The sequence below is a fragment of the Camelus ferus genome, chromosome 20 (genome assembly GCF_009834535.1).
Source record: "Camelus ferus isolate YT-003-E chromosome 20, BCGSAC_Cfer_1.0, whole genome shotgun sequence".
In the NCBI taxonomy this organism is placed as follows: domain Eukaryota; kingdom Metazoa; phylum Chordata; class Mammalia; order Artiodactyla; family Camelidae; genus Camelus; species Camelus ferus.
The window spans coordinates 16,177,181-16,249,269 of NC_045715.1; the positions used below are offsets into that span (position 1 = coordinate 16,177,181).

At 36.6% G+C, this 72,089-nt stretch overlaps 1 long non-coding RNA gene across 1 annotated transcript; it reads left to right on the top strand.

The window, feature by feature from the left end:
* The first annotated feature begins 15,917 nt into the window (after positions 1–15,917).
* On the top strand, positions 15,918–30,738 carry LOC116658229. The gene is made up of 3 exons (XR_004313472.1): positions 15,918–15,928; positions 18,504–18,506; positions 30,653–30,738. It is a non-coding gene; the product is annotated as an uncharacterized LOC116658229 (long non-coding RNA).
* The last annotated feature ends 41,351 nt before the right edge of the window (positions 30,739–72,089 follow it).

Here is a 72,089-nt window from a genome sequence, read left to right on the forward strand (position 1 = left end):
AAATGCAGGAAATTCTTTACACAGATAGTGAGAGTTGCTGAGAGTCAACAGAATGCAGTGAGCTAACTAGATTAGCAGTAGTTGGAAGCCACTACCACACCAGACTGGAGAGATGAAGGGGAAAGAAAATTACTGAGAATTTTCTGGAGCCCAGGGGCTAAATGTACCTGCCTCAAGCAGGCATACAGCAATCCTGAAGCCATGGAGGAGATGTGCTGGCCTTATTTTAAAAGGACAAACTCTAGGGAAACTTACGCAGTTACATACCCTTTCAGTTGACTTGACATAGAATACATTATTATAATAAAAATTTTCAAATACAGTATTTTTTTCTTTGTCCCTCCTTCTAAATACCCCAGTAGGTAAGAATAAAATATATCTTTGTTTTATCCTAATTTCTCCAGGTACTTTCCAAAGCTCAGATCAAAGTACATTCCCCACCACCTCAGAACATTCTGACTATGGTGTTTAGAGCACGGCATACTTATAATACTCTTTTCAAAAAATTACTCTAAAAACAAATGGACTTTCTTTTCCTGCACACCCAATCCCTGGCCTGGGTGCCTGCCTGACTTCACGGCTTTGGAACTTGATGCCTATCATTGCCTTTTTGTTCCCCATACAGTCCCTTCAGCCTGTATCAAATCACCTTACTTTTCCCACCACTGGGGTTCCCTTTATTTTCCTTTATATTACCATGTCCACACATGGAAAATGCTTTTTATGCTTTTGTGTCAGGAATCTTTGCCTCTGCTCTGAGATGTTCTTCTAATTATTAACTTTGCCTTGCATCTTTAAATTCCCCCAAGCTCTTATTTCCATTTTAAATGACTTTGGTGACTATGGACCAGGGCTTATTTAGGTAAGAGTGTGTTTAAGGGAGAGAATGTTTTTCTTCCAGCATCCAACACCCAATCGATTTTAATTGCCTAACTTTGTGGATCATTTGTACATGTAAGTGTAAGACTTTTAAACTCATGGGATGCTGTGAGATCCTTGAGTTATCCTTGAGTAATGACAAGAGAAGTAATGAAGTTATGAAGTTATGAAGAATATGGAGTCTGCAGATAGACTATGCTGGATTCCAACCCAGCTCTGACATTTACTTGCCATAGAATAGCAGACAACTCATTAAGCCCTCTCTGTCCTAGTTTTCTTACCTCTAAATAGGGTAATTAAAGTACCTGTCACATAGGTTGCTCAGATTTAGCTAGATAATATTTACATAATATGTAGAACACAGTGTTTAATTAATGCTATCTAAGGTGATATTCTTCTTTCCTTATTATCATTACTACTATTATTAAGAATTAGGATGAGAACCATGGGTGGTGATGGGAAGAGGTAAGTTTAAACATGATCAGGGCGACAATTTGAAAGATGGAAAATTCACGAAAGGTATGAAGGAAAATAGCCCAGGATACCTTGGTTCTGAGATGTAGACATCAAAGACATTTAGGATATCTAACCTAATCATGTGAATAGCCCTATTCTAGGCTTTTAAAAAAATACATTATCACACACAATCCTCACACCAAGCCCATAAAGTAGAGCTTCACACCCTTATTTCACACATGAATAGACTGAGGTTCAGGAAAAAATAAATACGGCATAATAGAAAACATGAGGGCTTTCTATCCAGGCAGACACAAGTTTTAATCCTAGCTCTACTGTTTAGCAGTCCTGTGATGGTATGAAGATCAAATGACCTTTCAGAGCCACAAATTTTTCATTTGTAGTTTGTCAATAACACCACTTCTACCACAGAATTTTGTAGGAATTCAAGGTGCTTGTATGGGTCTTTGAACAGTGCTCCAGTGTATAACAGCCTCTCAATAAATGGTAGTTATTTTTATTGTTGCATTATTATAACCATTAATACATAAGCCAGGGGTACTGGTGCCCTTGCTAAAGGAATCACCTAATTACATGCTGCCACAGAAGCTGAACTTCCCTTCCATAGGATCATACGTATAAATGAGTTCCTTCCTTGTTTAGAAGAAAAGCTCCAAATGGGCAGGGACTGTATTTATCTCTCTATCGTATCCCCAGTGCCCATCTTGCACACTCGGGTGCTGAAAAATGATTGCATATCTGACTGGCTGATTTTCAGAGCTGCGATCAGGGCATAAAAGAATGCCAGCTGCCGTATGTCCATCAAATGAGCCATAGAATGAAGCAGTGTTCACCATGAGTGTCGGCCTCGCTGGGAATTGCTGTACATCTTCCCCTAAGAGCAAAATGCAGAGATTTCAGAAGAATAAACTAAGCACATAAATGTCAAGGAAATTGGAGTTAAGAGATCCATCTGGAAGTGTCAGTGTATATTTTTTAAGACAATTTTTGGAATTGTTTACAGTCCTTGATTTCTTCCATCTTTCTTCTCTGTGTGTCGTTCTCGCTCAATAGTTTATCGCTTTTCCCACATCATGTTTCTACTCTCAGGGAGGTCTTCTGCTCCCTTAGGTATAATTAGCAAGCCCACAAAGGAAATATCTGCTCCAAAACAAATGCCATATCATATGTCTGTGTCTGTAGGGAGTTGACTGAGAGAACTAAAATTTAGAGCAGACCATATCCAAGCAGGCTCCACTTTCACAACCTAAATAAAGGCTTTGCAACTTCAACCTATGATTCATCAGCTTCCACATTTTCAAGGAAAAGATGTGCGCTCCTTACAAGCAGGTGAGCATATGCCCTAATTTAATGTGGATAGTCCAAGCTTCCTGGGATAGTTCCAGTGATAACTTGTTTTAGAGTAATTATTAATGGTGCCTCTTTTTACTCTAAGAGTATCTCAGTTAAGAGGATAAAATTTATGGTCCCTCTATTTGTGAGGAAATTCATAATCAGGTTCTTCCAAACCCATTCTAATTTATCTACTCCACACCCTGATATAAAACCCTGTGATTATGCCTTTTCGGATCTCCATCCCAGCTTGTGTCATCTGTAGGTCTGCACTTCATTTGCACACACTGGAATATCCCTTTACCTCCTCCATGGCTGCATATCTTTTGTCCATCTTTCATTGTCCTTCTTTTTCCTTCATCTTTTCCTGCATCTTCCCTATTTCTACTACACTGACTCTCTTTGACAGTGTGTTATTAGAGTAGTTTGTGTTGGTACCATACAATTTGCTTTTGATTATACATGGGTTTTCATTGTTCTCTAATTGTGTCTCTCCAACCAGTTTGCAAATTTCTCAACAACATAGAATGACTCATATATTTTGACCCCATTTCTTCTTCTTTTTTCCCTACAGAGTACTGGTTTCTGAAATAGCATAAGTTAAAGAACAAGAAAATAAGCAGGGCATTTGAGATCATTCAGTCTAGCGCCTTCCATTGAAGAATGGGGAAATACATTTGGGGTGCTGAAAGATTATCTTACAGTCTTAGAGTTTACCACAGAAAGTTCAGCTTAGAACACTGTTCTTCCAATTTTCAGTCCAACACTTTTCCCATTTTACAATCCTGCCCTATTTAATGCTGTTAACTGACTTAATTATCTCATACATGTTTTTAAATTAAAAGTATGTTTGTCTTTCAGTTTCTCAGAAAGAGACTCAATGCATCACCCCCAAGCCAAATGCGACAATCAGTCCAGCCTATAAATAAAATTTAAAAATACATGGTGTGAGGTCAGTCATTTCAGTTTCCTCCACATAGTCCAAGCACGTCCTCAATGGCTTCCTGGCACTGAGAATTCTACAATTTAGAGAAACATTATTTTGATGTAAGATGTACTAGCCAACTGAAGTGCCCATGAGAAAGATAGCTGATTACACCTTACTTGGCATTTGTAGGTAGCAATTCTGATTTATTAAATTCTTTACTGCAATTCTGAGATTGGAGAAAGTAGAGACCAAAATAGCATTAAGGCTCTGTGAGAGCAGGAAAAGAGGCTTCTCTAAGGAATCAAAGGGTACCAAAAGGGAGGATCTGGGCACATGGATAACAAGTCAAGAGATTTGGGTCCAACTCTGAAGATAATGCTCCATGTTATTTAACGAGAAACTATCCTTTTTCTGCATTGATTTCTAGGTTGAGCATGTTTCTCTCTTGTTAGAATGAGAGTTTTCTTATTTTTTATAACTCTCTTCCTAAAAAGGAAAAGTGAATTAAGTTTGAAGTCTCTTTTAGACAAATTTAGAATTAGCAAAGGATGACCCAATAACAAAATGCCTGAAGTGAAGTAAATAAACAACCATTTTACACTTCCATATTTAGAAAGCCCTGCAAACCAAATGACTTGGGAAATGATTTGGGAAAGATTAATAACTTTGGGAACAGTAGATTTCTGAGATGCTTAATAACCATGGAAGACTATACAAAGCCACAGACTCAGGATGTGGGAAATAAATGGAGAGAGAAAGGGCTTAAGTAATAGGCAACATTTGTTTCTAGCTTTCTCCTTTTATGGAATGTATTGGGACTCTAAATCCTTTTTCTCTTTTCCTCATCTGTTCTGAAGACACTGATCTCTCTTTAGACTTGCAAAAGCCATCGCCCGTTGCCTACTCAAAATCAGGATTCATATTTTGTATTTGTTGAATGAGTGAATACATGATGGAATCAACAAGGATTCCCCTGCCACTCACTTGATGACTTGAGTCCTGAGCTGCAAGAGTCCGTCCTCCGCCCACTGAGGACTCCACTAGCCAGTTACAGGCAGATCAGTAAAAATTGTCTCCCATTCCTCCCTTCTCTCCTTTCTGTTCTTCAGATCTAAGAAGTAGGAGGGAGAGAAAGGAACAATAAAGCCACTTAGATTAATAAGCCTCAAGTTGCTGCATAATATTACTTTTGATTCTATTTATAACAACCTCTGGGTCAAAGCATCAACTACAAAGAAAATCCAAGGAAATTTAATTGGTGTTCTGAAACTTTATCCTGAAGCCATTCCCTTACTACTTCTCCAGGGCATGTGTAAGCCCTTTTGAATCACGATTTGGGCTGCTGTGTCCATCCATGGTCTAATACGGGGACCCAAAATCCCAAGTGAAGATAATACTCATCGATCATCCTTGTTACTAGGCCACATATTTGTCTTCAGTTTTACAGAGAAAATTCGATGAAACAGTTAAGGTTTTACTTATATTGCAACACTTTCCCTTAGCCCTTGATATTGTCTGAATATTTGTATCCCTTCAAAATTCATGTTGAAAACCTAATGCCCAAGGTGATGGTATTAGGAGCCGAGACCTTTGGGAGGTGGATTAGGCCATGAGTGAGGGGCCCTGATGAACGGGATCAGTGCCTCATAAAAGAGGCTTCACAGAGACCAGCGCTCCGTAGTCTCTCATGTCTTGTGAGGATATGAGAAGTCTGCAACCAAAAAGAGTCCCCACCAGAGCATGCTGGCACTTCACCCTCAGACTTCTTCTAGCCTCCAGAACTGTGAGAAACAGATTTCTGTTGTTTGTAAGCCATCTAGTCTATGATATTTATAAGAGCAGCCTGAATAGACTAAGATGGCATTTCTTAAAATTCAGGCCAGAATTCTTATGGGCTGGTTTGGAAGAAATGAATGAAAGATTCTGGGCTGAATCACTTCAAAATCACCACTATCCTCTGATTCTGATCATCTTATAATTGAACAGAGTCTGATTAACTTGACTGTATCTTCTCTAAGGCTTCTTAGACGCATGTATAAGATCACTGTGTCTAGCTAATCAGTCTTATTTCCAAGTCATATCTACACAGCTTTGAATCTTCAAGTGAGAACAACCATGACTCTCGAGAAAAGACCCTTCTTAATTGAAGAAAAAGTCTGAGACAGGTATTCATAAGGAAACAATGACATATCCTATACACATTGGATATACTTGTTTCAATACTTGTTTCAAAAATAGCCAGTAAGATCAGTAACAATAGGACATTGCTGATTTTTGCTGGTATATCCTGGCAGAAAGTTAAGTTGTCTTCTTCTAGAACTGCCTATCTTCACACAAGTTTAGCGTCTTGACTCTTTTCCATGAGGGTTCGGAAGTGCTATTTCAGAAAACTTGATGTATATTCCTGGATCCCTGTTCATGGAAACTTTGCACACTTGAATGCTACTGACTGATCTAATCTTGTAAAGTAGAGCAGACAGATAAACTCCAAAGGGACGTGATAGATGGTGCTCATTACACATAGGTATGCCTGGGCAAAAATCATTGATTTTTAAATGCCAGGACGTTTTTTTCCTGGCACCCTAAGGAAGTCTTCCAAAACCAACAGAAAACTTGTAAGTGGAAATATAAGTAAAAGAGTCTAATTATAATTAATAATTATATAAAATTTCCTGTTATTCATTTTGATGATTAAGTTTATTTCATTATTATATCAAGATTGTTATTATATTATATCAAGATTGTTATCAAGCATCTCATATCCTTAACATAATTAGGGAAATAAGTACCCTTCTTCGCACAAGGCTTTGCTCTATTTTGGTTGTTCTATATTCAAATAGACTTTGTCTAACTGACAATATTTTATTACAATTGTTTACTTAATTCTTATGATATATTCAAAACTTATTCTTAGTAATAAAAAATTAAAAAGAATCATCCCTATTGTAAATGACATATTCTCTTTGAAGGGGGATAAAACGTTTCTCTATACATATTCAACTCAACAGACATTTCTTACAGATTACTCTAGCAGGCAATAGGGAGAAATAAACATTTACTAAGCTTGGGACATATGTCAGGTACTTGACATGTTTATTTCATTTAGAATTCAGAGCAACCCTTGGAGGGATATAATATGGTTTCCATTTTAAAAGTTAGGAAACAGAATCAGAGAAGTTAAATAATTTTCCAAAATCTCTTAGTTCATTTACTAGTTTAAAAAAAGAAACTTGGATGGCAACTAGGTATATGAACTACAGAGCTCAAGCTCTTTCCCTCACATTTGCTGATAACAACACAAGGTGTCCCTTCATTAGATGTGACATTATTTTGTATAGCAAAAATAACTGTTTTTCACAGAAAGCAACCAGGGTGGGCTGACACACTGGGGATAGATTTTACGTGAAGAGGTGGGGTTTGAGGTGAACTACAAAAAGTGGATGGGATTTGAATAGGCAGAAAAAAGTCAAGGGGACTAAAGGTACGTGGATCTGCATAGGCAGACTCAGAGATATGGGAATGGGCATAGCAGTGGTCAGCAGCATATCTTTGTGGAGGGAAGGATTCCATTTTGGAATCAATATAATGGGGACCTATAATTCTAGGATTATTTTAATGTTATGTTAATGCACCATCAATTGTAAATGACAGAGATGAATAAAAACAAAAATGATGATAGCAGTAATAGTTGCAATATACTCTTTGCCAATTAGTACAATAAGCAAATGCACCATTTCATATAATCTTCACAATAATGACAAAAGATAATACTATTACATGTATTTGACAGTTGAGGAGGCTAAGGCTCATAAATTAACATCTCAATCAGGATCACATAGAGAGCATGTCACTATTCTTACCCGCCATATCGTACTGCCTCACAGTGTGAGTTGACTTTTGAGAGCTACATCTAAGAGATGGAGACATGGTTGTCAAAACATTGGAGTTTATAGATTTATTAAATAATACTAATGAAGAGAATTTTAGAAAACTTTGGCAATCACATGCTAAAATGTAACTTCTTTTATAAATAAGAAAACCAAGGTCCAAAGAATTTAACTGTCTACATTATTGGCCAAGACAAGAATACAATACCAACCTCCAGGCTTCCAATCTAATATTCTTTTCATTGTTTATATGTAGACCCAAAATATCATTTTAGAAATATTTCTCCTCTCTCTTATTTTTCATTTTATCTTTTGCTGTTTTTCCAGTTGAAAATTACAGAGTACATCAATGTTGTTAGGATCCCTTCATCAAAATCACTTTTATAGTCTAACAAAGTGATGTTGTCTCTCCCCATACAATTAATAATACTTGTTATTATCTGTATTTATTAAATAAATCACATTAAGATCTGGATGCCTTTTCCAAAAAGGGAGAAATGACACAGATTATAAAATTAAGACATATTTTTCTAGTTTAATGTTTAACATTTATAATTAAAAGTAGTGAGAATAGCCTAGTGAATTTGCCTTAAGTGAGAAAACTAAATTATGATTGGATGATGTGATTAATAATAGTATCTGGACGAGGGAAGGAAATTATAATGGTCATAACACCTCCTCCCTTTTGAAACAGAAGCCCAGTTGAAGAAAATCTTCTTACTCTGTTTTCCCCCAGAAAAGGGATCCAGACAGCTATTTGGGAGAATACAAAATAAAATAAATATATATTTATTTTAAATATATATTTAAGTATACATATATTTAATAAAAATAAAAGATATCCCATGAGCAGATGGGTAAAGCTAGTATGGGTTAATATTTGAATTTTTAAGTATTGTCTAGGGAAAAGCAAAGCAGGGAGAAGTAGGAAGAGTGAGGAGAAAGAGTAAAAGAAAACTAAACTGTTGAATAAACTAAATGTCAGTTTACCCCCTGAACTCTTGACATGTTATTTTTCAGGTGAACTATATTTTCTTTGTCTCAGGAAAGTATCTTTTACATACATTATCTTGGAATAGTTATTAATAACATGCTACTTAATTCTCAGAGTTTATTGGTTTGGTCGATGGATTATATGGTTACTCTTCTTATTCTGAGTGAATTCCAGTGGAGTGCGTATTAGATAAAGCAAGTATTAGTCAAAGGGGTTCAGTCACTGTCTTTGTGTCCCAGGGAGACAGGACATAATTAGGAAGGATGAAGAGGATGGTAAGTCTCTAACCCTCACAGTTCATTTCAGGTAATATTAACACTGAGAAAGAGCCCGCCCACTCCTATACAGTTACATGGTCAACATTTCTCTATTGCCATCCTTATCTGAGATGAAGAGTTGTGTTTGGGGACCACAAGGTTGGCAGTAATTCTCATACTTCTATTTTAAGGACAAGAAAAATTTCATCAAGCCTTGGTCGTTATAACAGGTCAGGGAAAAGTTTTCAAGAAAGAAGTAGCAATTGGGTCCTCTTCACGCTTTCTTAGTGGAAGGAAAGTCAAGTCAATTTAGGAAGTGATGAAACTCTGGGAAGAGAAAGAGCTAAGGTATGAGAGCAGAGCAAGATGCAGAGGAAGGCACTGAATACATGGTATAAAGCCCAAACCAGAGGGGTTAGTATTTTAAATACTTAGTAAGCCAGAGTAACTTGAGCCCATATCATATATTGTGGGTGAATTATCTACAATAAGATCCCTACTGTATGTAAAAATAGTTGTGCTCTTGGATAAGCAGAGTAATAGTGGATAATGTGGAGGAAGTTTGCTGATAAAGAAGGTAAATGCCATGAGGAAAGGCTTCTACATGAGCATACCCCCACCCCCCACCTTTTTTCAATCTGGGGAGGAGAGATGGTGGCTGTGAACAATGGCCTAAAACAAGCCAACAAGCTGAGAACCAGCTGGGGCAGTCCCATTTCACAGTAGCCCTAGAGGTGCCACTTAATTACAGCTCATTACACAAATACACGCAAACTGGAGGGAACTTAACATTTCATTTTTTTCTCATGTTGACTAAACCAAACGGTGGGCACAGCTGGAAGGTGACTGTCATCCAGGAGGAATCCTTTTACTTAGTCTTTAAATACACTAGAGCAGATTGCTCAAGGAACAGTCACTAGCCACCACTCTAGAAAAGTCCTAGATGAAAGTAAATAGTGCCTGATTCTTCTGCCTCCTGAGATATTTACTAGCGGCCTGATTAATACATTAGAAATACATTAATACATTAGAAAGTCAGTTAGTAGAATGCTTAAGAACTTGAGCTTCAGAGATAGAGCCTTAAATTCTGATTTCAGCTCTGCCAATTTCAGCACACTGATTTCGGTGAAAGTAGCACAAGTTCTCAGATTCACTTTTCCCCCATTTAGGAAGTGATTTTAGGGTTGTTGTGAATATGAATTAAATACAGATAAAACCCTTAGCCCAAAGCCTGATCTATAATATGGACTTAAGAATGATAGCTATTAGTACCAAAACTACCTTCGATTATGATATTTCATCACATGAAACACTTCAGTAATTTGATATTATACTTGAGAAATATCCCAAATCCTTAATAATAAGTCCCTTCATGCCTGGTACCCCACATACCTTGCACTCTCCCTCAATGAGACACATACTAGTTTTTTTTTTTTTTTTTTCTGTTTCTTTGGCATAACAACTTCTTTCTCCATGTTAGGGTCTTTGCATAGTTCTGTTCTTCTCCCCAGACCAGTTCCTGCCATTCATTTCTGGAAAGCTGATCCTCCTTCAATTCTCATCTAAATGTCACTTCCCCACCAAAGTCTTGATTCTCCCAGCCACAGGCTCTCATCACACATCCCAGTATTTATCAGTACGTACAAATACATGTAATTTTGTAGTCTTTTAAAAAAATATGTAAGTATCCTGTCAGCATCTAAGTTCCAGGAAATCCAGGACTTGCTACTCTGGGCACCACTGCAGCCCCAGGGCCCAGCACAGTGCCTGGCATATAGCTGGCCCTCCACGAATGTTTGCCAAATCAACAAGCTCACTGACCCAGGTCATTGGTGTATAATTCAGGGTAACACTTAGTTCTAACATATAGTCTGAAAGGCTTACTACAGTGTCTGAGTGCCTGAGTATATTATACGGAAGTTTAGGGGAAAAAATTGCATTTTATTGTGTTTTGGACAAAGTACATTTCAAGTATCCAATTATTAAAACTTTGGTTACTGTTGCTTTTGTGTGTTTAATATTATATTATCATTCAAAAACTACTAAAATATTTTTATATACTTTACTTAATAGTTTTCCTGTATATATATATATATATATATATATATATATATATATATATATATATATGGAGAAGGGAGAGAGAGAAAGTGTGTATATATAAAATTCAAAAAGCCACAAAAATAAACATAAACAAGAAACAAATAAAAATAAAAAATTAACAATAATAAATTAAATATGTAAAAATAGACAAGAATGTTGGTGGTTCCTATCACATTTATTTTTATTCTAAAGGATATGGAATATCTCCTTTTTCTGTATTCTGCTCAACATAAACTGTGGCTCTCTGTAAACACTCTTTATGTAAACAGCATTAGAATCATAGGACACATACCAAACTGTCATGCACAAATAGCTTCATTTTCTTTACTTTATATAAATGGTGCGTGTGTCTGGGGGGTGTTCTTATTTTCCATTACTAAATGCCACATACACTGTAACAAAGAACACAGTTTGAACACATTTCCAGAGAGACCCTCTCATCTACTTTTTCTCTTGTTTAGTCAAACAAAATTGCACACCCAATTGAAAAGTTATTCTAATTCTCATTCATTAACGATGATATATCAAAGAGAAAGCAAGATACTATTCACTTTCACATAGAGTGGAACCATTCCCAAAAGCGAGAGCAGGAGGGCAGACAGAGACCAATGATGCCCACCCAAAGGCATGTTCACTGTGTAGCAGAAATCGTGCCAGCAGATGGCGGATAATAATGAGAAGAGAGCAGTGGTTAGTTCAGAGAAGGGAGTTAAGGTAAAGTGATTACACCATTTCAGAGTATTGTTACAGAGTTAATCATTGAAGAGTGTCAAAGATTCTGGCTAAGAACCCAAACCCTCAATCCATGGAGTCCCTTCCAACCCTTATCAAAACTGAGAAGTAAAAAAAGATTGGACTATAAATCTATAAAATAAAATAAACTATAAAATAAAAGTCAGCCTGAGAATTGTGTTTCCTAACATATTTTTAACTCCAGTCAGATATCAAGATTAGTAGACCATAGTAAATATAAAATTAAGTGTGGGGAGAGGGGAAAAAAACAAGTGAAACAATACACGAGGCAAAGAAACATAGTCATGCATTATGTGAAAATTTATGTCTAATGTAAGTGAAATTAGAAAGCAGCAGGAAAAAGATACATGTTGCTAGGACAACTGGTCTTGCAGACGGAACAATTAAAATTTGATTCCTACCTCACACCATACAAAAACTGTAATACAGAAAGAGTTAAAACTAAACATAAAGAGCAAAGTCATTCAGCTTTTATCAAAAAATAGGAAAAATATTGTATGTATATGGCCAGGAGATGATTTTCTGTTAAAACAAGACATAAAAATTTTAAACTAGGAAAAAAAAAGATAAACACATTTGACTGCATTAAGAGTAAAAACATTGGAACATTTTGAAAAGTAGAAAAGATAAGCTACTATTCAGAAAATTGTATCTGCGTCTACCTAATCGACAAGGATTAGCATTCAGATTATATAATTATCTTCCCCAAATCTATATTAAATAGAGTTATTCCAACTGGAAATGGGAAATCAGTAAGAATAAGGAATACCTGGGTGAGGAAACTCAAATGGCCAAAAGAAACAAGAACATGCTGCATTCTATTAATCAGAAATGCTAATTAAAATACTGAAACATAATTTAGCATCTATCAGAATGGCACATTTAAAATATGTTGAAAAAGATATAGCGCAAGGGAAGTTTCATACTCTGATAGTGGGATTATACATTAGGTCAACTTCCTTGGAGAACAATTTTGCAGTATTTAGTCAAGTTAATGAAACAAATACTCTTTGGTCCTATAATTCTGCATCTTCATATATATCTTAGAGAAACATGTATATATGCACAAAGAGACGTGTAAAAGAATATCTACAGCAGCATGGCTTGTAATAGGAAAAGTAATGGAAATAATTTAAAATAATCAATGATAATTTAAAAATTTCTGATACATACACACAGTAGGATGCTAAGTAAAGTTTAAATGATTGAAAAAAAAACTACGGCAATTAATATGAATAATGATAAAAATATAATGTTGTGTAAAAAAGCCAAACTGCACAAGAATCTATACAGGGCATATTTGTTTTTATAAATATAGTCAACATTTGCCAACCAATAGTGCATATTGTATGTGGATACCTATTTATGTAGTAGTAGTGTGGAGAAATGTATGATGATAATGGTAATGCACCAAATTCAAGGTGGTCATCATCTCCGAGTAGGGAAGAAAATTCTTACTGGATATATAGGGATCTTCAAGTGTTCCTGAAGTATTTTATTTCTTAAAAATGACTGGCACAACCATAGCACAACATCAGAATTTGATAGATCTGGGTAGTGGGTATGTAGATGTCATTTTGTCATTCTCTATACTTTTCATACATATGAAATAACTCCTAATATAAATGGAATAAAGGTTTAAAATATAAAATAAACTGAATTAACATCACAATAAAATAGAAAACTCTTTTATATTATTAAAGTATCTAAATTGTACTATGCCTGTCCAATCCCTAAATATTTCACGAGGAAATGCATTGTGTAAATTTGAATTACATTAATATATGGTTATTTTGTTTCTAGAGAGAAATTTTTGTTAACTTGATGTAGGAATGTCAACATGCAAATTAATGGAGTGTCCACGGCTTACAATACTCCAGACAAAACCCAATTGTCGTAAAAGGCAACCAACATACCACCTATATCCCAAAACTTGAGTTGATAAATTGGAAACAACTATCAAAATATTCATAACAATTCTTAGGATTCACATTGTGCTGCTAGTCTCTTAACTATCCTATATTTGTATTTCACCCAGGAGCTCTGGATTTTTCTTCTATGATGTGGATGTCTTCTCTTTGTCCTCAGCCTTGGAGCTGGTGGTCAGCCTGGCCAGTGGCATTCCACAAGGGTTATTTCAGGGAATCTATGCATTTTTATTTTCTTGGAAACTTTCAAGGATTGGTCTTGAAAAAGTATAGTTACAGCTCTTTAGAAAGTAGTTTTTAATCTCTCTCATTAACAATATACTGGCTTTTAGTTTTCAATTTGATCTTTAAATCATCGTATCTAACCCTCCAAGCAGCATTCTCTGTATTTTTATCACCACCATTTTATAAATGAAAAAACTGTGACTCAGCTATATTACATGACTTGCAGAAGAAATGACTTGAGTTTTGATTCAAATGCAGATCTTCTAACATTCAGTTATCTAGAAATTCTCTTATACTAGACCACTCTTCTTAAGGGTCAGGGATAACAAACTGTTACATCTGCTTGGGCTTTTAGGAGACTCACAGGCCAAACTCATACAATATTATATATAGTGAGAATCACTCAAATCATGTATTTTAACCATCTAGTATTTTATCATCTTACTTTTATATCTTTACTTTCAGATTGCAAATATTACACAAAGCTTAATTAAATACAGATGTCACATAAACATAGCTTAAAAACAAAAGCCTCTGAAAATTCCCCTGATCAGAAATAAGCACTCTAAGTAACTTGGTGCATATAACTACAATGCTTTTCATGAGTATTAACATATTTATCATTAATATTACTATCATCTGTTATACAGGAATCAAAAACATTATTTTTCAACTTTATTTTTTTTTCAGTTAATATATCTATGGTGTATTTTACTTGTCCATACGTTATCTACTTCTTTATTTTCAAGGACTGTGTAGATTTTCATTATTCAACCAGTTTCATATTGATGTGTATTTAGATTCTTCTCATTGGTTGTTTTACAAAGAAAACTACAATAAACTTTCTTGTAGATGTCTCCCCAAACACTTGTGGGAACGTTTATACAGAATAAAATCCAAAAAGTAGAAATGCTAAAAATGAGGGTACAAATATTTTTAATTTTTATAAATATTTTAAAATCACCCTAAGAAAAGGCTAGCCTGTCCCATTAATATTAAACTTTTAAGTAAGTTTTCACATGCTTCAAATCCTGTGAACTTGAACACCAAACAATTTGGCAGCTCATCCTGAATTATAATATGGGAGTAAACATGTTTGCCAAATCTGTTTCACAACATTGCTATAAAGACCAAATAAAATATTCTGCATGAAAACATCTTGTGTAAGTTTTTATTTCAAAGCCCAATCTTTTAATTAAAACAGAGTTCCTGCATATGGTAAAAAGTACCTGCATATGTGTAAACAATACAAACAAGTATTATAATAAAAAGTAAATATTCCTTCCACATCAGATGCCCAGTCCATTTCTGTGAAGGCACAGAAATGTTCTGTTTAAACACAACATAATCATGTATACGTTTATGTATATATGTATGTTATCTCTCTGTGTATGTGTGCATAAATATAGAACAAATCAGACGATGTTTTTGATGAGTGTGGCAGATTGTTCAACATCCACTTTAAACTCCTGATGTGCAGATGTGCAGAAGCTAGACAGTGAAAGCTTACATTTCCTAGAACTAGTAGTCCAGATGTGTTTTGTTCCCTATGAGAATGATGCAGTGGGGTGAGATTTCCAAGGAGAAAATGAGGCGGAGGTGAAGCTTTTATGCCTTTGTGTTTGCTGCTGCAGAGCAGAGTCGTGGAGGCCTTTGGTTTTTCTTGGCAGCTTTAGCAGAGATCTCAATACTAAGCAACCATTTCATAATCATCAAGAGTCAGGGCGTTGGCCAGCTCTCTTATTGATGTGGCCTGTTTTCTGGAACTGGTAACAAAAATGGAATGCCATTCTCTTTGCCTTATTCCTGAACATGGTGGGGATAGAGTCATATGAGTGAACCACTGATTTCCAGGGTAACAAGCCAATGGAAATTTTCAAGTTCTTATCTTTTTTTTTTCACATGTACATCACACATAACTTCATTCGGTGTTTAACATTACTCACTGTTCTACATGACTTTTTTTTCACAATTTTAATAACCTAATCTGGTTTAATTTAATCTATACTAATATAACTCTCCCCTTACTTTCATTTTCATAGTTATTGAGTCATTTGTCTGTCAAGAATGTATTTTTATAAATATGATATAGTCCCTGATGATTTATTTGAATTATACCTGACATTAATTTTCTTTTATCTTTGTCATTCTTCTAGTCAGTCTATGTCCTGATTTTACAAATCAACAATTACTGTTTTTATTCTAAGATCTCTAAGAACTGCTTGTTCTTAGAGCCATATTTTTTACTTAATTTTATTCACTTATTTATATGCTATATTATATTTCCAATACTCTTTCTTATATCCCTAAGGTTTGGGGCTTTTTGTTCTTTGTTTTATTAAAATGTAATTTACATTTAGTAAAACTGTTCCTTTTTTAGAGAGCAGTTCTACAAGTTTTGACAAATACTTAGTCATGTAAGATGCTCATCACCTCAGTTAATACACCCGTCACCTAAAAACATTCCCCCTTGTCTGTTTCAAACTCTTATCCTCCCTCCTGTTCCCTGATGACCACTGACAGTTCTGCCTTTGCAAAGCATCATGTAAGTGAAATCATACAATATGTACCCTGTGAGTCTGACTTCCTTCACTTAGCATGATGCATTTAAGATCCATCTACGGTTGTTTAATGTATCAAAGATTTGTTGCTTTTTATTGCTGAGTAGCAGTTCATTGTATGGCTATACCACAGTTTGTTTACTCCGTCCCCAGTTAAGAGACATTGGAGTTGTTTCCAGTTTGTGTCATATGATTAAAGCTGCAGGTGTCTGTGTGAACATAAATCTTAATTTCTCTTGGGTAAATACATAGGATTGAGATTGATGGGTTGTGTGGTAAGTGTATGCTTAACTTTCTAAGAAATGCTTAACGTTTTCCAAAGTGTTTGTACCATTTTACATTCCCATCAGCAATATGTAAGAGTTTCAGTTGCTCCACATCCTTGTTAGTGCTTGGCAATGTTGGTTTCTCAAATGTGGTTTTAATTTGTATTTTCCTAATGACTAACGATGTTCAGCATCTTTTTTGTGTGCATTTACTTATCATCCAGAGATCTTTTTCAGTAAGTGATTGTTCAAATCTTTTGTCCATTATTGGGTTGTTTTTCTTACTGAGGTTTGAGACTCCTGTATGTATTCTAAATACTAGTCCTTTAATCAACTTGTGGTTTGTATATATGTGATTTGCTTTTTCTATAACTTGTCTTTAGTTATCTTAGAGTACTTCAAAGAGGAGCCATTCATATATTTGACAAAATTCAAATTAGCAATTTATTTGTTCTGCTTGTGGTGCCACACTTAAGAAGTAGTTGCAAAGCCCCAAATCACACAGTTTTCTCCTCTGTATTCTTATGGCTTTAGATTTTACATTTAAGTCTATGATCTACTTTGAGTTACCCATTCTTATGTGATGCAAAATATGAATGGAGTATACTTTTCAATGTGATTTTCAAATCTGTCTAGTGCCATTTGTTATTTCTTTTTTATTGAATGCATATTTGTTGAAAATTAGACTTCTCCTTAATGTTTTAAAATCTTTTTCTTACTTTCCTAATAATTATTTCTTTGGGTGTAAGCCATTATTTTTAGTAAGCTTGACATTCTCTTTCTTCTGACTTTTCATTAATATTTGGTAAGTTTTGACTATGTTTTCATCTCTGCATTGAGATTTTTCACTACATTAGCCACAGATGTATTTGTAAGGCCTAATTTGGTGAAGTGAGCATCTCAGGAGCAGGTCTCCAGGATATAAATGATTCATCTCAGACATTGCCATCCTCATTGGGCATATTTTTTTTCTTTTTTCCACTACAAGCTTCCTCACTGAGCATTTTCACCTGAAGAAAGACTTTCTTATTGCTGATTAACTCTGCCTCCTGTTCCCCTGGCTTTTCCTGGTTCTGCTCCTAATGTCAGCTCGCATCACCTCTAAGCATAGGCAACCCTGATGCTGCTTTCACTTTGGTGATTGCTTTCTCCTGTGTCTTCACCTCCACCACATGAAAAGAAAGGCTATTCAGCATATACTCTTACAAAAAACTAACCCTGGAGAATTTCATAATGTCCAGTAAGCTGGTGCAAATCGATGTGTCTCTAAAAGAGGATGAGGAGTAACTACACAGGGAACTGAAAGAAAATCTAACACTGGAAACTCATTCACACATACCAATAACAGATAATCTCAAAGCCACAAAACCTCTTGTGCTCATAATTCCCTTCTGGTTTTATTTCTCAAATTTGATGATACTATATCAAAAGCATACAATTTTAATCACTTTAAATTGTGTGTTAATTTATGTAACAATTATCAGTGCTTACTTAAATAATTAATATCTGTTTATCTTGAGTTATGTTAAATTACTACATTGATGACATACTTTATACACTTAATCTGTAGTAATAAGACAACAATTAAATTATTATTGATTATATAATTTTAAGCTCATGCCTAAGAAACATTATTGTACATACTTATTGTTTTTAATTCTTTACTGCTTTTAAATAACTTAATCAAATACTTATTTAGTCAGAAAACAACTCACTTTAAAGTGTTTGTTAGAGAATCATTATATTAAGAAATAAAATTAAATAAAACTATGTATATTTCTTCTAATTGTAATACAACCAAAGTAAAATGCTTATATTCCAAAACCCTAAGAAAACATTTGAGAAGAAACACTCTTCCTTGTTGTTTATGGGAAAATCAACAGATTTTTCTGCAGTAACATGCTATTCGAGAGTTAGTTAGGTGTTAATGTTAAACTCATGAAGAAGGTTAATCATACAAGAAAATGTAATTGTTTTCCATAGCATTATGATATTTGGCTCTGTTAAAATAATTACACACTAAAGATATTTTAAAACTTAGGGGAGGGTATAGCTCAGCTGTAGAGTGCATGCTTAGCATGCACGAGGTCAAGGGTTCGATCCCCATAACCTCCAGTTAAAAAAATAAACAAATAAACCTAATTACCTCTCCCCTGAAAAGACAAAACAAAACAAAATTAAAACTTAGAGATTTTATTTCTACGTAAGACTAAACATTTAGCTAAAAGAAAAACATTTGAAGATTCGATTTTTGTAGCTTTCATTTAAATGAATGGAGAAAAAAATCTTGTCTTGATTATCATTTAATAGTTATGTACAGAAAATTGAATTTTCTCTACATTAGAGCACCCAAAGGAAGAAAGTTTTGAGATCTCAGTATAGGCCTAACTAGATTTGCCAACATTACCAAACCCATGCATTATATCCTGAAGAGAGAGATACACAGGAAATACTTTTCATCTGCTGAGATGATTAAGAAAGCTTGCAGAACATATAGTGCTAAGTTTATGATTTTATTTTCAAAATTTTACTTTTTCAGGCAAATCCCAATCACTTGAATTAAGAAACCAAAATGGAGACCGATTAAGATTTCTTCCTGAAAGAGCTCAAAACTCAACAAGTGCAAATACAGAGGGAACCAGAAAGGCTGTGACAGCAAGGCATTGAGATGATGATCTCTCTCTTCTGGTCTGAGGCCTGTTGCATAAAGCCACATACCAAAGACTCATATTCTGAGTGAGAGATGAGAGAATTCCTCCAGCACACAAGAAAGGATAGACTGGAATTAGCTTCCCCCAAGCAAAGAGTACAAGTGAGGGACCTGGACATATATATTCCTAGCCCTCAGCTGCAAAAAGAAATTATAAATGCTCTTATTGGTGATGGAAATATTCCAGACCTCCTAGCTTGATTAATTCCATGTCAGCCCTGTGCATAATGTTTTTCACGTACTTAAAAAAAAAAATCTGCTCTTTGATGTCAAAGCAAATTTCAGCTCAGAATAATGCTCAAGGGACTAGTCCTGATGTTTGCCAATTATTCAAGATAGCTCCATTTTTAATAGAAATGGCATTTAAAAATATGAATTAAACACTTCAAAAATGTGTCACCCTGATTCTCAAACCCTTCCTTTTAATTTATTTTTCCATGCTTTCTAGATCATACAAGCAACAGTAGTTACTAGTGCTCCTTGTAGTTAGCTTCAAATGGAATAAATAACTATTATTATTGCTTGATATCAATTGCTAATCTCTCTGCAACTACCTTCGTCCTTTAGCAAAGTTGTCTTGCTTAATTCTGCATTGAGTTTTACATTTTGAATAAATTTCATGAAAATTTGTCTCAAAAGATTCTAAATTATTGTTATAACATTTCACAATGAAGAAAAATACTAAGACATATGGAAATGTTAGTGGGTTTTTACTTGTTTATGCGTAGATCTTCAATTGATTTGAATTTGCTCACATTTATGCAGATTTTTCTCAGATAAGGGGCCGACCCAAATGGGATAAGTACCAGATTTCAGTACATAATTGGAGAGACTATTCAAGCAAATTAGTCCAAGTTCTTTGTTTGACTGCTGAGGAAATGGAAATCAGGAGGTTACTGAGTCATGAAATAACTAAGGTTATACACCTAGCAAATGACAATGCCCAAATCAGTCTAAGTTTTGTAATGTCCAATATGGGGCTCTTTTCAATACATGACGAGTTCCTGAAAGACATTTTTAATCTCCTGAAAACTTATTAAATAGCTTTCAATTTCCTGGTGCCTGCCTATGTGTATTGTGTACATGTATGTGTATGTGACTATGTGTGTGTGGTGTGTGTGTGTAATTTATTTCAAATGTCATGGAATCCTGGAACTTTTCTCTAAAATGCTAGAGCAAGAGATGTTTTCTTAGTCTGCGTGGCTTTAAGTAAAGAAAAGGCTAGATCCTGGGTAAACTGTTGCCTGATGATTCACCCTCATTAGTCAAAACCCCTTATTCTAGGATTGTTTCCTTTCCTCATTTTCTAGCATCCCTTTGTTATGGTAGTGGCTATTAAAACAATTTTTAAGAAAAATTACTCCTCAGTGAGACTCTGCAGCTTGAACATTTCATGTTCATTCCATTTGTGTTATCCTAACCTCTCAGCATTTCCAAAGGAAGTCCTACAAGCCAGTTAAACTTCAATCTGGAAAATGGCAAGAAGAAATTAGTGCATTTTGGAAGGCATGCAATTAAACTGGGTACATGGGTACATCAAAAATACTGTACCCCCCAGGTTATAAACTGAGAGTCCTTCCAACAAGGTGTAGAATAGATGGGTTTGTCTGAAGTATGACTGAACATCTAGCCCTTACCTGGACACTTCCCAGACACCCAATACATTTGCGTATTCCCTTTAAGGGCTCCATTAATTTAAGATAATTTGTGCCCTCTAACATTTTTCATGGATGATATTTTGAAAATGAATTAATTAAAGATACTTAAAGTGTATAAAAACTGATCACACAAAAAGAAACCTTGTTCCTAAATAATTTTAAAATGCAAAATATATTTCTCTTCCTTCATTACTTTTAAACGAAGGGCTCAGAAGGATGATAATTATTTACAATTATTCCATTTCAATTTTAAAGTCTTGTAAGATGTTTGCTGTATAAAAATTACCATCATTAAAAATAATCTTTGTGATAAGAATTAAGTTGAACCACTTCAAGATTTCACTCAATACGTTTTAACTGCTGACTAACATTTTCTAGATTAGGACTCAGAAATCCTCAGGCAAATTTATTTTCACATCTATCTCATTGTTAATTGAGGGCAATGATTACTGGAACAAAATCTAGAAACAAAAGTTGACAAGAGAATTTAAACATTGCCTCATTAAGTGGAAAATGTGTTAAGATTTTGTTTGCCTGTTTCGTTTCTTAACCAGAACATTAAGTTAGAAAAACTGACATAATTTTCTTAGGAGGCTTTATCAGAAACAAAACTACTTTATTTAAAATTGTATCAATCTATTGTACTCTCAATAAAATCCATGTAAAAGTGGAAAAAAAACAAGGAATTCCACATAATAAAAATTATTATTATGAATGACCAATAGGAAATCTTTTCTAAAGTAAATAAGAGTTGCTGAATCTAGTTCTTCAGGTAAACAATCCAAAATCTTAGATAAGTATAGCTAACCTTTAGAAAATAATAATTAACAATATATTAGAATTTATTAATGGTTGAAAATTAAATTAAACTATTTTAGAAACTCTTGGATGTGATACCTAAACAAAGGTTGTAGGGGGAAAAGAAAGAAGCAGAAAACTCAGTGTCAACATAGAATAATCAGTTATTGAGAGGACATTTTAAAAATCAAGATTCAAATAAACACAGAGGAGTCTGCTGTGAAATAAAAACAGTAGTTCTTCCTAAATGACAACCTGATTATTGCAGATGAATGATACGCCTCTCACTATGCCTCTCACGAGAAGCGAAGGAAGTATGGCACCCATGTTGTCATTGGGTAATTGCTCATTGAGTAATCTATATGGTAGTATATACCATAAACAAATGACTTAATATTTTGGCAAATTCTAAAAGAACATTTAATCTGATGTCTCATTCTGTGTTCACTGAGAACTGATCATAGTCATGCACTATCTTAACTGTACTCCAAGCCAGTGTAAAGATGGGAATGGCTCTGAGAGGAAGTGGGCAGTTCTAACATTCTATACAGGTCCTACTTTCGGTTAAAGTATTTCATTTTATGCCAGGAAGTCACAAAGCTTTCCAGTCTCTTTCCTCTGCTTTTCTTTTCTTTTTTTTTTTAAGGTCCAGTTTATTCTTAACATCCCCTAGTTAGGTTAATTTGGCCGTCCTGAGTGATTAATTACTGTACTCAGATGTAAATATCCTGTACCACATCAAATTTCTTTGTACATACTGCGTGTGGTCCTCTTGCATTCATCTACAGATATGTATACGTGGTGATTGAGTGAAAACATACTCTCTCCCGCCCCCACCTTTCTTTATCACACAAAACAATTCTAAGTGAGGATGTCTTCCGGGAGCAGCATAGCTGCAAAAGGAGAGATTCAGTGTGTTACAATTAATGGCATTTTCTACTCCCCCAAAGTGTTTTTATCTGAAAACTCCTTTTGTGTGTTGTCCAAATACCTTAACTAGGAGTTGAAAAGAGAATAACATGATAGCCTTTCTTCTTTTCACATTTTTAGCCAGCCTATTGAACATTCAGTGACTGTTGATATAAAGTATTTTGAATTAATGGACAGAATTAGATCACTACTAAATATCGCCACCAACACAAATATTGATAATTAAACTAATATCTGTACAGCTCAGGGGGCTATGGTAAACTGAGGACAGGATGACCTTTTTAATTCTGGTCTGATTCAGTGGGAAAGGAAATCTGTGTTGGTGTCTTGACCATAAGTTATTGTTCATCACAGAATAGAATAAGTGAAAGATACACAGAAGTAACTCCCCTATATCTAGTTGTAAGCGTGAATCTTACCCGTAGAGATTGAAATGCACCTGTTTCTTTGCACAAAAAAAACCTTCTTGTTGCAATAATAAGTGATGTGCCAGGGTTCCTGGAAAGAAATGGACATGGGACGGAGCTCTTCCAAGAGAGAGGACTAGGACATAATCAAGATACCTAGCATACCCACAGGGAAGGGATCTTCATAGTTTGTCCCTTCCTCCCTGTCTCCCCCTGCCACAGTTAGGGGCACCGTTAGTGGCTTTGGAGGCTAGGTGTTCTGGCTGATGTGACTCAAGTTCCCTCTTGGGTGAGAACTATCCTAGGGAGGGGCTGCACCGGCATTGGGTTCTGACATGACTGAGAAACTTTTATTTTGTCAAGCTGCTGAAATTTGAGGGCATGTCTATTGCATTAACTACCCTGACTAATACTATAAGGGCACTCAGCCCTCCAAATTTTTAACTTGAAATCTCCTAATTTTTCAGGAACAGCAAAGCATCACAATTCATAATTGAAATTACAACTTTTGACACCTGTCATCCATCTATCCATTCTTCTCTGCATCTGCATTTCAATCAGACATTCAAAGACCAAATTTCTACTGTGTCCACACAACCTTGGTCAAACTGCACTTGAACCTCAGCTGCATGATTCCATCCCTGACACCCTTCTTCCCTCAGGAAATATGACCACTCTGTCTTGGGTTCCCCATTGAACATGTAATCTCAAATAAGAAAAACCAACTCTAGCTAATTTATTCAGAAAAATAAAATAGATAAACAACAAGTTTCTACTGTATAGCACAGGGAACTATAGTCAATATCTTGTAGGAGCCTATAATGAAAAAGAATATGAAAAGGAATCTATGTATGTATATGGATGACTAAAACATGCTGTACACCAGAAACTGACACAACATTGTAAACTGACTATACTTCAATTAAAAAAAATATCATGTAGACTGTGGATCATTTGAGAGAACAGTTATCATGGCTGCACAGCCAAGACCAAAGCCCCAAATCACATGGTAGAACTAGTTCAATAGAGATATCACTGCAGCTACCCTGAGCACCAAGCCTTCAGCTTCTACCACCGACACTGAGAATGCTGAGCACTTAAAGATACTTCCTCGACCCTCTGCTACTCCAGAGCCGAGAGCTGCCACCACCCACAAAATGCGACTCTTTGCTTTACCAGCTTCCTCTTCAACATTTAGCCTATATCATCCCTGAAATGTGAGGCTGGAAAAGCAAGAAAATGCCTTCCTGAGAGAGCAGCAGGAAGCAAACAATGGGGGGAATTTCCCAAACACATGAAAGATGTTCAGGGGCTGGTGGTCAAAAAAAAAAAAAAAAAAAAAAGAGCAATTACTAGCCATGTACATACGGCTACTGCTGACTACAACAGGGATGTAATAGACACTTGATAAATATCTGTAGAATGGATGAAATAACTAAGAGTGACCAGGATTGAAGCATCCAGTTATTGCTATTCACAAAGCATCGTTTTAAATGACATAAAAGTGATTGGACTGTAGAGCATGACTGTACAGCTCCCCTGAGTTCAACAGAATTATTATTTCAGTCCCATCCAGTTCAATAACAATCAAAGCCAGAGCTACATAGAGTCAGCTCCAAGTGACACACTCAGCTCCATCCTACAGGCTAAGAAGAGGAGCTCAGAGCTTAATAGGACACTGCAGAAAACCAACTAGGCTTCCACTATCAAAGTGAAGTGGGGAATTAGAGCAATTTTCCTGACACTCCAGGCAACAGTGGGCAGTTTGCCTGGATTATCTAGGTCACTGCTTCAAACTCTCAGATTCTTTTTGCCCGTGGAGAACTGTCCTATTAGCTCCAGTTACCACAGAGTAACTAACTGAGAAATAAGCTCAGGGTAAAAACAGCCTCATTCCCGACAACCCCCTGTTAACTATGCTTAAAGGTCCATGATTTTTGGTCACATCGATCCAGGCTAGATTTAAAAGAGCAACCTTTGGAGGTGGATGACCAATGCCACACACACCTAACTTGCTATTATATCTAAGACAGAATGTGTCAAATTAAACGATAAAAATTGAGGAGCCGATTCTCTTTCAGGCTGCCTTGCAGGGTTCCCCCATGATTATGACAGGAACGAATCATCTGCAGTGATATTTAGGTTAGTAATGCCATTATGATAAAGTGTGTAATTTAGGTTCGTCTCCATTATGTCAGGAGAATTGCCGGATACTTACCTCCTCCTCCTCCGACTTCTCAGCTTTGCCCCTGTGGCTTACTCAGGGCACTGTTAATTGACACAATTAAGAGTGAAGACTGATTTACAGGACCCAGAGGAGCCGCTGGGAGAGTGAGGTTTATGTACTCAGGAGAAGGTTTTATAGACTTTGCAATGACTTCCTTCTGGATACCCCAATTCTTCTCTGATCAGTGAAAAAGCCAGGGTAAAGGGGGATAATGAATAATATTAGTGCTACAATTTGGTTTCACTCATATTACTTGTATTTATTTCAATCAAGCACCATTTTAGGTCTGGTTCCCTTTTAGAAGAAGGGATGTGGTTTTAGACCTGCCTAATTCTCATCCACTTTCCCATTAGTTTGTTTTTTCCCTCATTATTTTCTGACACTATAATAAATTCTAATAAAGCGTCACCAGAAACTGAAGCATTTTCAAAAAGATTTTTTGATGCTGAGCAAGGAAAAAGATACAATGGAATAAATAAATTTTCTTCATTACGTAAGGAAAATTCATGTCTCATTAAGAGAATTTAGCTTTTGAGACACATAAAGCTGCTGAGACACTTTGTCTTCAAGCTCACTGTTGAAATTTACCAAGCAGCCCCTTGATCCATCTAGCTTAACATCTTAACTAGGGAAATGAAAAGAGCCTGGAATTAAGTGGTTGTTTTTCACATGCAGCGTCAGAGAACAAAAACAGGGACCCACATCTGTACTTATTTTAGTTCTGTAAGTCTTGCATCTCTTCTTAGAAGATCAGCACTAGCAAATTGCTGTTAACTGGGATAATTATACAGTTCTCTGAGCAGTGAGCATAATAACACTGTGAGTGTCCAAGGGTTTGAACAATTTGGACTGATTTTGTATAGTGTATAATTTACAGTACAGATTCAGAATGTCTTCTCTCTCTCTTTTTTCTTTTAAGAACAGCTTTCATGCTTTTGCTCTGGATCATTATACATGGAGACACGTATCCACAGTCAAATTTGATACAGATAAATCTAAACATCTGCAAAACTAGGATAATATTATTGGCATTTACACAGTGCTGTCTCGGGCCATTTTTGGTTGTGATTGGCAGAGCCCTAGAAGTTAGCTGAAGCTCACCCATGTCTAAAATGATGTCTCAAATGGGTAAACTGACATCAAGACCTTGATGTAATTGTTCAGAAACAAGTCAGCTGGGAAATGTGAATGAGAAAGATCATCCAAAATAGTACAAAGAAATGCTCAAAGGTATAAAATAATTAAACGAGTAACATACTGAGCTATACATGTGATTAGGGGTGTAAATGGTGCTTGCCTATAGTCCCTGCTACTCTGGAGGCTGAGGAAGAAGGATGCTTGAGCCCAAGAATCTGGGCTGTAGTGCTGCTCCACTGATCAGGTGTCCATGCTAAGTTTGGCGTCAATCTGTGACCTCCCTGGAGAGAGGGACCAGTAGGCTGCCTAGGGATGGGTCATCCACGTCAAAAATAGCAGGTCAAGAAGTGACTGTGGTTGCAGTTAAAAACAAGGCAAATGATTTTTTTAAAAAAAAGCTTCAATAAGCTTCATTCACTTGATTATTCATTCAGTCATTCAACAAATGACCATTTACTTTGGGGAAAGAGGGGAAACCCTAAAAAGTGCTGGCTACATGGCTGAACTAGATATTCTGTCCTCAGGAATCTCAAAGATTAGCTTCTCAGTAAACATATACAAAAGGTAAACATAGTAGCAATTAATATTCTAGGATGAAATGGAACTTCACCCTTTCCATAGCTAATCAATTTATATTAATTTTTCTATTGAGTAACAATGCTCAAAGAAATCCAAGTCACATAGAAAGTATAGCACACGGATAAAATGATAAGAATATTATGCTGCAATTAATTCACTATACCATTGTGTTAATTAGAGCAACTGTTTTCATGGCCTAGCTCACTAATAAAGAACTAGCCAACTAAGAATTTAAGAATATTTATAATGAATTTGTTATTGAAAAGTTGCTTTTCACACTGGACTTATCATTTGAATTTCATCAAGATTAGCTTCAAAAGTTGATTTCTTAGAATTATTGTTTGTTGCTTCCTAAATCCAAAAATAAATCTCTGAAAATAAAGAATATCATCAGTCTTGAAAACTGTAATCAATATTTAATGCTTCCTTTTTTGAAAATCAATTCTAAGATTTAGAGACTTAAATGGAGTATGATATAAGAACATGAAGTTGAAATGGATTGCATCATTCCATTTGTACATGAAAAAAAGCTGATAGTGCAAGAAAAGGATAAGATTACATTTTGAATATCTCTTACTAAATATTTCAGATAAGCAAAAAGGCATAAAGAATTATGTAATAAATATTTGTGTATTTACCACTGAGCTTAAGAAATATTACAATTGTAGAAATTCCAGGTATAATAGTCTCTGATTGCATTTTCATACTTTCCCATCAATCACTAACATTTCTTTACTTTTGTTAAGTGAACAAATTTTATTTCTAGAGCAGTTTTAGGTTTGCAGAAACACTGGGCGGGAAGTAGAGAGAGTTTTCATATATCCCCTATCCCCACACATGCACAACATTTCCCCACCCCTACCAAAGTGGGACATTTGTTACAATTGATAAACCTGCACTGACACACCATTATCCTCTAAAGTCCATAACTTACATTAGTTTTCACTCTTGAATTCATACATTCTAAGTGTTTTGACAAACATATAATGACATGTCTCTACCACTGTAGTTTCACACAGAGTAGTTTCAGTTCCCTGGATAAATATATATATATATATGTTTATTCACCCTCTGCATTTGTGGCAGTCTTATGCACTCTTTCTGCCTTTTGTAATTTTAATTGAGAATTTTACATGATTTCATTTCCCTCCTTTCTTAATATGTCAGTTCTAAATACTTCTTTTTGACTTTTTTAGTGGCTTCTCTGGAGTTAGCAACATACATTTACAGATGGTCCCTGACATACGATGGTACAACTTATGATTGTTTTTTGACTTTTTAATGGTGCAAAAGTGATATGAATTCAGTATAAACTGTACTTCAAATTCTGAATTTTGATGTTTTCCTGTGCTAATGATATGTGGTACAATAGCTCTCAGGCAGCCTTGTGATCAGGAGGGTAAACAACTGATACACTTACAACCATTCTGTACCTAAACAACCATTCTGTTTGTCAATTTCAGTCATTGTGATGTTCATAAAATTCAGGTTATTTCTAGTTTTTTGCTCTAACAATACTGCAATGACCATTCCTGTCCAAATACCTTTATATAGAAATGTGAACATTTTTTTTTCTGAGAGCAGCTCTTTAGACTTTGGTAAAGGTACCCTTAGGGTTAGATATAATGTCTCCATAGGGCATGTGAGCATAAGTATTTTAAATAGAAGCAATTAATTTCAACTTCCACATTATTTTTTTCCTAAGGTGACCTGCCTGAGAAGGTGCTTATGGTTGAGGTGTCATGCTGTTTCTCCGTTCCAATTTCCCCTTTCAAAATCACCTTTTTTCTCATTTCACATGAACATATTAGAATGAGTAAGATAGACAATACAGACATTATCAAGTGCTAATGAGAAGTGAAACAATGGGAACTCTCATAAATTGCTGAAAAAATGTGAAACTGTATAGTCACTCTGAAAACGGTTTTGGCACTTTTTAAAATCATCAAACATATACTTGACATATGACCCAGCAATCCCACTCCTGTGTATTCATCTTAGAGAAATAAAAACATATGTTTACACAAAAACCTACAAACAGGAGTTGATAGCTGTTTTACTCATGATTGCCCCCAACTGGAAACAACCCACATGTCCTCTAATGGATGAATGGGTCAACAACTGTGGTACATTCAAAGAGTCAAATACCACTCAGCAACAAAAAAGAATGATCTTATGTAGATCGCAAAGGCATTATGCTAAGTGAAAAAATACTCAAAATGTTACATATTATATGAATCCATTTATATAACATTATGCAAAATACAAATATGTAGTTTGGAGACCAGATCACTATTTGCCAAAGACGAGGTAAGGTGTGGGAGAGTGTGACTACAAGGCATCAAGGTAACACAAAGATGCTTTTGAGGCGGAAGAGGCTGATTGTTCTGTTTCCTCACTATCATGGTGTTTACATGACATGGTGTTCAAGTTCACAGAGCTGTAGGCACAGATAAATAAATGTTTCTGTATGTTAATTTAAAGCAAAATAAAAAATAAAATAGAATAAAAACCTGTATATTCATTCAGAATCTCACCATGGAACACTGCTCCAAAATATAAAAGTTCCTTGAGTACCAAAAGGACAGTTTGAAACATTATACTTTATTTAGAGAAAACCAACAGCTCTAAAGACTGCATTACATAACTGTATGCAGGGAATGTGGTTCATAATGCTTTACTTTCAACAAAATTGTAGTGGGATCTAATCCTTTGGTTAGTTCACTTTTGTCTAAAAAATTTTGTGATAGATCTCTGTGGCTTTTGGTATGCAACAGAGGGAACTCAAGCAATCAAGAGCAACAAGAAAATCTCTTCCATGCTCATCTGCTTATTTACGTGAACAAAGTTTCTCAGTTCTTAGATCTACAAAAATGAAAAAGAAGAAGAAGGGAAAAAAACGCACATAGGAAGAGAATTGTGGCTAAACCCTGGCTTAATCAGAACACCTGCTCTTGCTTGCTAATGTCTTCTTGTATCTGTCCAAAAATTTTTTCTTGCTATCCTTCATTGTGTATATCTATTTCCTCAAAGTTATTTTCTCGATCTTTTTGTCTACTTATATTTAAAAGTGAGACATTAATAAGAAGATCAGAAGTTTTGTGCATATTCATGGAGCTTAGCAGTTTTGTTGGTGTAATGAGTTGTACTGTGTTTACGCCAACATAGGTATGTGGATGTTCTAACATCCAGTACCTCACAATGTGACGCCATTTGGAGATAGGGCCTTTAGAGAGGTAATAAAGTTAAAATGAGGTTGTTAGGGTGGGATCTAACTCAATATGACTGATTTCCTTATAAAACAGGAAAAATATGGACACAGAGACATGTATAGAAGAAGATGTGCAAAGATGCAGGACTATGCATAAGCCATGGAGAGAGACCTGGAATAGGCCCTCCCCTCACAGCCCTCAGAAGAAACCAACCCTGCCAAGACCATGAGTTCAGACCCTTGGACCCCAGAAATGTGAGACAATAGATGTTTTTTGTTTAAACCACCCAGTTATGGTTATGTAAACTGCATTGTTATGGCAGTGCAAGAAAAAAATGCAAGTGGAAAATTCTACATGTTGGTATCTCTACATGGTTCCCCTTTGCCTGGTTAGGTTGTACAAAGTACCATAATACCCTGCTGGGAATGTATGGGCCTGGCTACCAGCATTTTGAGTGCTGACTAAGAGAAAATTGTTGGGTTCTCAGCATTTAGTGTTTTTCAACACACATCCTAACTACGGCTTAGCCTAGTGTTGGCCAAACCAGAGACTTAAAACTCCACAGTGTAAACCTCCTGCCTACTGCCAAAGTGTGGGAAGAAGTTTGGGACTTCTGCTTCTCATGCAGATTTCAATGAACCTCTGTATTTTTATATATTCCCTACTTTATCCCATTCACTAGGTACCTGGTATAGCTAAGTCCTGAGCCTTTTAGGGGCAGGATTCTATGGTATAAATAGAGTGACTTCTTGGCTTTCCCCACTGCCAGCTTAGAATTCAGCTTCTAGAGGGCTGTTAATTCCATTATCACAAAGTGTAATGCTTCCTGTCTTCCAAAATGTGCATGCTGTTGCTCCCTCTCTCATTTTCCTTATCCTAGTAGGTTATGACTTCTTTTAAAACACATTTTTAATTAGGAGTATCAAGTTGCATTATTTCATGGGACCTCAGCTACACATTAGATAAGATATTTGATATACTTTGGTATTTGTTTTGAGTTAGGAGATATTTTTAGGATGACTACTCAGGCATATGGCTGGAAAAGGCATATTATAACCATAATACTTGTTGATTAGAAGATATTAAATCACATCTGTTCCAGAATCTGTTCTTTTTTAAGGGGCTAGAGTTGACCTATGATAATTAAATTGATCCAGATTTGCAATCAGATGTGCTTGTTTTACTCCAATACAGGTTGGATTACTAGGTAGTAACTTACATAGACAGCCATATGGACTTACACTGATTTTGTAGACTAGTTTACACTTACATCTTTAGTGATAGGTGGAAACTGAGTCTTGAAATGTGCCTTCTATTTCAGGCTCTGCCATTTACTAGCTGTGAGCTGTTATTATATGCAATTTATCTAAAGTCTGTTTCTTCCATAAACTATGTATATTAGTTACCAGAAAAAACTCTGTAATTCTATACTTTTAACTGAAACAATAGCCACCTAAATGCCTAAATTATTCTTTAGTGTCATTTTCTCATTAATCTCTTCTAGCGAAAGTTCTAAAATATGAGGAAACTCAAGGATACATGTGGAGTGGTGAGATACTGGCTTAGAGGGAAAATCCTGTGGTTTTTCTCTTTTCCTGCCTGGTAGTAAGATGGAGATGTATTTTTATCCTCTCCTTACAGTCAAGTAAGAAGGTTTAAAAGAAAGATTGTCATCTCATTCCTGATTGTTCATCCACTTGGGAGGAGACTTCTGATCTGCCTTCTGTCCTTTTAAAAAGAGGAAGAGATAAGGGGTGAGGATAAAGGGCTGAGCAGAGAAAGGAGACTGCAGCGAAATTACCTGCAATTTTACAAGTTTTGAGTAGTCAGATTGAGAGATTTTCTGTGGCTAAATATACATAGAAGAAGGAAGACAGTCTTGAGCAGCCCAGCCAAGTCTAGATACGTACAGTCCTGTATTTTACAAAACCTGGGCAAAAAGGGTTTCCCAGAAGTAGGTAGCTGTAGAATACCTGGCCAGAAAATGTAGCTGAGGAGGTACTGATGAATGTCAAAATGAAGAGTTTCCTTAAAAACTCATCACAGATCCAGCCTATGAGATGAACCATGAGATGGGTCACAGGCCCAAAGAAATGGTCAGGTTCTGAATCCTTGTGACATAGGTCCCAGCACATGACTGGAGTCTGAATACCTGTGACATAGGCCCAGAGATGAGCAACCTAAAAAGACAATCACAGTACTTGCTAATAAAAGAATATTTTATGCCTTTATTTCATTTTGCTCATTTCCTCCAGCAACGTAAGAGAAAGGGACACAGAAAAGAGAAAGAAGAGGAGTGATGGAACAGGCCACAAGTATTCCCCTACTCCTAGTTGACAGCCAAAATTTTACTGGCAGGAATGGAAAGGGGAAAGTGAGTGTTAATTAGATCTGAGATTAAGAAGTCAAGTAGATTGAAATAACTTTTTCAACTGCTGAGAAAGTTGAAGAGCCAGGGTGGTCGGCTGAGATGTCTTAAGGTCAATTAGGTAGAACTTTTACAAGCATAGTTGAAAACAGTGATGTGGAAAAAATTAAAACATTTCATTTTAGTATCTAGTTATACAGGTTTTTCAAATACTGCATTATTGTGGGTTTTAAAAACATTTTGGGGGGTTCTTTATTCCTTCCTGAGAATCGGAGTTTCCATCTGGCATCCTTTTCCTTAAATCTAAAAAACTTCCTTTAGAATTTCACGTAGTGCAAATCTCGTGGTAACAAATTCTTGTGGTTTTCTTTTATATGAAAGTGCCCTTATTTTTTGTCTTCATTCTTTAGAGATGTTCTCACTCTAAAGATGGCATTCTACTAGCTTCAGGTCTCCACTGTTTTAAGAATAAATCAGAGCTCTTTTGAATCTTTGCTTTCCATTCTGTAACGTTCTCTGGAATCTTTCAAGATTTCCTCTCTATCTTTAGATTTTAGCAGTTGACAGAGCTTACCGGGATATTGTTTTCTTTGTATTGATCCTGCTTGGGCTTTGCTGAACTCCTTGAATGTTTAAATTTATGTCTTTCAACATACCAATACCAACAACATCAATACACTTTCCTGCCAAGCACTGCCTGCCCACTACTGAGTTTTAAATATTTATTCTTTGGGTTACTATTAAAAATACCTGTGAGAGAATTGGACCAATGAAAGTTATCTGGCCATTTCCTAAAGAAGGGTACTTTATTGATTTTTACATGCTATCAATATTGTAATATAATATCAAAGAACAAATATTTAAAACTCAATGCTGGGCAATGCTGGATAGGTTAGTGTATTGGTATTGTGCCTAATAAAGATTATTTCAAAACCCTCCTTTCAAAATAATGACAATAATAATGACAGTTAATTCCCATTGTGTACTTCAATTTGTTGGGTAGTGTTCTAAATGCTTTATATGTATCAATTTATCGAATCCACAAATAATATCACAAATAGGCATATACTATTATTGACTCAATTTTAGAGATGAGAAAACTGAAGTATAGAGAGCCCAGGCCCAAGATCACTGGGTAGGAGAGAAGCAGAAATTTACACTCAGGTAGGCTGTATTGACAGGGTCTGTATTTAACTGACAGCTTACGTTGCCCTGATATTTTCCTAGCAAGTGATTAAACATCTAATCTCAGTAAAAGGAAGTTTAACTCACATTGTTTCCAGCACAATTTGACAATTTAAAGATCCCCCTCCTTAAGTTCACTGAAGACACTAATTTGAGACAAAGAGAATTGGGAAATACAGGCTCTGTGCATGTCCCTGTATTTCCCTGATGGTGGGATAAAGGGCTTGTCAACAGTTAAAAAGAAAATCAGAAAGTTTTTAAAGATCACTTCTACCATCATGATCTTACTTTACATGAACATTAATTAGTTCACTAGTTTTTTCCCTTAAACCAAAAGAAGAATTGTTTAAACCTCAACAAAATCTTGTTGTAAAAGAGCTGTTATAGACAGAATGTTCCTGGTAGTTTGTAGTGTCTAGTGGTGGGCAGGAAACAAGTTTAGAACAAAATTAGAAAGATGAATTGCCGCTGATGTAAAGTGAACGTACACCTTAAATAATAACAAAAAAGTAGCCTACTTCTCTCTACTTTGAAATACTTCGAGATTTATACTCGTAGCAACTTGGGAAAGGGCTTACTTTAGAATCAGAGCTACAGGGGAATTTGAACATCACTAGATTTGATTTTAGAGATGAGGAAATTTTGGTCAAAGTCGCATTAAGGATTAATTAATCTATTCAACAAACATTGGCTAAGGTTCAATTATGCGCCAGACATATATAATCATATATGTTAGACTGTGAATAATTGGAAAAAGTAAAAGATGAATTCAGAGAATAACACAGAGATATGCTGAGAATTCAGATCTGTGGGTGTCTAGTCCAAGGCTTTCTCCAGAATGAAAGTGGCTAAGCTAAACAAATGGGTATCCAAAGCTTTCCACACAATGCTATCTGATAGGATTTGATTTGCTTTTACCATCTCAGTCAAACATTAGTATTACCTTTCAAAAGCAACACAGGAAAAGGCAATGAATTGGCTTTTAGTGAATACTTCTAGGGTTTCAAATATCCTTGATGCAGAAAAAAAAAGCAGTTATTTCCTCCCATGTAATCATTTCTTACCATTTCCATTAATTCTGGGGGTTTGTATTATTAAGTTTCAGAAAACTGCTTAAGATGCTAATTGTTGTTTTTAAAATGTTGGATAAATAGCAAATGCTCTATATATTCTACTGCACAATAAGAAATAACATTTTTTTCCACAGACCAAATGGAAGCTATTAATTTGAATTAAATGATCAAACCACAAAAGGAAATAGAGTTAACTGCAAAGTGTGTTTCCAACACCATTTGAAAGCTAACACAAGTTCAAAAGACCAACTTCAACCCTGATAATGTTCCTAAGTACTCCATTCCCCAAATAAATACACAAAGTTACTGAAATCAAAATAATTATGAATGCTGAAACTTTTTAATGTAAGGATATTGATTTCTTAATAAATTAATAAATGATTAATACTAAAATGTATTTTAGTGATACTCTCCAATAGAACCTAAGATTATTTCTTTATTCTGTTGTAGTTTATGGCTATGACCAAGGGAGGGAACTAACATTTTTCTCAATGCTGATATAATGTTGAGACCAACATGGAGTGAAGTTTTACTATAGAAAAAAGCTACAGAAAGTCATATTGTACTCTCTACTCCCTAAAACATGAACATGAGTTTTATTTCATTCCAACAATAGCTTAGCCCATATTTATTTATTTCTACTTGTAAAATACAGGGCAAGGTGCTGTGCAGGATAAATTATTGCCTCAAATATAAGTATTTCCTTCAAGATATTTAGAGATTATTAGCAAAAGTAGAAAATATATGTAAATTAAGATAGGAGCATACTTGGGACCCCATTACTATGTAAACAGCAAAAAATCAATGGTAACAACTATGTTATAATTATACTAACATAACTATGTTATGTTATAACTGCCAGGGGCTATCAGTTACTGAGTACAGAATGGGCTTCCTCATTGCTGCTGAAGGGAAAAGGATGTTTTTACTTTTTTTAGGGGAAAAGAAATTGTTACTATTAAAAAAAAAAAAAAAAGGAAACATTTGTAGGGGAGTAAGTTTGAGACAGAATGTAGTGAAACCTACTTGACAACAATACATTCAGGTAAGTAAGAGGGTATCTAACCTCCGCTGCCAAGGACTGGTAATTCTTGAGAATAACCATGGGTCGATTCTCCTATAGGTCTGAGGGAAGCCTCCAATGGTCTTTATTAAAACTCAGCATGTGATAATGGAAAAAGACTCGCCTCAATGAAGAGCTCACTCAATGCTCAAGAATTATTCTGAGCTCTTTGTTAAAAATTCTCTAGAAGGATTTCTTCTTTAGTCCCTGAAATATTCTTGATTGGACAGAGTATTCTATCTTTTTAATGATTTTCCTTCACTTTGGTGAAGGTATGCATGTTAGTGAGGTAAGAATAGGGAATAGACTCTTGATTGAATAAGGATTCCAGAATATCTCAAAGCAAGTCCAATATGGCTTGCTCTCAGTTAGCAGCTTTCTTGAGTTTGAGAAAGCTAGCATCTTCACTGCCCCAAAGAGAGAAAACAACAAAACCAAAAACAAAAACAAAACCACATGTCTCTTGGCATTCTAGAAACTTACCAAATTAATGATAGAAACCAGAAGTTTCAACACACTACTCCATCTACCATTCTTGCTCTAGACATTCCCCTCAGGATCCAAGTCTCTAGAAAGCCCTCCAGACCAGATCAGAAACAGAATCTGGAACTCATTTATTACTTTATCTCTTCTTTTATTTATTCTTCTATTCTACAAGCATTTACTGGGCAGCAATTCCCAGAGAAAGTGGCCCTTAAGCTGATATTGAAGAATGTGCAAAAGACATCTGGCTTTTGTGGTGAAGAATTTCATACAGGATATGGTCACATGAAAGGCAGGGAATCTGATATGTCTTGAACCATAGCAATGCTGTATGTGAATGTGTGTGTGTGGCAGGGAGCGGGGAGGGTATGTATTGATTACCAGCAACATGAGGCTGTTAGGAGCCGTACTGCTGTATTAGAGGTTGGGCTTTCTCTTGAAAATTAGAGACTCATTGAAAGACGTTAATGAGAGAGAGGCAGGAACAATCTTCCACTTTAGAAAGAATTCCTCTAGAAAAGGCTGAACAATAATTGGTACTGAATAAATAGTCTTTGAATGAATTAATGAACGATGAGGGCCATAATTAATTTAATGACAAATGGACAATCATAGAGATAACAAAATAGTACATTCTTTAAAACTTGAAAAATCAGTTGAAGTGTGGTCTGAAAAAATGAGATAAATCAAGTATGTCTATGTGAAGAAAAGAAAAAAGAAACTCTGGGCTTCCTGTTTAGTGCTTTTTAATCACATTCATCCACATGGACAGGACTGTATTTTGAATATACAAATGTTTATGCTATCTATCCATAAATGACATTTATTGAAGCTACAGGAGGATCTTGGGTACTACAGGGCCTATTTAATTTAGCCTAGATAGATCTTCTGCAACATCTTAGATGAATTTATTTAAATCATGTCCTCAAAGTTTCTAGCAAAATTGGCATATTGTCCCAGCAAAAACAGCTGCTTTAATTCAAACAGTTCATATAAAAAGCACCAACATAAACTTAGTAATAGCATCAAAAAAAAAAAAAAAGCCACAAACAACTCACAAATGGTAAACAAGGCTCTTTGTCTATTTTTAACATTTGTTTTAATATCAATGGCAACACATTTTTTAAACAAAAAAATACTCTTTTTTCCCTAAGTTATTTTCAAATGCAAATCTCTAAAAACACTGAGGCAAGCCTTCAGGATCTTTCAACTTAATAAACTCCAGCTGCCTTAAAAAAAAAAAAAAGTGATTTAATCTTACACTATTTGCTTGAAACTCTGCTGATTTTAAGATGGAATTGAGTTGGTCCAGAGTCACATTACAAAAGAAGAATCATATTACAAAAGAAAATCTCTAAGAGAATGTTGGTAAAGGGAGATGAACTGTTTAAAATTATTTTTTAGTTCATTTGGAGGACAGCCATATAGACTTTGAAACTGTCATAGCATTAAACTCTGAACAAGTAATCTCACAGTATATTTGAAAACCTGAAAAAAAGAAATCCTACTGTAATCAAATTTTTAGTTTTGGAGATGGGAATGGAATATGTTTAGTTATTTATCAAACTGTTTTTTAAACATTTTACCCAGAGATAGCAAATGTTGTATTCCTATATTTCATATGGCCAGCTTTTATCTAGTGTAGTGGAAAATGCTAAGCATGTATGTTGAGAAATTTCAACCAACATTTGGTTAGATAGAAATTTATTGCTCTCTGATAGATTATCAGGCCCCTCAATCATCTTCCTTCTTCATCTTGTTATTTTTTTTGCATTGTTTAAAATTTTTTATTTTGAAATCATTTTAGAATTCAGAAAAATTGCAAAAATAGTACAATTAGATCTTGTACATCCTTCAATCTATTTCACCTTATGTTAAAATCTTATATAACCATATCAAATTGTTAAGAAAAGGAAATTAATGCTAATATAACATATTTAACTAATTATAAATCTTATTCAAATTTCACTAATTTTCCCCTAATGTCCTTTTTCTGTTCCCATATCCCATATTGTATTTAGTTGTAAACATCATCAGCAGTGTATGTAGACATCATGTATCCCTTGATAAGATGTACGGCAAAGGACACCATTATCATTTTTGTGCTCTTTTTTTGAGAAAACTGCATAAGCTCAGACCAATCAGAAGAAAATATCAATCTTACCTAAATTGAGGGACATTTGAAAAAATAACTTGTCAAGTCCTCTTCAAAGGAATCAAGGTCATGAAATACAGACTTTTATGCCAGTTGCTTTACAACATTGTATCTCCTAACTTCGATAAAAGTCTTTGCGTTGTAACTGTCTTCTGCATCTCAGTTTGAAAACCTGAGGTCAAAAGAGGTTAATTTCATTCCTGGACTACAAAGCTAATAACAGGTAAAGCCACAATTAGCAACCAGGTCTATAAGATTCCAAAGCCACTGACTTTTAAATTCTATCAAGCTATCAGTTTAATCTAGCAAGCTATTCTTTGAGATAACGTTTAATCAAAATTCTATTTAAATAAAAAGAAAACTACACATCCAACTTTATACTGTTAAAGTTTTATTTTTCAGTGGTTCTAATTAATTTGGGGAAGTTGTCTATTTGCCTGGTAGGTGTGAATGAACAAATGTATTTCAACAGCCAGTCTTGAAGGAAACTAACCAGTTTTCAGGTTTACAAATTTTCCAGCTTCCTTGGCTGAAATGATGACCAATCCTTTGCTACCTAAATTTTTCTGTTGTACAAATTCCATTGATGTAACTACTTGATATCAGCTACTAATCTGCTTGGGGACAGGCTGACCAATTGCCAATACCACTGAAGCCCTGGCATTCTTTTGCCTAAGACGTGTTGTGTTCTTGAATTCAAACAAATTCTTCTACTGCGTCATTATGAAGTTTTAGCCACAGTGAATTGCCTTAAACACTTTAAACATTCTAAAAATAAATCTAAATTTTAGATTAGAAAGAAAAACTAGAAATAAAAGTATTTACAACAAATTTTTATTCCTAAATTAAGCCATCATTCATTTACCCTAATGCAGTGTTAGATTCATGATCATATTTTTTTGACTAACTAACTTTACCTTTTAGAGTAGTTTTAGGTTCACAGCAAAATTGAGCAGAATGTATAGAGATTTCCCCCATACATGCAAACCTCCCCAGCTGTGGCCATCCCATACCACAGTGGTACATTTGCTACAATCAATGAGTCTACAATGACACATCATTATCACCTAAAGTCATACTTTACATTAAGGTTCTTTCTTGGTGTTATACATTCTATGAGTTTGAACCAATGCATAAGGAAATATATCCACCACTATAGTACAGTGCAGAAGAGGTTCACTGCCTAAAAATCCTCTGTGTTACGCCTATTCATTCCTCCCCTAACCACTAATGACCACTAATGTTTTTACTGTCTCTGCAGTTTTGCCCTTCAGAATGCAATATAGTTGGAATTATACAGTATGTAGCTTTTTCAGGTTGACTTCTTTCACTTAGTAATATACATTTAAGATTTCTTCATGTCTTTTTGTGGCTTAATAGCTCATTTCTTTTTAGCACTGAATAATAGTCTATTGTCTGGATGTACCACAGTTTATTTATCTACTCTTCTACTGTAGGACATCTTAGTTATTTCTAAGTTTTGGGAATTATGAATAATGCAGCTAAAAATGTCTGCATGCAGGCTTTCGTGTGGACATTAAGTTTTCAATTCACTTTAGGTAAACACCAGGGAGCACTATTCCTAGATCATACGTTAAGAGCATGTTTAGTTTTGTAAGACATTGCTAACGTGTCTTCCAAGGTGGCTGTATTCCCACGATCGGATTTTAAAATATACAAAAGCTCCCTATGATAATCATTTTCTCATTTTTAAGATAATCCAAAAACTCACTATAAATGTATGGGTTGTTTTCATTTAAAACACATAAATACCCAGCTCCAGTTGGATCAGAATCTTTGAAGGGTGACATCCAGGCGCTGACAGATGTATTAGAAGTTCCTTGATTCTATTCGGCAGCCAGGAGTGAGAATCCTCGCTGTGAATCATCCCACAGCACGGCATGAATGCAGCACTGCCGTTGTATCTATATTTATACTTCTATTTGTGACAAATGATCTATGAACAAGATGATATTTAACTTCTCGTGCACTGGTAAGTGTAACTGGCTGTCATTAGGCTGCTCTGTTCTGTTATAAAAATGACAATTGTATAAATACAGCCCTTTACTTATGTTGAGTTACTTTTCCAGTTGCAGAAATGAAACTTCTTTTGAGTTAGTCATTCACAACTTAAAAAAAAAGAAAGTTTTCATGGAAACAACACTGTAGTTTAACAAATGACTTTTTAAAAAAAATTAGACTTGTAATCACAAGAACAGCAACACAGTAAATATATTGCTCTTTAATCGTTCCTGGCAACTGAGAAAGAAACAGAGAAAGATTTAATATGAAAATGAAGAAATTTTGCCAAGTGAAGTCCACATGACCTTATGAACATGTACCAATAATATTTCACAATATATGAAAGTGGAGGAGAATTGAATCATTGAACATTTCATGGTTAAACAGTCACCTCTATCTCAAAAGATCCTGTCTGTTAGCAGTTATTAGTTCTACTGAATGTAACCCAGCTATGTACTAACTTGTTAGTGTCTGTTACTAGTGAGTGCAAAAGTATGCAAGAAAAATCCTAGCAAGGATAGTAGAGCGTGTTCTTTCCTGAAACATCAGGAATTCTCTGATGACTGACCTTAGCTCATAGAATCTCCAATGGCTTCGAAAACACTTCCTTCACCTCCCAGCAAACTAGAACTTCCATTCTTCCTTCAAACTTCCATCATGCTTCCTGGCTCTCTCCCCGTTTTTTCTCACAGGTGTTTCTCTTAATAAAATTCTTTCATGCTCATCTTGGCTTCTGCTTTTCAGAAGACCCAGATTAACACATGAATCAATACAATATAGCTTGGTGGTTGAAAATGATTTTCTTTCCTCCTGCAAACATCATTTATCGTATTAATCTGATGACAATTTTAATGTCAGGTTGTTGATTTTCTTTGTTTATAAGTAAAAATACTTTAAAACTCTCTTATGTCACTACTGAAAATAATAAAGGGTTTTGTTTGTCCTTTAAAACTGGTGTGTATGCCTTTCAAGTTTGAAAAGTTGCCCTAACTAAACATTAACTTGCTACAATTCTCTGTAGCCAAGGGGACTTAGGGTGAGTAAACTTCCACACGTTTACCAAACTGAATTCAAGTAAATTGCTTTTCAGTTCAGCTATGTTACCTCCAGAGACTGAGCTGTGTATGTCCTGAATTCTCTCTCTGAGCATTATCCTGAGTTGTGCCTGCTCACCCCGACTAGGAAGCAAAACCACCATCAACTGTTAATGTGTGTTTTTACTAAACACATCCACTCCACCCAGTCTTGCTCATTCACCACAACCTAGTTTTTAAACACTGCTCAGATTCCTACTTCAACCATGTGTGCCCATTTTGGCTGCCTTCTCCAACAATTTAGGACAGCCTCGAGGCCATAAACAAGTAAACTTGGACAGCCACAAACCACAGTGCCCCAAGTCTAAACTACTGACTTTGCTTACTTAGCATACCTCAAGCTGGGGCAAATCCATTGCCAGCCTTGGCTGGAGGCTTCCTAAGAACCTCCTGAGAATGCTGGGAAGGGACCACATTAACATATGTAAAAACTATAGCCTCCTTTACTCAAGGATCCTGCAGTGAACATAAGGCAAAGTTTCTTTTATTGCTCCATCGCTGTATTATCATTGCTACCATCCTTAAAGTTCTTCAGTACCTTTGGGATCTAACCCACTTTTCATTTTCTATGACAACTTGGGGTGGGGATATGGATAAAAGGAAACACACAAGATTCTTGGCTTTGCTCTCCTTGTTACTTTTAAAGTGAGGCTTTCAACAAATAAGTCAATAGAAGCAGAAATGCAGACACGGTTTCAGTCTTCTCCATCACTGAGTGACTGAACAGTGTGGAATGTACCATTAGGGGACTAGGCTCTTTCAAACTTTACAAGCTATAGAATCACCCACGGAGCAGAAGATGACAATTTGCAAAACTAGAGGGTAACCAGGAGATTGGCATTGGTTCAACCCACAATCCCAGACCAATTAAAGGAGAATTTCTGGGGATAGTACCCAAGCATCAGTCACCCCAGGTGACTCTAATTTTCTCACCACATTTTAAGATCCATTACTCTAGGTCTAAGACATTTGTTCACAAACTTTATCAGGCATAAAAATCATCTGAACACTTAATAATACAAAGATTGCTGGGACTCACCCCCCATTTCTGGTTAAATATCTATGTAAAGAATTTGCATTTCTAACACATACTCAGGAGATACGTGTGTGTGTGTCCATCACTACATTTATTTATTTATTTATTTATTTTTATTTATTTATTTTTAATAGATGTACTGGGGATTGAACCTAGGACCTGGAGCATGCTAGGCGTGCGCTCTACCACTGAACTATACTCACCCCCCTGCTCAGGATATATTGATACTGATGGTCCAGGGATTTTGCAACCTAATACCCTAGGAAATTTTGTTTCCCAGAAGGTCCACTTAGACACACTTCTTCTGCCTACATTTTATTGGCAATGACTATGTCACCTGGACATCACTGGCCACAAGGGAACCAAGATATTAAATATTTTCATTGAGCACAGTACTTCCTCAGGGAAAATCAGAATGATCTTAAGAAAGAAGGGGAGAATAGATATCTGGGAGGTCAGTAATTCCTAAAAGAAATGAAGGTCATGTGAGCATAAAAATGATATTATTTTGGGGGCACACTGGAATAACTTATTATCTATGGTGCAGGCCCTTCAGCCACCCAGGCTCTGTCCATCCACGAGGGGACCCAAGCTCTGTCCATGCAGATGATGCAGCTCTGGACTGACAACTAGAAGTGTCAGCTACAGAAATGTACCAAGGTGAAACACTAGTCCCTAGCTTGTTGGACTGGTCCACTCTTGGAAGGAAAGAAAAGGTTCATATTCAGCAACTTGAGCAAGTGTCAGTTTATGTGGGAGTGGGTGTGGTGAAGTGGTGTGGTGAAGCGTTAACTCCTGATGGCTGAGCTGCATCTTCCCTCAGCAAACTTCACTCAGAGGCTCACTAGTGAATTGTCTATGAACATAGCAGATGCATTAGCGCTTGAATCTGATCGTACTTCAATCATTCTTTCTCCTAGATAATTTCCTTCAGATTTTTTTTTTTTCTATGAAGAGATCTCACACAATTCCTGGCTAACACCATGGAACTGAAGAGTTTTAGAATCATTGCCAGTAGATTAGCTGAGTGACTGCCCCAGGGAGCACATACCAGTATAAAGTACTCTAATATATCCCTAATTCTCGTCTTACCTTCTGCACACCCTGCCCATTTGGAACAATTGCAATACTTCCCATTTTTTGTAATGGCTGAATTTGAAAGGGAAGTAGGTTCTGAAATGTCTTAGTGCAGAGCAATTTTAAAAGATTTGAAAGCTTTTCCCTTCAAGCCACAAAATGTTCTGAAAGCTTCTGAGCACTTGACTCTATCCCGCATAGATCTCACCAGGCTGCCATTTCCATCAGCCCCCAATGCACTAAAAAGTATGTCTTGAGTCATTAAGACATTCCTATTGCTTCAAATGACTCTACTGCACCTATAAAAGCTGAAATTATTTTCACTTGAGAAGGTCCAGGCCTGTGATTTTCTTCGCCAAAAGAATAGGGCCCATCAGTAAAAATTACATAAAAGTAATAGTTTGCATCCAAAATATGTCTTATTGTATATAAGTAAAATGTAAGGACCTCTAATGTATATTGGTCTCCATTGTTTGCAAAAAATAAAAGCTACAGTACTTGGGACAATCTTTATCGCATTACTGCTGTTACTCTCTGGGTGACAGCATAAGGTTCATTGCTGGGAATATGGACAGTCACAGAGCCACACACTCAGCACCCTTTGCTCTGTGGCTACTGCTGCAATTTCCAAGGCCTACCATAGGGTGAAGTGCTACGTCTTCATTTCTCAGGCTGCTTAGATTTTTGCTCAAAATTGGCCACACTGGCTCTGACTGCCATCTACTGAGAGAGCTCCTCCAACTGCTCTGGGCTTTTATAGGGTAGCAGGGGCTTTTTGGTAAATGTACTCATGGTCAAGGATTAGCAGATTCTGTTTTAGATAGGAATGTTAGATCTCCATGACCATGCAAAGTGTCAAAGCCTGAACTCATTCATCATTCCCTTCCTAAGAGTGAGCTTGTAATGTCTTGCTATTCACGAATCAGCCTCATTCCTTTCACACACCTTAGCATATTAGGTCTTATATTTAACAGTTGATAAAGAAAACTACATCACTTCAATCAGTATTAGTTCAAGTAATTTCATCCAACAGCCATTCAGTAAGTAGTTACTGAGTGCCCACTACTTTACTGAGTGTCCCTATTGTAGGGGACGCAGCAGTGAATAAAACAGTCATAATCCAGTACTTAGAGAGCTCACGTTTACATTGTAAATTGATTTATAAAGTACCTATTTATTCATCTATGTTTCTTAATGAGTTTCTTGCAATTATGAAATGAATTTATTTCAGGCAGTTTTCTAACTGTGGTGGGGGAAGTGAACAACTGAAAAGAATCTTTCCCTAGCATTCTGAGCCTACTCTTCTTTTGAGTCTTCTTACTTTAGTTTCATTACTCTCCTTCACTTTCTGATCCTAGGTTCTTAACTCAACAACAGGAAGTTTGTCAGTCAGTCCCTTATTTCTGTCTATCCCCTCACGAGATGATGAGCTCTGATCTCGAGAACAGAGAAACGACCTTCCATGTACCGTCCCGGCCCATCCCTGACATTCCTCCCTCTCACACAGCAAATGCAGGAGTCTCCATCACTGTGAGAGCTCCAGACAGGTTGGATGGAGTGGACAGGTAGAGGGATGGGTGGGTGGATGCCCAGTAGTGCCCTGGGAGAACGTCTACTAGACTGGTACTTTACTGAAGTCACTATCACGGCTTATTTAGTCCACGTGGCTTCCTCATAAGTCCAAACTTATTTCTTAAGGTTTTGAAGGATTTTGTCTAAGCAGAGTACTCAGGCTCTGTGCCAGGTCACAAGGATGTTTTGCCATGAAGAAAAACTCTTCGCAGAATCTGGAAGACATCTCAGAGAACATCCAGTTCAACTGCATGATTTATAGATGAGAAAAGGAACCATGAAAGGTGAAATGTTCTACTTGAGGTTACATTGCTGGATAGACACAAAACAATGACTAGAACTTGTTCTTCTTTATTCCCAGCTCAGGGATCTTCCCAGTGCACAATATGAACCACGTTTGTAAACAAGACAAAGTAAGGTAACATCATAAATGTCCTCAACATTTCACCATAAACATGAAGGGACAGATCGTTCACCATGATTCCTGGATGCCAGCCAAAGTTCTCGGCAGAAGGACAGGGCACCTTGAATTTATATTTGCTTAAGAGGCTACAGGATGTTTACCCAGAATGTATAGCAGATGCTGCGTCTTTCTATCTGCCTTGGTTATGCAACAACTGAAACTGAAATTCTGTGTGGCCATGTCCTATGTAGCAATTCAGTTGTGTTTCGTGCCCACCAAAAGAAAATTTTTCAAAATAACAACTCTGACAAAAACTTGAGGTTTGGGAGCATCAAGATGTTACTGAACCCATGTGAGACATTCCTTAATTATAAAATCAGCACAAGTTTTAACACAGTGGGACTCTTGGGAAAAAAGAGAGCAATGGTACAAAAGAGCAATAAGAATAATTATTGTGTATGTTAATGAATGGTATTTCCTTTGTTATCTAAATTACTGGTGAGGTTGTATTGTTTTTGTTCACCCAACATGTATCACATACAAATGGAGTAGTTTGTATGATTTGAGAAGCAAATAGGAAAATCTGCTGGCCCCCAAACTAACTTGTACAAATTACAGCATAAGAAAATCCCTCCCTTGGACTTAAAAGGCTGACCTTAGAAGTGCAAATAATTTCGAAGAGTTATGTCATAAAATCACATAAGTATACCATCAGTAGTTTATAACTGAGTGCACGTTTAATGAGATGGCACAAAACAAAATTGCCAATTCTCTCATTGGTAGAGTGGGTTTCTTGTTGCTCTGGGCCTGACATCCCCAGCTCAGTGATTTCCACATTGCATAATACATTATAATCCACCATTCATTGTCCCTGATAACTCTTCAGATGCTTTCAGTTGTTGTAAGTTAAAGGATATCTACCTTAAACTGGCTTCTTACCTCTGTATTCATCTCAGATTTTGGCCTTTATAACTGAAAGGTGAAGAGGGCAAGTAAGCATTCTGTTTCCGGTTCTACCCCGAAACAGAGTCATGAGATTGAGTCTTACTGAACAAATTCCAATATATGACCATCCCTAAACCAGTTCCTGTTGCCCTGGAGGGTGGACTTTTCTGACTGGCTAGAATCAATTGTGACCAATACCTAAAACAGGTGTTGTAACTACATGGGGGCAGAGATGGATGTTTGCTGCTATGACACCCACAGGGTGCACAGTACTAGATGTTGTAAAGAGAGAGGGGTTTTCATGATGGATGGGTGAACAGGAGAAAAGATAGTAAGTTCTGAGTATGGAGTGGTACCTGAAGAGGATGGATATAATTGGACTCTAAAATGGGAGTTCTGTAGTGCTGGATTAATAAATCTCTCAGGGACAGAAGAAGGGTAAATAGTTGCTGTTAGTTGAGAGAGTTTCAGAAAGAGAGTAGACAAAGGCATGCATTGTGTTTTTTTTTTAAATTGCACAAAGGCAATAATCTACGGATACTTTCTGCAAACCTCTTGCTCAAAGATATCAGTAGTGGAAGACAAGTAGCAAAATATGCACATCTCTCCTTACATCTTTCTTTCTGGACTCAAATTGAATAACAAGATTCTACGGGTTATTCACAGCATTCTGGGTGGGAAAAAAGATGAAGAAAACCTATTGACGTTGCTCCGATCCCTATTTTACTTTTCAGATATGATCATTTAAGATCACAATCATAATTTTCTTTAAAATTAGAGGTCAATGTGTTTGGTGTCCAAAATCTTTAGAGTGTAAAGGTTGAGTCTAAAAATTATTGCTTCTTTTCTTTCTTTCTGTCCTGTCAGGTCATGATGTATCCTCCCTTATCAAGTCTCTCTACAATAAATATCTTAATATACCACAACTTAATAGCATTTTTATGAGGTTAATTCAGTGTAATAAATGCTGCAGAGAGAAATCAGCAGTACAGAATAGTAACAAGTGCACTGCATTAGGAAAATGTAAAACCTAGAATTCCACCACTAACTAACTATGAACTTTGGTCAAGTCATTCATTTTTTTAGGACTTCAACAGTGGGTTTCTTCCTAAGATGAGAATATTAACACCTTACCTCTCTAAATACAGAGAAGTGGACAAGATGATCTCTTGATTTCCCCTTAGGATGAAAATATCTATTATTCTTGGGGAAAAGTCAACAACTGACTCTTGCGAATGACATGGTAATAATCCTATGATATTTTGAAATGTTAGTATTAACATAAGTGGGCTACTGGTGTATTCATGATGGTAAACAAATTACAACTGCAGTGTAAGTTAGTAAAAGGGCAGCTTCCATTCTGAGATCTTTGTGTCCTGTATTCAATCAATCATTCTTCAATTTTTAGATCAGTTTTAGTTGTAACTTTTTTGTGATGTCAGTATATAAAAACAAAATGTAGTTGTTACTGGGACCAAAAACTTACACCAAACTGATGACTTCTTCACTACCCCATGAATGCACTGAATATTTAAAATGAATATGAGAGAGAGCATTGCTATTAGCTCGATTACTTTTTCTAGAAAACTGCTTTTGTATTTAACTGTTTCCTTTATTGTCCTAAGACAAGTGTTCAGTGTTGGGGCCTGTTGTAGTAACTATAGCTTTAAGCAGGTATTTTTTCTTAAACAAATTGAATAGAAAACCATTTATTGGAGAAGGGCTAGGGGGCGAGGGAACTAAACAAGTGTGTTTCTGAAAGATGCATAGATTCACTAGTGAGACTTATGGATTGCTTTAAATTGCTACCAAAAATGCCTGCACTGAAAGCTAACTTACAACACATGTATATGTAGAGAAACATTCATTCGTATATGCTTGCTTTATTCATATACACTAAATACCCAGGCACTGCGCTAGGAGCTAGTTACAGAAATGTTGGTGAACGGAGGCTTCCCCTGGTTCCATGGAGCTATGAGCAAATACAATGACAGCACATAGGAGGATGCAAGTATTCTACCTAGAGAAACCTGACTCCACAGATCTGGGTGGACACCCTCTGTATATCTACGATAGCGAAGTAAATAACATTTCCCAAGAAACAGGGCAGAACTGGAAGATAAAAAGAACTGAAGACAAGACATGGCGAGCACTGTGGGAAAACCACAAAGAGTATCACATGACTAATACATAACACTATCTTTAAAGAATGAATTGCTGAACTGGAGAGAGCATGGGGAAATGGCATCAAATAAGATTGAGAAGCTAGATTATAAGGGACTTTATAGCACCTATAACCTTATAACCATGCAGTCAAGATTTAACTTGAAGACACCGGAGAGATGTATATAGGTGTCAGACCGCCTCTATCCCAGAAGGGAACACAATTTCTTTCACCTTCACACGATGATATGACAATATCATTGTTCAGGTCTCCTACGCGCTCATGATACCTCATTAGCCTTAGGTCACATTGCGCACAGGTAAATCATCTTCGTATCATTCGGCCCCTATGAGAGGAAATCTGCCTATTTTCTCACTTACAGCTCTACACTTCTCTCTGTTGAAGAAGAATCCATATCATTTGATGCCAAGTAGGGAAAGAAGTAAATCCAGTCCTGCTGGAACTTCACTTTGAATGATAATGATTATCTAATATCTCAGTATAAAGTGTATTCTTTTTGATACATCCATATAAAGTTGATATTCATAATCTGAGCAGTAAGCTTCCTTTGTAAATACCCTTGCTTCTAGCTGCATTCTCATAAAACCTATTTTAATGCATTTCCCTAGGGCTATAGGCAAACAATACAACCCCTGCTTTTGATAGGGCTATGAAAGCGGGAACAAATTATGCTGTATAAAACCAGAGGGCAAAGTGAAAAGCAGTAGAATGAAAATAAATACTCTGTTGTAGAACCATCAAGGTGTTTTTGTTTTGTTGTGTTATCTTTTAATCTTTCCCTTATCTATTTAGGGAAGAGGGCTGCAGAATGAGATTGGCTTATTCTCTCTCATTATTTTTTATTAAAGCACAGTGTATTTTCCATTTCTATCCTTCTTTACACATACTGCTATAGGGAATGTTGAATGTAACCTTGAATTCTGTTTTGTCCTTTAAGGAGAAATAGTTAAGTTCCTGTGGAGGTTTTGTGAGGAGAATAACCAAGTCTACTTTGGTTGCTTGAGGTGTCTTAATGAATTCACATGTGTGTGACATTAGACTTCACTATACCTAACTCACGTAAGCACCTTACACATCTGCATCCTCAGAGACACTCCTCCCTCCCCTTTGGTAGCACCTTCTGAGCTGTAAGTCACTCCTTTGATATTCCTGACCTGCTGTCATTCTCACTCACACCTGAACCTAGTTCAGGTCCAGAGTGAGATCTTACACTTTGGTCTCCCCTGGTACCCTAAATTCAACATCTGCAGACTGAGTACATCCTTCCATCCACCACTCCCACCGTACGACCCCTCCTATTTCTCAACTGCTATCTTATTTCATCAAGTCAAAGATATCCAACTTTCTCATTTAAAATTTTTTGAAATCAGAATCTGCCTGACAATGGATGGCATCTTAAAATTACTGCTGCTGGGCGGAAGTCTTAATAAAGGGGAACTTTGAGTAGAAGAATTTAGTCCTAAATGTTCATATTGTTAAAGAGTCTTAATTGGCATAATATTTCTGTATATCAAGTAAATGTATTCCTAAAAATGGACTGTAAACTAAACTTTAGGATAATATACCCCCATTTTCTTGTTCATTTATTTGAAAAAATATAGTCACATTCAATAATATGTCAAAGTCACTCAAAGTGTATTTCTAATGCAAAACCAATTTTAAAAATAAATGTTAACATCCCAGGAAAAGTCAGAAGATAAAAATACTAAAACTAAAAATATGATGATCAGCAGATGAGGAGGTGGAAGTAACACATCCTAAGCTTTCATGATTTGACTTTAGTTTTCACCTGCTACAAACCACATTTACATTTCCAATTTTAGTTATTTTTTTTTTTACATTCTTATTTTTCACTGTCTGCTATCATTGCCATTTGGCTTTCCTCAGACTATTTCGACCTCAGTTAATCAATCAATCATTCAACGTCTTTAAAAAAAAATCTCAACAGCTAAACAGGGCACCACACAAAAGGCCCAAGTAGATCCAAGAAACTCTAACTACTCCTACGCTCAAGATGTATTTTAGGTTCTTTGAAAGATAAGTTATAAACACATTCACATCTAGCATCCCAGCCCACGCACTGCAGATGCTCAATAAATGTCTATTGCATAATAGAAATTTTATTGACAGATAATGGCAGCAATAAATTAATACTAAGGAAAAAATGCATCCTATGATAAATGTCTCAGGAGCAGTACAGACCTTAAGAACTGTAGGCTTTCAAAACAGGGAGAGAGATGTCTATAGGCTGACCTTATCCAAAGTCACCGGGGCTCAAAGGTGAAGTGCTATGATAGCCCATACAGTGTTCTCTGGGCTCATTTGGAAAAGTCAGCTTCCTCTGGGCAGATACAATCCAAGACTGTGCGGTTTGCCAAACAAAGCATAGGCTGGATTTCAGCTCCTTTCCACACCTTTGTGTAGACAGTCTTGATCAGTAAACACCCTGAACAACTACATATGGCACCTCTGGGAAGAGAAGAATTGTGTGCCTGAAAAGCACTTAATGCTTTCCCTTGATTAAAATTTGTTTTTTTTTTTCCAAATTCCTCTTTCTTTCCCGCAATAGGCATCGTCCTTATGTACTTAAAAATGCTAGTCTCTTGATGGGTGGGTCTATCTCACTCATAACCTAGCCATGTGCTTTCAATGTTATTTCTACTTTGAAGTCATATTTTGCCACCCACTTTTTGCCTCCTCAAGTTAAAAAGTCATTGTTGTCTCTCCAAGGAGAACATAAAATTGTAGTAAAGCACGTATTAAAAGCATTCTCTTCATCCCAGTAGTTCACTGTCTGCAGAGTTATTCATTATTCTCTCCTTTCTTCTTTTCAGCCATCTGTGAGGTAAGTATGATTAGGAGCCCCATTTTACAAATGAGGAAGGTGAGAACCTGGGAGTTTCTGTGACTATTCAGATTTTTGCAAGAATTAATGGGGACTGGATGTGAATCCTAAGGTTCTGAATCTGAATTCTTGAAGGTAAAGTCCATCAGAATAACCTTGTCTATTTCCTTTGCTTTTGAATTCCTACTTTCTGAAATATTGATCAAATCGATTTTTAATAAAAATGCAACACATTCAATACTTATTTTTGAGTACCTACTGTTTGGCAGTTATCATTTTAGATACTAGGGATACGGCTGTGGGTATTTTATTCCAACAGGAAAGATAATAAATAAATTAGTAAGTAAATAATCTGGTATGTCAGGTGTTGACAGATGTTATGGAGATAAATCAGGGAAGAGGGAAAGAGTGCAGCCTGGGGGTAGAAGGCTTGCTATTTAAATAAGGCGAGCAAGGAGTATTATAACAATTGGTTGATACTTGAATGAAGAGCTGCAGGAGGAGAGGCGTGAACTACATCAGGTTAGAGCTTGCCATGCCGAAAAAAGCAGAGCTAAAATCCTGATGGAAATATCCATTGAGGATTTCACTTTGAATGTCTGAGTAACAGCAAGGGAGTTAGTTTTGCTAGAAAGAAGTGCATAACAAGAAAGAGAGGAGGCAAGGTCAGGGAGCGAAAAGGAATGAGCGAGACACACATTAGACCATTGTTAGGACTTTGCCTTCTACCATAAGCTCAGTAAGAAGCCACTAGAGGTTTCCAGCAAAGCAGTGACAGAATCTCATTTCCATCGAAACAGGATCAATCTAGATGTGTGCTTAGAATGGACTCTTGAGGGGCAAGGATGAAAGCGGAGAGATCAGTATGGAAGCGTAACCATGACAATGACTTAGACACACTTGAAGACAGAGCCAGTAGAGTTTGCTGATAAACTGGATACTGGAGAGAGAGAGAGAGAGAAAGAGAAGTCAAGGAAAATTGAAAAAATGTTCAACCGTGCTCTTTACTATACATTACCTTCTAATAATCACAACTCCTCAATAGTGTTGTAGTTTATAAAACAATTTTCTATACATTATTTTATTGAACTATGGACCAGGGTTCTCAGTATATGTCACCTCTTCCTATTTGAAGTTTGTAAGTTTCATTTTTCTTTGGTAAGCTAGTTTCCTTAATGATGAATTTTAAATGAACAAAAAAAAAAAATTCAAAAATAAAATACTGAAACCTCAGGAGATTGACCTCCACTTAAACATATCATTCAGATATTTCCTAGAATTGAAGAAAAGGTTCAAAAATTTATGGATACAAAATTACCTGTTTTATTTATTAATGTCCTGCTTTATACTTTTCTGAAAGCTTTTCATATAATAAAGAGCACATGTATTTTCATTCTAATTTCTTTCCACAGAAAAACTAAATAGTTTTTTTTGAGGATTGTGATCAAGTGCATTCTTATTTTTTTCAAGAAGTTGGATGCTTGGGCTTGACATTTTATAGTTTCAAGTTTATTTTTACTCTCTATATGATTTACTTAGCTAATTTATTTCAATAAATGTATATAAGGAAAAGTTATTGTATTTTTTTAGACTATTACCTAATTTATGTCCATCAGATTTTGAAAATATTCCTGGAATCATTGACCTAGAAAGAACTTTAGTAAGTACTTGATTCTGTGTTCCTCAATTATTTCTAAATTGTTTTTAATTCACAGGGTTTTTGACATTCTGATAATCTTTAATATTACAAGACTACCTGAGTCATAATAATGTGACCTTGTATATGTGGGTTTTTCAGTAGTAGACTGAATAAAAATATATTTTTTAAAGTCTGGAGAACTAGAAGAGGGTTGCCTTAAACATTAAATAAGCTGATACACATTTACTGTTTAAAACAACAACTACCATATTCAGTAAAAATGCTTGTTGTTATGCTGATTATATGCATATTTCCTCTATTCAAAAATTTTTCTTTGTGCATAGTTTTCTGATTCTTAAAATGAAAACACTATGTTTCTGAATAGGCTTTTTAAGCCATGCATGCCTAAAAATCTTCCTAAAATTCTTGTGGAGTGATCCATCTCTGCTTCCTGGGATTTTCCCAATTTTAGTCTTGAAAGTCCCAAATCCTGGGAACCCCCCTAGTCCCAGGCAAATTAGGACACTAGATCAGCCTCTCTCAGAGCCCCCTCCTCCCACCCCTTTGATCACTACCACAACCAGAGGTCTTTGTTTCTCAAAGTCACAGAGTCTGCAACAGATGCAAAACTAGACCCTAGGTCTTCTTACTCATATATTTTAAAAAACCCCACAGACTTTCAGAGTTTGACAATAATGTTCAATGAATAACACTTTGTGTCACCTTCCTACTTTCGCACTGTATGTGTATGTGTGGTTTGTATGCTAGTGAACATGTAAAGAGCACTTCCATCAAATATAATAAAGTCAAAATGGTACTATATTATAGGTCAGTAATACCATTCTGTCTTCACTACTGTGGCCTCACAGTAAGTATTAAAATTGGATGATATGATTCCACCAACTATATTCTCTTTTTCCAAAATTGTTTGTCCTTTCTTATGAATTTTAGAATCAGCTTATCTATATCTATCAAAAATCTTTCTGCATTTAATTCACTCTTCTTTCTCTAAAGTTGGAAGTTTAGAATGTTTACTTAAGACAGTTCTCTTTGTATTATAAGCATTTAATGTTCTAAATTTCCCTTTCAGTACTACTTTAGCTGCATCTTACAAATTTCAGTATTTTCATTTTAATACACTTTGCAATTTTTTATAATTTCCCTTGAAACTTCTTTCACACTTGGATTATTCTGAAGTGTATTATTTAATTTTCATGTGTTTGGAGATTTCTCTGTTACCTTTCTGTTATTGTTTTTTTTTTTAACATTTTTTATTGATTTATAATCATTTTACAATGTTGTGTCAAATTCCAGTGTTCAGCACAATTTTTCAGTCATTCATGGACATATACACACTCATTGTCACATTTTTTTCTCTGTGAGTTATCATAACATTTTGTGTATATTTCCCTGTGCTATACAGTGTAGTCTATTCTACAATTTTGAAATCCCAGTCTATCCCTTCCCACCCTCCACCCCCCTGGTAACCACAAGTCTGTATTCTCTGTCTGTGAGTCTATTTCTGTCCTGTATTTACGCTTTGTTTTTGTTTGTTTGTTCTTGTTTTTGTTTTTTAGATTCCACATATGAGCGATCTCATATGGTATTTTTCTTTCTCTTTCTGGCTTACTTCACTTAGAATGACATTCTCCAGGAGCATCCATGTTGCTGCAAATGGCATTATGTTGTCGGTTTTTATGGCTGAGTAGTATTCCATTGTATAAATAGACCACCTCTTCTTTATCCAGTCACCTGTTGATGGACATTTAGGCTGTTTCCATGTTTTGGCTATTGTAAATAGTGCTGCTATGAACATTGGGGTGCAGGTGTCATCCTGAAGTAGATTTCCTTCTGGATACAAGCCCAGGAGTGGGATTCCTGGGTCATATGGTAAGTCTATTCCTAGTCTTTTGAGGAATCTCCACACTGTTTTCCATAGTGGCTGCACCAAACTGCACTCCCACCAGCAGTGTAGGAGGGTTCCCCTTTCCCCATAGCCTCTCCAGCATTTGTCATTTGTGGATTTTTGAATGACGGCCATTCTGACTGGTGTGAGGTGATACCTCATTGTAGTTTTGATTTGCATTTCTCTGATAATTAGTGATATTGAGCATTTTTTCATGTGCTTTTTGATCATTTGTATGTCTTCCTTGGAGAATTGCTTGTTTAGGTCTTCTGCCCATTTTTGGATTGGGTTGTTTATTTTTTTCTTATTGAGTCGTATGAGCTGCTTATATATTCTGGAGATCAAGCCTCTGTCGGTTTCACTTGCAAAAATTTTCTCCCATTCCGTAGGTTTTCTTCTTGTTTTACTTCTGGTTTCCTTTGCTGTGCAGAAGCTTGTAAGTTTCATTAGGTCCCATTTGTTTATTCTTGCATTTATTTCTTCTAGGAGAAAATTTTTGAGATGTATGTCAGATAATGTTTTGCCTATGTTTTCCTCTAGGAGGTTTATTGTATCTTGTCTTATGTTTAAGTCTTTAATCCATTTTGAGTTGATTTTTGTATATGGTGTAAGGGAGTATTCTAGCTTCATTGTTTTACATGCTGCTGTCCAGTTTTCCCAACACCATTTGCTGAAGAGACTGTCTTTATTCCAATGTATATTCTTGCCTCCTTTGTCGAAGATGAGTTGACCAAAAGTTTGTGGGTTCATTTCTGGGCTCTCTATTCTGTTCCATTGGTCTATATGTCTGTTTTGGTACCAATACCATGCTGTCTTGATGACTGCAGCTCTATAGTATTGTCTGAAGTCTGGGAGTTATTCCTCCAGCCTCTTTCTTTCTCTTCAGTAATGCTTTGGCAATTCTAGGTCTTTGATGGTTCCATATAAATTTTATTATGATTTTTTCTAGTTCTGTGAAATATGTCCTGGGTAATTAGATAGGGATTGCATTAAATCTGTAGATTGCCTTGGGCAGTGTGACCATTTTAACAATATTGATTCTTCCAATCCAAGAGGATGGAATATCTTTCCATTTTTTAAAGTCTTCTTTAATTTCCTTCATCAATGGTTTATAGTTTTCTGTGTATAATTCTTTCACCTCCTTGGTTAGATTTATTCCCAGATATTTTATTACTTTGGGTGCTATTTTAAAGGGGATTGTTTCTTTACTTTCTTCTTCTGTTGATTTATCGTTAGTGTAAAGAAATGCAACTGATTTTTGAACGTTAATTTTGTAACCTGCTACCTTGCTGAATTCTTCAATCAGCTCTAGTAGCTTTTGTGTGGACCTTTTAGGGTTTTCTATATATAGTAGCATGTCATCAGCATATAATGACACTTTTACCTCTTCTTTTCCAATTTGGATCCCTTTTATTTCTTTCTCTTGCCTGACTGCTGTGGCTAGGACTTCCAGGACTATGTTGAATAGGAGTGGTGATAGTGGGCATCCTTGTCTTGTCCCAGATTTTAGTGGGAAGCTTTTGAGTTTTTCACCGTTGAGTACTATGCTGGCTGTAGGTTTGTCATATATAGCTTTTATTATGTTGAGATATGTTCCCTCTATACCCACTTTGGCGAGAGTTTTTATCATAAATGGGTGTTGAATTTTATCAAATGCTTTTTCTGCATCGATTGAGATGATCATGTGGTTTTTGTCCTTTCTCTTGTTGATGTGATGTATTACACTGATTGATTTGCGTATGTTGAACCAGCCTTGTGTCCCTGGGATGAACCCCACTTGGTCATGATGTATAATCTTTTTTATGTGTTGTTGGATTCTATTTGCTAAAATTTTGGTGAGGATTTTGGCGTCTATGTTCATCAGTGATATTGGCCTATAATTCTCTTTTTTTGTAGTGTCTTTGCCTGGTTTTGGTATCAGGGTGATGGTGGCTTCATAGAATGAGTTTGGGAGTATTGCCTCCTTTTCAATCGTCTGGAAGAGTTTGAGAAGGACTGGTATGAGTTCTTCTTTGTATGTTTGGTAGAATTCCCCGGTGAAGCCGTCCGGTCCTGGACTTTTATTTGTAGGGAGGTTTTTAATTGCTATTTCTATTTCCTTTCTAGTGATCGGATTGTTCAAGTGTTCAGATTCTTCTTGATTCAGTTTTGGTGGACAGTATGTTTCCAGAAACTTGTCCATCTCCTCTAGGTTATCCAGTTTGGTTCCATATAGTTTTTCATAATATTCTCATATGATATTCTGTATTTCTATTTTGTTTGTTGTAATTTCTCCATTTTCCTTTCTTATTTTGCTAATTTGTGCTCTCTCTTTTTTCTTCTTTGTGAGTTTGGCCAGAGGTTTGTCGATTTTATTTACTTTTTCAAAAAACCAGCTTTTGGTTTGGTTGATTTTTTCTATGGTCTTGTTAATCTCTATTGTATTTAATTCCCCTCTGATCTTTATTATTTCCTTCCTTCTGCTGCTTTTTGGGGCCTTTTGTTCTTCTTTTTCTAATTCATTCAGGTGGTGGGTTAAATTGTTTATTTGAGATTGTTCTTCTTTTTTGAGGAAGGCCTGTATCGCTATAAACTTCCCTCTTAGCACTGCCTTTGCTGTGTCCCATAGGTTTTGAGTGGTTGTGCTTTTCTGTTATTGTTTTAATTCCATTAGAGCCTGAGAACAGAGTTGGTATGACTTGTTTCTTTTACATTTCTTAGGTTTTATTTTATGACCTATGTTATGTCCCACATATGCGCTTAAAAATATATATTAAAAAAAAAACAAAAAGCAAACAAACAAAAACCACTTCACCCCTCTAGAGGCTGAGAAATTAAAATAACCTTAGAATAAACTAACAAAATTAGCTCTAGAAAAAATGTGCTAAATCCAAGTGGATTTGTTCAATAATAGAAAAACAGCATTAGAAACAGGTTGGGTTTAAATTCCTACTCTGCTGTCTCACCAGTATCTCTTCAGTTTCTTCAGAGAGAAATTGAGGATAATGATACCTTCACCAGCTCTCCTTAGGTCGTTGCAAGGTTTAAATGAGATAATGCAAACAAAGCTATTTTCATGGTATGTGTCACATAAAAGCATTCAGTAATGCTAATTGTCAAGACAGTGTCTAAGAAAAGAAAGGAAACGGAAAGAAATATTGGCAAAAAAAAAAAAAAACCCCACCCAGAATTAAAATATCCCCATTTACAAGAGGGTGGAGTGTTAGGCACGCTCATCTCTGACATACAAGGTGGCTTAGCCCCTTCTGTTTAAAAATAAATATGGGTTCAGGCTCTATGAAATGCATTGGGAAGCTCAAAAAGAAGTTCTGACCACAAAAATAAAAATTTTTCCCTTAAAGTAAGGGGAATAAGTGGGCTGGCACTGGTAAGCACACATATTTTTAGAGTCAGCTTTAAGGTTTAGCTATGGGATTAGCATTCCTATTTGGTGGCAGATGCAAATAAGAAAATAATAGCACAAATCTCTAGAGCTAGGATGGGCGACAGTTCTAGTCCCATTTTCCAACCTATAAACAGAAGTATGAAAGGCATCTAAATTATTCCACTTGAAATGACTAATTTCAGAGTTCAAGTCATCAAACTAAGATTTGAACTAAATCCACACACCCCTCAAGACGGAGATTTCCACTTCAGAAGTGATTCAGTGCACGAAGCCCTGGGATGTTTCCCTTCCCTGAAATGCCTAGTATTCGTCTTTCACAACCACAAAGCACTAGAAAAGTTACTAGCTTACTCTCTGTGAGATTCTTGGAAGAGTTTGCTGGCACATCGTGTCCTATATTGAGGTCTGCAAAAGGTCTGAAAGGACAGTTTGACAAAGCCATGTCAGGGAAATGTTGTTCCACCAGCAAGCCAAAGGGCAGATTGTAATTTAAGCAGCAGTTGGCTTGTCAAGGATGGAACACTCCCTGGGTTCATCTCACAAGCAGGGAGAAAATCAGTCCGTTAGCAATCTTCAAATGGAAAGTTTAAGTCAGGACAAAAAAAAGAAGTCAACTTGTTTTGCTTTTTTGTGTTTTTTTTCTGATTGGTCAGCAGACAGCTTTGTAATTGTTTTGTTGATGACATAAGTTTTTTTATGTCAGTTTTTAATGTTAGCAACATTAGACCTTTAATGTTTTTTAATGTCCCTTTTTCTCTCTCTGATCTCAAAATATATGGAAAATTGGGAAACTGAATGTACACTTAGACCGCAGGAAACTCACTAGCAACGACGACCCAGATGTTGATTTTAATGAGTCCTAAGTTAAAAAACAACCCAAATGATTTGCATACAAAAACAAAGCCCAGAATTGCTTACACAAAGCTAACTTTATAGCTAACCACTTGATTTGATTAAGAATCCATAGGTCTTTGGAAAATACAACCGCCATTTCAATTCAACACTTTGGGAGAATTAGAAGGGAAACGGTTTAGTACTCTGAGAACCACCTCTGGTTCCTAGAATTTGAATTGACTTAACTTTCAACTTTAACCCTGCTGAAGAGAGCTGCGCCTCCCCCGTCCGCCTATTATTAGAATTCTGTCGTGGCCAACATGTTTGTGCTGTTGTTGTTGCTGCTGTTATTTCATGTGCTATTAACCTGACTTTGCTGGTCCCAACTTGGTATTTAGCAATGTTAAAATATTACTCAGGTCTTTTTTACCTAAATTATAAAAATAATACATTCCCACTGCAAAGAAAATAATCCAACCATCCAAAAAACTCAAATCCCCAAACAGCAAATCTTTGTTATGTTGATTTCCATCCCATTTTAACCCCTCTACCACTAGTGCCACCATCTCTCCCATGGACTGCTGCAACAGCTTCCTGCTTTTCTCCCTGGGGCCTCTCAGACCCAAAGCTTTTTATTTTCCACCCAGCAGCCAGAGTGATCTGTTAAATATAAGTCAGATCATGCTACTTTCATGCTCAGACAGCCCCATGGCTTCCCACTTCACTGAGGTGGAATCTAAAGTCCTTCCTGTTATCAACCAATTCTTACATGAACAGCCCCCTCCTACTCTCTCTCTGCTCACTTTACTTTGGTCTCACTCACCTTCTTGTCCTTCCTTGAGCTCACCCACACTCTCCTGGCCCAGGGTCACCACCCTTGCTAACCCCTCGGCTGGAAGATCTTCCCACAGATAGATGACATCCTCTCACTGCATTCAGGTCCCTGCTCAAAGATGTTGGCTTATCCAAGATAGCAATCCCCGTCACTCCCATTCCTCCTGTCTTGCTTAACGTTCTCCTCATAGCATTTATTATAGAGACTGTATCTCATACTGGCTAGTTATTTGCCTCTTCCTAGAATATGAATTCTATAAGGGTCAGGACTTGTTTACAACTATATTCCCAGCACTGGACTACCCAGAGTCTTATAAGAGGAGGCATGGATTATTGACTGAATGAAACTCACTCCACATAAGTAACCACTATGAACACTGTAGGGTAGAAACTTCCAGATACCTCCTATATGCAAGCAAACTATTTTTCAGAAACAAATGTTTCCAATGACTTTACTTTCAGAATTTCTGTGTTTATGCATGTGTATCTTCAAACACTCTTTTTACTCAGGCTTCCAGGAGCAGGATCCCCAAGCCTCCTTCGGTCATTTCAGACTAAGTCTTCTATTTCTGCTCAGGATCCTAACTTTCATCTGTCATCTTCCTTCAGACCTGCTCCATCTCCTCTTGATATTCAACTTTGTCAATATTCATGTTTCTTTTCTACTTCCTGTTGAAATGCTTAGACCTTATTTTTAATAAAAAAATAAATTTTTCCTCAAATTACTTCTCCTCTCTGCTATTTTATCACTTTTCCTCATATAACTAGAAGAAATTAAGACTGTGTATCTTACATTTTTCATCCCCTCTTTCCCACAGCTCAATTGCTCCATAAATTCCCTTAAATTCTGCCTTCTGTGCATAGGATTCCAATAAAACTGTTTTCCGAGTTCAGCATTTACTTTCTACTTGATAAACCCAAAAGCTTTTCCAATATAATTTCCCAGATCTCTGATGAGCACCTAAAAATAATTACTATGACAATCCTCCTCTGGCCTCACACTACTGAATGAACCTCACCACACCCTACTCTCTCTGAAATGAGTATTTGCAGGTCCATTCACTCCTGTGGAAAAGTAGGAGAATCTAGCTAATCATAAATGAAAACCATTTGACCCATGATACCATGGAATTTGGAAATAGTTCTAGTCTGAGCTATACCCAGAAGGACAAATTTCAGGTACTTAAACAGAACTATATAAGCAGCAAATGTTCCCATTTCTAACTAAGCAGCCCTGTGGTAAAGACTGAGCTAATTGATCCCTCTAGTTCAAGTCTTCAGGGGTTTTGGAGTTACTCTGTCCCCATATCAGAAACACTGATGTCTAGTAATAAGCCTGGGTCCCATCTATTTGGGCCCTGCTTCCTGTTTTGTTTCAACTGGCCCCTGTTTGCTGTAGAACTGGGTTCTATTCCCCTTCTGGCTTTCACATGTCAAGTGGATTCCACTACCCTACTCAGTATGCAACTGACTGTTACACTAATTCTGAATCGGTGTCCACTAAGTATTTCCCCAGATTGGATCTCTTTGACATTAGATGCCTGTACACATTTGAATCTCCAACTACATGTTCCTTGAGTACATGGAACTTGACTATCTTCCTCATGGCTATATCCCCTTTGCATCACTTCTATCTGGCCAAATAGACGGTTCTAAATGACTGAATAAAGGAATGAATGCACTAAAACAATGTTGCCGTATTTCTGTTGGAATTTCGTTTGTTTTTCAGCTCACCCCTAGAAAGCAGTACGTCATTCTCGGCATCACTAAGCTTCAGCTAACATCTTGCTTATTCTCCTTTCTTTGTTTCATTTCTACTTTTGTTCCCCATGTTCAGCATGGATGGCTTCATCCTGTGAGCTCCTCTAATTCCCCTTCAAAGCTGCTTCTCTGTCAGTAAGACTGGAAACAATTAGAAAAGCTGCACCTATTGCTACCGGGGATGTCAGGAAAGGAATGATTTCTTGCATGACTGGTGGAAATGTGTAGTGTTATTGCTATCGAAAACAGGGGGACAGCATCAATTAAAATTTAAAAACATATATCCTCAAACCAGCAGCTTCAATGTTGGAATCTCTGCCATAGCAATAAAAGTGGCAATACATCCAAAGCCTTTAGAAAAGGGTATTTATTGTAGCACTGCTTATCATGGCTTAGAACACTGGAAATAAATGCCCATCAGAGGACAAATGATTTAATGCATGATCACCATATATCCACATCATAGTATGACCATGAATTCGCCCTATAGCAGATTATTTGAAGGGATTATTGAATAAGAGAAGCAATCTGTAGAAAAGCTTGCATAGGATGCTATCACTTCTGTAAATGAAACAACAATCAACTCTTCCATATATATACATATGTGCATATTTTAATTGAATTACACGAGTACAGAGAAGAGTACAGATAAACTCTTATTAGATGTGAACATTGAAGCAGGGGGTTACCTGGGGTGTGAGTGGACACTTGTGAACAGTGGCACTGATGTGAGCAGAGGAAGAAAGGGACAGGAGGAAGGGAACCAAGTCCTCTCCACAAAAAAAAGACTGATTTTTTAAAAGCACATAAATGTTCACATTCATCCACTTCTATAAAAATAATAGCAAGTATTTTGATAGTTCCTACTGTTTACTATGCACTGTTTTAGTGCCAGATATTTTAAATTGATTTAATCTTCCACCAACTCCATGAGAGAGATACTGTTTTAAACCTCATTTTTACAGATGATGAAATGGAAGCACAGGGAAAGTAAGAGACAAGCTGAAGTCACACAGTGACAAAGTAGTGGTTTGAATTTGAACCCAGACAGTCTGGCTCCAGGGACCATATTCTTAACCATATGCTATAATGCCTCTTAGGGTATCTGCAGTGCATAAAGAAAAGAAATAAAAAGTAATTTTTAAAAATGCACACACAAAGTGGTAATTAAAGGGATAATATTGTTTTTAAATGGTGCATTTTACTAAATCAGACTGATCATTTCTTTTATTTGGAATGGATTGCATCTTTAAGTTTTATATTTAACTATATTTAATATGAGTTAATATGACTTTGCAACTTGTGACTTCTGTTCTGAAAGGATTTACCTCCTCCTAGATTGTATCAGTTACACCTAAAATGATCTTGGTCCCAATAGTCATCAAAAAAAAATCTAAGTATCAAGATCTCATTTCAAGAGCTGTTGATAGAAGAGACTGACTACTTGTTACAAGTGCTTTTTAGATGTGATTCTCTTCTACAGTGAAATATGGATTATCTAAAAGGTCCTTTTGGCCAGAATGAAAGAAACTTCTCATTGTAAGTGCAGGAGTCTATAATATCTTACCCTCCATTTGATGGGGAAGGACCAATGTGAAGGAAATATCACTGTCTGAAACTGAAATTAGTAAAAATCAACCTGTGTAAGTATCACAAGAAATGACTTACAAGAAAAGAACCTGGGGCTTTATGTCCACATTCCAATCAACTCTAGTTTACTATGCAGAGTCCAAGTTCTTCCCATAGGGGACCTGCCTACCTCACATTCTCATTCAAGTGAGCAACCTTCAGAGCTCTATTTTTCTTCCTACTGAACTCACCTAGGTAGCAGTTTTCTCTGGACCAGAGGAAATGACTGATTCGGCTCGTTTTGTGGGACCTATCTTCCACTTCATATTCATACTTTTGACATTCTGGTTTCCAAATCTTTTTTTTTTTCCTCTTGAGTTTGTTAGGCCTGAATTTGTGCTCCAAAGTTTAATCACCTCCAAGTAAGCTGATTAATGGAGATTCTGGACTTGCAGAGAAGAGATAATTTCATTCCTGTGTCACCTCCCAGGCCTTGTCCTATACCCAGCCTTCCTCCCACAATTTGACATCTGTGAGCTGCATTGCCTCACAGCGAAAGGCCTCTGACCATGGAACTGTCTGTCTTTAAAGATACATCTTGATCTTGACATGCATCAAAATGCATATTCAGGCTTTAGAAGAGTGATGCCTAAGGTGATTCTAAATGATGGGATGGAAGAGGGACAAAATGAAAGATTCTTTCATTCTTAAATAGACTGAGTATGCATCTGAATGCCTAGAGGCTAACTCTGATTGACAGAGAAGATATACATTGGGACAGAGGTTAAAGGTGGACTAAGAGGTTTCAGAATTGTCAATGTAGTCATTGTCACTAAAGCATTCAGCCAAAAGAGGCCACTAAGATATGTGGTGAAAGGGAAGGAAGCTAGTGGGTCAAGGACAGACTTTTCTGAAAGAAGAAGAAAGATTTGGAAAGAGGTAGCATCCGTAATGAATTCATCCGTAATGAATGCAACTACTAAATAGGAATGAGTGGGATTTGCAGGATAATTGAAAGAATGGGAGGCTTGACATTAGGTAAAAATCAATGGTTCTTAATTAACAGCACCCCAAAGAGTAAGGATGATGAGGGCAGAGAAATAGATGATTTATACAAAGGAAGGTCAATCCAGGTTAGAATAAATTATAATCCTTGTAGATGGTCAGGGACACTATGCTCAATACTTTGATTTCTATGAGCCTATGAGCATGGAACAGGAGCTATTCACATCAAACCAATAGCCTGCCTCATAAACAAAGTAAGCTGCCATTACTACAACTTGAAACAATGGATAGGTGGCCTTATGCCCATGATCCAAAGGTCAACTCACTGAAAGGCTCTTCACATTACAGACATTGACTGTAGCCTGACCCTGTTCCATCTGTCGTGACTTCACTCTGCACACTGGGTTTTCTCCTATAAATGGAAATGACAAATCTGAAAATCTCCATTTGTAAACCCATGGAATAAAAATGTATTAAAATTATAAATTAAAGACGGGAAAGGTTTAGCCTATTTAAACAGAGAACTATCACAGATGTTAAAAAAAAAGAAAAAACCCTTCGCATATGTAATGGGAAGAACATGAATTAGCTCTTTATAAAAGGGCAGAGTAGTGAGGGGTATAAAAAGTAAAAAAGAAAAAAGAATTTCAATCACTCCATGAAACTAGTGATTTAGGCACTCAGATAGCAGTGGAGATAAAATGGTGAGGTCATCTGAGGAACTACCACCTAAGAGAACAAAGAAAGGGGGAGAAAAAAATGACATTGCCTGCAGAATATATGGTGTTTTCCTTTTCTGATCATCAAAAAAGGCAAAAAAGATACTGAATATTGAACTCCCTAGGAAGGACACTATAAGGTAGAAAAGACATAGTTTCAATGTATTTCACAACCTTTCAGTGTTTTGTCAGTTTTGAGGTAAAGTACTGAAAATATTTAGAGAGATTAAAGTTTAAAACCACAGAACTACTAAACTGACTTAAGTGAACTGTCCTAACTAGTCAAGCTTAGAAACAATATAGGTATGAAAATGAAAATCAGAGTTAGATTAACTCACATGGTAACTGATGACAAGGGAAATGGTATTTATTTTATGCCTTATTAATACATTATTTTATAGCTCACTCTTCATTATCAGTGAGCCATTTAGTATTTTCTTCAGTGCAATAAACAACCCAAAGGAGTGTTCTGATGTTTTGGCAGCGTAATATTGGATTAAAAAAAGGACACTGATGTGCAGAAAAAGGTAGGGTTTTTTTTTTTTCCCATAATTTTTCTGGTTTGGGTTTTGTTGATTTCTTTTTTATCTCCATGACCTTAGTTATTTACTTCTGAATTAAGTTCCTACTGTGCTCAAGCACTTGGCTACCACCAATACTACCTGGTGATAGTTTCCAAATTTTAGGCACAGATTTTCAGAAAGAAGTAACCAAGTAACAAGAACTGTACCTAGGAATTCCTATTTTGAAAGTTATATACTAGCACACAATCAAAAAATAGAAATAATATTAGAAAAATTTACTGGACAAAGCCTTGAAAAAACAACAGTGCCTCCACCCATCAAGAGCAAACTACTGTTGCAGGAAAACCATAGTATAAATCACAATATTAAAAGGGCAATTAGAAAAAGAAAAACATCAGTGGCCAATGTAGAGCCAGTGTTTCTTTGAAGTTGGTTTCCTCAAGAAATAGACTTGGAGATGGGATGATAGGCTTTTGGGGCATGCAGTCAGGAATAGCACCTACAAGGGAGAGAGAAGAGAATTCAACAGAAGGAAAGGATAATCATGATGCAGTTGAATCCTATTCTTCACTTAATCCTAGGGGAACTTTAAACCTGACACAGCTCTTTAAATATGGCCTGAATTGAGGGGGTAGGAACTTTGAATGCCTTCATGGAGCAGTCATTGGATGTACAGTGTTCCTGGGAGGGACAAGGCAGCTCTTTTTGGACCTAAGGCAATTCCTCAGAGGGACTCAGATGTGAACGGTCTGCAGACAACACTCCCAGCCGCCAAGGAAATGGGTGCTTTGTCCTACATTCACTGGCAGACAGTAATGTTCACTTAGTCCACCCGGGTGCTTCTGTGACCAACTTGCTTTGTATACATTCAATACATCTTGAAATTGCTCCCCTAAAATTTTTGTTAGTCTCTCTTCCTAGAGATTCTTACAAGGGGGAGTTTAGTAGAACTAAATAAAGTCCTTGCTGCTGCACTAGGGGCCATAATTAATATATTAATACACATCATCTCCCTCTTCTACTGCTTCTTCTAGATTCTCTGACACCTCTGTTGACCTAAGGTTGCTTGATGATCCAGACTGTTATCCTGTCATCCCTGGGAGGTCTATGACTCTTATCACTATGTCCTCGGTGTGGCTGCTGCACTGTCCATTTTCTGTCAGAATTGCCCAGGGGGCTACACTGAGATGCTCCTGTAGATTGCTTTGATGCCAAACTTATTTCCTTGTGCCTCCACTGTACAGTGGCAGCCCTGTCTCTTCCTGATGGTTGGGGTCAACTACCCTAGCCAGGGTGGTAACTCATTCTCTCACCTGCTGGCCTCTCAGCGGGGCTCTAAGTGAAAGGAGTCAGTCTAGCTTAGAATTTAATGGAACTGTTGATGCATCCTGGTAGAAGCTCTGTTCCTCAAAACCAGGACCTTTCCCTCAAAGCACAACTGCAGGGCAGGAAGCACAAATTACCCAGGAGGCTCACCAAGGCTGATGTCAAGTGAGGCCACTCCTACTTCCAGCTGTTGGTTTCTGGACCCATGTATTCTACCTGGTGAGGACACAGCACTACATAACAATTGTTCATTTAATTTGTATACTGTGTCCAGGTTGCACTCCATTTTTTTAGGGCATCATCTCATCTAACTGCACATCCAAATAGGTGTTCCTTCCCCCACCCAGGCTAATGGCTACTAGTTGGTGTGGTATGTGATAGAACCAGTAGGTCCCATGATCATGTGGCCAGTGCCCCACTTCCTTTTCTGTAAAGTGAGTTCCTTGGTCCAATATAATGTTGGGATCCCATGTTAGTGGAAGGAACACTTGATAAGCTCTTCAAGAGTCGTGCTGAGCCCCTACCAGTAGTCAATGAAAACTCATATTTAGAATATGTGTCAATTCCTGTCAAGATGAAACACTTCCCCTCCTAAGGTGAAAGGCGTCTAGGTAATCAACTTGCCACCAAGTGGCTGGTTAGTGTCCTCAGTAGATGAGGCACTCGAAGGTACTAAACTGTGGAACATTCAGCAACAGGATTAACTAGATCTACATGAGTGGACACACATGCTGTAGGGCTCAAGCACAGCCTGACTCCCTGCTGCCCGGAAGTACTGTGTTCATGCACGCATATGTCAGCATATGCACAGCCACAGAGAAAGCCCGGCTGATATCAGATGGCTGAGTCACTTTGTTTACTGTTTGTATATTGCCTTTCACCGGAGGACTGGATGCCAGCATATCATACACACATTTCCATACACCCGGCCCTTCCATAGATGCACACACATGCCTTTTCCCCATGCTTTCTTGTCCCTAGTCTTTCTCTTTAAAAGCTTCTAACCAACTGACAAAACCATTTACCATTACTTATGAATTCGGGTATGCACTTCCCTCACACCACTTCTCTTTCTACAAGAAGTGGATGTGGCCAGATAAACTGTCCATAGCCATCATCTCTCAGGGCCACCTCTGAGTGGAGCTTTAGTGTAGAAGCAGTCTGTTTCTGGCTTGGACCCACATACCAAGTCAATCTGTTGGTCACTCAAACTTGGCCTTCTCCTCCATCAGCTGGTTATCAGATGATATGTCCCATAGGTATTGCTGAGGGAGAGGTGCCCATGCAGTACTGGGGGTGACATGGGGGCATGCATTACCTACAGGTATAGCTTGTACCCTGTTTGCCTGTTTGTGCACAATCTTGAATTAGAGATATCTGCGCTAGGGGAATCTTAATATCTTCCACATTCAGATGGATTGCTGGGCCCATCTCATCTTATGATTTGGTGGATCTAGAAGCCCACAATGTGATTTTTCTGAAATAAGCCTCCTGGGAACTCCATTCCATGACATTTATTTTTCTCCTGGCACAGATATCTCTAGTGCCATGGGATTTACTGGGTCTTACTGCCAATATGGTAAAGCTGTTTATATCATAGCTTGTACTTATGCCCATTCATATTCTATGTGCCACTCAAGTTGAGAATTTTGTGCCACTTGGTAAATTTACTAGAGATTGGGGAAGTACCCTCCAGTGTGAATATGCAGCATCTATAACTTAATGAGGTCTATCGAGTATTATCTTTTGTGCTTGGTGGGGACAGATGTGATGTATACTTAACATATATACCACATTTGGCCAGCTGCAAATGGACCAATCGTTTGAGTGGTGATAGTCTACTGTGATCTTCTAAGATCTTTTGGATTTTTTTAAGGGTCAGAATGGTGAATTAAATGTGGACATGATGGAGGTAACCTTCAAATTCTTTAGGTCACTAAGTGTGGCAATAATCTCTGCCAATATGTGATGCAGCTTTATATTTACTGTCTTGAGTGGGGTGGGAAAAGGTGGGTAGTTTTAGAGCAAAACCATTCTTTAGACACAGGGGAAATGAGTGTCTCATACCTCAAGAGTAGACCTTGGAAGCAGAACAGGGTATCCACTATGGCATCAAAGCAACAGGTGACTTCCTGCATTAAAGAAAACTAGGTAATTGGTGCAAACTGTTCCCCAGACTGATGGCTGTAGCCCAGAGAGCTTTCCCATTCAAATCCTATCTGAGATCCCTCTGAGCCATTCAGTAAGGCAGAGCTACCCTGACACCTTTTCATAGGAAAAAAACTTGCCAATAACTTGCCAGATCAGGGTATATTTTGTCCTGTAGCCAGGGTCTTCCACAATAATTAGAGTCAGCATGGCATAAATCATCTCCAAGCAATGGTTCTGAACACATCTTCATATGTTATGAGTAACTACCCAGTATACTGCAGTACTAGTTAACATCCATGCTTTCTCTGATCTGGGAGACATAATGAATTCCAGGGGGGTCTGGTAGAGTTGTAAGCCTTTAGCAAGCCAAGTGCTCCACATAATTAAATGTAGAGTGGGGAGAGTTCTGCTTGAAAATCAGAGTGTAACAGCATAACATATGGCCTGGGTGTCAAATTTAAAAGGATATTTGTAGAAAGAAGTGTGCCTATCAGGAGGCAAATGGCCATAACGCTCATGAAAAGAAAGTCCTGGAAGAGTTTCAAGGTTAAAACTCAGTGTTGCAAAGGTGATCCAGAGCATTAATGTTGAAATTTTTCTCTTCCTTTTCTGCCACCTTTTACTCTTCCTTTGTGAATCTACGAAAGCTTTATACGTCTGTTCTGTGAGTTTAAAGTTTGAAATTTGGAAAGAGTACCCCATAAGGAAAGAGAAATAAGAGCCAAGTTTTCAACCCAAGGTTGATATGTGCTCATTTGCAATGCAAAATAACCGATAACAGAAGACAGAGAAGTGAAGAGAAAAAAAATATCCCACTTAGACTTAATGCAGATATTTTCACTCATGTAAAAGTCTACTTCCCTGATTAAAACACACACATACAAACAAAAAGTTTCCAGACTTTAAGTGAAAACTCTCAAGCACAGATGGGTTTTTCTCATTCACTGCAAGCAGGGTTCACCCTCTTGTACAATGTACAATGGAAGGCCATGGTCTTCCCATTCCTGAAGCTTCTGAATCCCGTGCTTCCTTTCTCCCTCTCAGAAAATGATGTCAAGCTTATATAGCAATTTTAAGGGGAGAAAAATGAAGCTGCTGACTGGAATTTCCCCAACTTCTTGTTGCTAAATCTCTTTCCCACCTGTTATAATAAAGGAGAGCTCCTTCAGCTATATAATACCCATCGTTCATCCTGTGATCCTATCCCATCCCTTACAAAATTCTCAGAAACTTTCTCCTAGAGAGTATGCCTTTTCTTTCCTGTGCTCTTTTTATTTCTCTCTCCATTAGAACCTTTCAATCAGCAAGGTTATTTGCCCTGTGCTAACTGCTTTTATATTTTCGTCTTAAATTAGACTCTACAGCTTACAGTCATAAAGTTTCCTTTCTCACCACTGAAAAGACTTGCTAATCTTACCAATAATTTCAATGTTGCTAAGTTATCTTTCTGAATTTATAGTAGACTTTCCCCCCATTGACTAATCCTTACCTCTTTGACTTTCATGTCTTCATGAGCTCTTGATCGTTTCCTTTGTTCTCTGGCCACCCCTCCTCTACCCTAAATTTAAGTGTTGGCATTCCCCAAAATTTATCACTAGCCTCTTTTCCCATCTTACCTTTTATTATCTCTCTAAGTGACCTCATTGTCTCAGATAGCAATTGCTGCATAAAACATCACAATAAAATATTAGTGGCATACATCTTGTAATGAATCTGTAGATCAGTTTGATTCCAGCTAATTTGGACTGGACTTGGTTTGTCTTCGAGTGGCAAGTTAGGTCCAGGTCAGCTCATGTCTTGCATACTACTTGTACCAGCAGCTCCCCAAGGCTAGTGAAAGGCTATACAGCACAACAGGACAAGCCCAACTGCATAAGCACATTTCACGCCTCCAACTCTGTTACATTTGTTAGCATGCCATTGGCCAAAGCAAGTCACGTGGTAAGCCCTAAGTCTGGGAACAGGGACGTAAATGCCTTTCATGGTGGTGTGGAGGGGAGGAAGTAGATGTTTTATGAATAGTGATTTAATCTCCTATATTAATCATATATTTATGACTAATGACTCTCAATATGTCTGTCTTCAGCTCCGAATTTCCCCTTAATTCTAGACCTGTATATGGAGCTGTCTACTTGACATCTTCAACTGGTTTTTCACAGATACTTCAACATTAACATATTCAAAATTCATTATCTTCCTTGTCTGATTGTATCTTCCTTCATAATTTCCTAGCTCAATGAATAGCACCCTGACTCACCAAGTTGTATGATCCAGGCAACCATGAGTATCTTTAACACCTTCTTTTTTTTTTAAGTTGAAGTAGAGTTGATTTATGATGTTGTGTTAGTTTCTGGTGTATAATGTAGTGATTTGGCTATATATATATACATACATACCTATATATATATACTTTTTCTTAAGTACTCCCAAGAAAATATAATTAATCAAAAATTTACGTTCATTTTAACCTGAAATAGCTTTTTTTTAAAAAAAATCTCCAGATACCACATACTATAAAGATACTATCACCTCTTGCCTGTACTACTACAATAGCTTCCTCACTGTTCAACCCCACATCAACTTTGTCTCCCCAAATTCAAATCCACTCTCAACAATGTACCCTGATATTTTTTCAAACAAGACATACTTTCATTGATCCTGCCCACTGACCATCCATATACA